Source organism: Aythya fuligula, chromosome 22 (genome assembly GCF_009819795.1).
Source record: "Aythya fuligula isolate bAytFul2 chromosome 22, bAytFul2.pri, whole genome shotgun sequence".
Classification (NCBI taxonomy): domain Eukaryota; kingdom Metazoa; phylum Chordata; class Aves; order Anseriformes; family Anatidae; genus Aythya; species Aythya fuligula.
In genome coordinates this window covers 4,584,582-4,653,301 of record NC_045580.1, presented here as the reverse complement: position 1 = coordinate 4,653,301, position 68,720 = coordinate 4,584,582, and the positions used below count along the sequence as shown (strand labels likewise).

The following is a 68,720-nucleotide window of genomic DNA, read 5'->3' as shown; positions in this document are numbered from 1 at the left end:
GATTTTTTAAAAATGCAGATGTTTTCAATGCGTTTTCAGGAATCACAACTGTTAAGATATCCATCAGGCTGGGGAACAGCATACAAGAACTACTTGGTGGTCTCTTTGGGGGTTTTGGCGTTGCATTTCGTACAGGTGGCATCCCCAGGGCAGGATGGGAGGGGAGCTACACATTTGTAAGGGACGTGGCTCTGAGTATGTGCAGCTCAGTCTCACAACCATGGCAGCTTTAGGGTTTACCCTGGGCATGGGATAATTTAGTAAGCCCTGCCATCACGTGGCATAACCCAATCTTCCCACCCAAAAGCTGTTGTCATCCTTAGTCATCTTCCACATGCGTTGCACTGCTGCATTCTGCTGTGGGCAAGGGATGCTGCCCCTCTTACACCAGAGCTCAGCTCCACCCTGGTCACTGCTGTGAGGCTCCAGGTGCCCTCGCAGCCTCTTCTTGCTCCTCTTGTGGCTTTGAGCGATGCCACAGGCTCGCCCAGCAGCCTCCCCACCCCTGGAGACTTCTGTATTTCGGCAGCAGAGGTACTCCTGAGGAGCTCACCTCTCCCTTTATGCAGCGCTTTGCTCTGGATAACTGGGAGTGGTGAGCAGCTTGGTATTGCTGATGGCAAAACCTGCAGCGAAGCATTTTTCAGCTCCATTGCTCTTCAAGGGTCCAGCGTAGGGGACTGAGCAGGGGCTTTTCAGGCAGGGTTTGAACTCAGGCTGGATGGTGTGTGCATGCTTCAGGCATGGTGTGCACTGAGCACTGCATGGCAGATAAATGCCCAGAAGCATAGGTCTGCATTTGCTATTTCTACCTCTTGTGCATGTCATTATTAAAGAGTTGTGGACACTTTTTTTTTTTTTTTTTTTTTTTTTTTTAAATGCTCCTTCAGTTTTCTGTAAGTTCGCTGATCTTTCCAGTGGGATCACCTTAGCAGCCCCCATCTGAGCCAGGGCAGCTTGCTCGGCTCTGCGAGGGCAACAACAGCTCCGTGGCTCTCTGCTCCCACCAGTAAAGAGCTCGGGAGCCTTCCTGCACAGAGGGCTCCCGACAGCACCACAGCCATGCTCTCCACTGACTTTAAAAGGGACCGAGGTGAAGGAACCCTTCTTTCTTTCTTATTTTTTTTTTAAATACCCTGTGGTGCCGAACTGAAATTGCAGCCAGCTTCTATTTTCAGAGGCCTTGCTAAGAGAATGTTTTTATCTGGAGATACAATGACTGTCGCCCTGTAGCCTGCAGTTCCCATGCTGGTGCTGCCAGGACCCATGAATGCTGGCTTTATGAGTTGCTCTCGCAGGTGTTCGGGGGGCATGTAATCACTGATGAATAGTGGGGGGACACAGAAACTCGAGGCAGGCTCTGGCACGGGCAGCTAGGCCAGGCTTTTTTCACTCTGTGAGAAAAGAGAAAAGGGAAGAAAAAAAAAAAAAAAAGGAAAACACAAAATTACAGCGCCTTCCCTCTGCTCCTTTTGCATACTCGACTGCAGAGAGCTCTCCCAGCCTCTGCTGGGCTTGCTAACTGCAGGCTCCCTTTATACCTCCCCAGATGTAAATTTGGCCAGGGGACTCCTCATGATTCCCCCACCTCCTTGGCGGTCGCTGCCCGTGGAGTCCCCACAGGCAGGGCTCCACCAGCGTGGGGTTTGCACCGTTTGGCTCAGGTTTGGCTTTGCATTTTGTGCACCGTGCTTTCTGACACATAAATGAAAAATAAGTACATGAAGAGTATGGATAGGTTGAGTGCAGTCCTCGGTGCATTTTGGGCAGGGTTACGATAATGATGGTTAATTCATCATCCAGCCTGCCTGATGCTTCTCCTTCTGCAGCCCTGCAAAGACAGCTCACGTGGTGATGCACGGGCACAAAGGGAGGTGAGCAGCATTGAATGGGCAGTTTGATTTTTGGCACGCCTGGCTATGAAATATTTGAATTTGCAGCCAAATAATGCACTCCTGACAAAGTCCTGGGCCACCTGTGCAAAAAGCAGGAGCCCAGGCTGCTGATGGCTTGTGGGTACAGAAGCTGGTGTGAGCCCAGCTACCGGGGGGCATAGTGGCATCACCCCCAGGAAAATCCCTGTGATTTCTCTTCATTAATATAGTTGCTATTAAAGCATTCTCTGGAAGAGAATAACCTCAAGTTATGATTGCTTTTATCAGTCAGTGTCAGGTTAACAGTTAGCCATAAAGCAATATATCCTTAAGCTTAAAAGGAAGGCAGTATTTTTGAAAAATATTAATATTCAGGGTGTGCAGCCTGAGCCAGTGTTTTTATTTGTGCTCATATTTTTTCATTGCCTTTCCTTTACACCTCAAGGACACATTTATGATCTCCTCACGGTATTTCACTTCTGAGGTGATGGTGATGCCTTGAGAAAAAACAGATCTCACATTAATTTGGCCCCCAAAGCCATTAAAATGCTTGTGGAATAGGGAAATGTGAGTGCAGTTCTCTGATACCCAGCTGTGGCTATCGGGGATTTGCCATTTTGTGTCTTATACCTTCAATACCAGTACATGGAAAGGCCCAATATTGGGGCAGAGAAGATTTTCTTTAGAAATCAAGTGAGTCTTTGGAAATAAAGGCACTCCCTGCCTCCTGGAAGCCGCAGCCCTGAAGGATTTGTCCATTATGTGCAAATCCAGGGTAGTGCCTGAACATGCCAGCAGAAATAAAACCGGCGTGGCTTTGTATACCTGTGCAAGTAGGGTTTTACCCTCCTGAGGAGGAAACAGAAAAGTGGAGGTGATCTGCCAGTAAGTGAGGATAATTAGGATAATAAGGAAATGAGGGTGTCCAAAGTGCCAGAGCACACGTTAGGTTGGAAGAGGATTCTTGGAGAGCTTTGCAAGGAGTGATACGGCACCTGTAAGAGAGGAATTACCCTGATTTCTGCACTGCATGGCTCCAGCAGCCAGGCATCAGTTTGGGGCAGCAGTCTAGGCTGAGCTTAGGAGCAGGAGATGGACCCATCTTGGAGGCAAGTTATCCCAGCCTGGTTGGTCCAGGAGTCACAAATTTACTTCTTGTGTTTGTGTTTGCATCCCGTCCCATCCCTCCCACCAACTTTTGATCTTCTGCAGGCTAAACAACTCCAAGGACTTCTAGTTTTCCTTGTATATGAGGTTTCCAGGGTGATGAGCACTTTCTGCACTGACTCTACCTCTCTGTAAACTCACACCCAAAGCTATTCCCAGCTCAGGACCTGAGTGCTGGCCAGGAGGAGGGCAGAAACACCGGCTGTGTACTGGGAGGGCTCTGCCCCACCAGGCATCTCCATCCCAGCCTGGCAGCTGATGGGCTCAGCCTCCTCTGTCCTCTCCTGCCTGTGCCCAGCACCTTGTCCTTATAGCCCTATTGGATTTCATCCAGTTATTTCAGATGGTTCCTCCATTTTTGAAGGTTAATTCTGCCCTTCCATACACTGGCACTCTCTGTGTTGTCTGCAAATTTAATGAACATAATCTCCGTCGAGGTTGTTATGGAAAATGCTGAATAGAATCAGGAAAAAAACTGTTTGTTTGACACCCACCATGCAAAGATTTCCCCAAATCTTGTGGTTTTTAGCATCGGGGGGAGGAATGTAGCTTCTACCTGGAAAATCAGAAGTTCTCCTGACTCCTTCCAGCTCTGCTCTGTTGTCAGATCCATGTCTCACCTTAAAGAGGAGACCACCCCCGCACGACTGAAGTACTTTGAGGTTTTTAAATAGCACCCTTCCACTCCCAAGCAATGGGACCGCATATGTACTGAGGATGACATTTTCATTCATAAAGATCTCAGGATCCACCACAGCTCTTGCTAGCATATTTTACTACCTCCAGAGGGGGATACAGCAGCCATCTTAATGATGCACCATTTAAATTTGCACATGATTCACTCGAGTCGTGGGTTTATAATTCTGCGGAGTTATAAAGTTCTTGTTCTGTAATCAGTTGCTTCCTAACTTGAAGTCATCTCAAATTATAAATTGCTCCTCTAACCAATGCAGAACGCGGCAGCATAATATCATGATTGATGCTATAGAGAAAACTCTGGTACAGTTTGCATGCTATCAAATATAATCCTGGTGCAGGTGGGTGACTGAAGCATGGGGTAAATGCGGTTGATTAGATATTTTGTCTCATTCAGGATCCTTTTCTGCGAGCACTATATGACTAAATGCATATTGCATGAGGGGCCTGTTCCAAACTCCATTGAAACGAAGTGAAAGGCTGCCGTTTCCCTCGGCGTGCTTTGGATCAGGGCACAAACACTGCCGGGCATGCGGCGGAGACGTTGTGTTTCAGCTTACGGAGCCCGTCTTTTCTAACGACAAAAACAAATGTTTGTCCGTGATGTATGGAGCTATTAATGACAGTGATTCCTCTGAGACCCCGACGATTTGCAAATATCGAATGTATTTCCATTTTGCAGGGGAGTGGTAGAAACTGAGCTGCGGAAAGCTAAACGAGCTGGCCAGTTCCCTAACGAAGAGCCAGAGCCTTGACCTCTGCCGTAGCCTAACTGGGCAGGGATACTGATGCTGGCAGGGAGAATACGACTACGAGTGTGTTCCTCGCTTCTAGCATTGTTCCTGCTGGGGAAATGGATGCTCTTTTCTTTGTGCAGGCAGCCTTTTAGGAATTCAGGACCCCGGCAGAAGTCTGATCCTGCCATCCCCTGCCTGGGTCCCAGCAGGGCTGCACCCTAGTGGGATGCTGGGTCCCAGGGCTTCGTCCTGGAGCTGAAACAGGAGGTGTGAGGGCAGGAATTGTAAGGCAAAGGGGTGTGTTGCTCTGCTTCACATCCTTGTAGGAGCGTTGTTGTTGTTAGAAAATCTGCTTTACCTGGTGTGTATTTATGAACTACTGCAGCCTGGTTGGGACCGGGCTGTGAGCTGCTGCCCTTCCTGCTCCCGGGAGGCTACAGCGAGCCAAGCCCGTGCCCCACGCTGCCTGTGACAAGCAGCGTTTTGAGGAGTTTTTCTCTCCCTCTGCTAAGTGTTTGCATTTATACGTGCAACATTTCTCCTTCTTCCTCCTCGCTCCTTACATAGCCAGGAGAGGGGAGGCTTCAAGGCGCGAGGGCAGCCTGCCAGAGCCTCCAGCCTCCCCTGCCAGTGCTGATTGCTCTCGAGATCCAAAAATTTAGTCCGGACCGGGGCTGTAATATAACTATTTGCTGCCTCATGGGACACTGTTTGTGTAAACGCCCGGGAAAATAAATAAATTAAGTGGTGGACACCTAGAGCATAACGGGAGCCTGTAGCTGGAGGTGCAGCCACCCCGCTGCAGCCCTCACCGGTGAGCAATCAATGAAACTTTGTTCCCCCAAAGGGTGGGTGGGTTTTTTTCCCCGTTCTGCTCCTCTCTAGTGGTGCTAGAGACCTCCAAGAGGGCTGGGAGCATATTGCAGTGACTTCCAACCTCAGCACAGCTCTTTGTGCCAGTGGTGCATTATCTGTGGCTTTTCTTCTTTTTCTTCTCCTGCTTTCTTTAAAAAGCCATAAAACAGCAAGCACTGTTCAGTGATTAAGATTATTTGGGTTCACTTCAGTCCTGGCATGGTGCTAATAAAAAATAAAAATAATTAAAAAAAAAAAAAACATTAAAGGGTTTGTTCTCTCATTTGCAGAAGAAGCCGTCTCACTATGGGAATGAACAATTAACAACATTTAAATGAGCTGAACTTAGTCCTTTTCTTCCATTGTCTTTGTGCCTTTGAATCATCTGGAATTGGATTTTCTCTGCTGTATATTTTCCGGTGCGCTAAAATGTTTTACATAAATTGCAGACTGGTCCTGAGCTGTAACCCCCTCATCCCCGTGTCCCACGGCTCCTCTAAAAATTAGCAAATGCTACAGTTAATCACCTGGAGCTGCTGTATGATTGCAATCTTTGCTGATCACGATTTTTTCGCTGCCATTTTTTTTTTTTTCCTCCCCCTAAAGAAAATACAGTGCAGAGACAGGGAGGGCGTTCTCTCCCCGGTTCCGTATCTGCAGGCATTTCTGCCTTCATTAATTAAAAATGATAGCAGGGAAGGCAAGCGAAAGGTTTTGATCTTTGCGTCGAGAAGCAGCGTGCAGCCTCCGCTAAACCCTTTCAGCGACGGATTTCGGCGTTCCTTTTGCACGCCGCAGCCTCGGAGGGCTGTCTGTATCCGAAAATATTGCCTCCCTCCCCGGGAAAAGCACAATGCGTTGGAGGAGATAGGGAGTAAAGGGATAGAGAAAATATTGCACGGGGGTTTGTGTCCATCTCATGCGGGCTGTCGGAGGTATTCCCATCGGTTTGCTTTATTGAGGTGGCGAAGAGAGAAGTGGAGATGCGATGCTGAGCAGTTTGGGGGAATTTACAAGGGATTTTGGGGATGGGGGTGGATTTGGGGTTTGTCTTTTGGTCGCAGCAGGACCGGTGATGGGCAGCATTGCGCTGGGAGAGGTTGGAGGGGCAGAGGGATGAAACGCAATTCCTGCGGGTTGTTAACCTCCATCCCCGGCTCGGGAAAAAGGGGAGAAGCTCAGGCGGCATTTTGCGTGGTGTAGCTTTAAGAACCGAGACTGAAACACCTCAAATGAACTCTGCAGCAGACAGCTGAAAAAAAAAAAAAAAAAAAAAAAAAAAAAAAAAAGAGCGGCCTGGCCCCGCTGCCTTCCTATTCTTCATGATGTCATTTTTCAGGTGTCAGTTTGCCGGAGCGAGATTGGAACAGGCCTTGTTGCTAGGACATGAATGGAGAAGGCGCTGCCCATTGGCTGCCGGGGATTTCTCGGGCAGCCAATGGGGAGGGAGCAGTCGGCATAGAAATGAGGAGCAGAGGCGCCGCTGGCCGGGACAATTAATGTGGTTGCGGTGTCGGAGCAAATTGTGGCGCAGAGCAGTGCGCACGGGCAATTAGACCAAAAATCTTCCCCTGTGCAGGCTGCCCTAATGGACCAGCCTTGGGTCGGAGGCAATTAGCAGCCGTGCTGCCTTCTGCTTGATTTGGCAGGTCGGAGCGGGGCCGGTTTTCCTCTCGGACAACGTAGGTTATAGCAGGTTTTGATTACCTTCTGCCTGCAGAAATACAACAGGTAGAACTGATTTCCTCTGGTTTTGGTGATTATTGCCATCTAGGTCCATGGTGTGCAGAGAACGAGGTATCACCACGCTGTGATGTGTGCCCATAGGAAGAAGGAGAGGAGCGGGGCCAGTGGCTGGTGGAAAGGTTCACCTCGTGCTGTATCCCCCACAAAGGCAAGGAGCCGGCGGGATCCTGCTCCCCGCAAACACCTCCAAGCAGAAAGTACCACTTCAGAAAGCCCAACCAAGTCCGATTGTGGTATTTCAGCCCCCCGCTATAAAAAACATTCCTATTTCAGTTGTTAGAAGTGCTTGCCTGATGGTGGAGCAGCCAAGGGAGCAGGTTTGCCTGCCCATCACCCTGACCATTATCCCAGCCTGCCCCGTCTGTTACCCCTGCATGGAGAGGGCACCGGTGCGTGGCTTCACGGAGGTCACCGTGGTGGTTCTGCAGAGCCCATGGGGAAGTCAATGCCACCAAAGGCAGCATGCGTTGTGCTTCAGATGGGGCTGGAAGCTGTGGGGTTTTGCCATCAGCCCCCTTGCACTGCACACAGGACAGTGCCCCGTGCCACCGCGCCAAGTGTTCCTGCCCTCAAGCCGGCTACGAGACCAGCCATTTTATTTATACCAGCCTGGGAGCACTAATTCCAGTTTCAGAGCATTTGCATTTGTGGCGCATGCCCAAAAAGTAGTAAAAAAGGAGAAAAAAAAAAAAAAAAAGATTTTTTTCCCTAAAATTTCTGTGTAAGCGGAGCTTATCCTAAAAGCAGTCAGTTTAACCATTTCAGCTCCTCTCCCCGGAGCAGAAGTAAGGTATTTTCAGTGGGTTTCCCCAGGGGATGATGCACTCACTGGGCTGTCCCGTGGCCATGCACAGGCAGACACACACCAGGCTCCCCCTGCAGTGCCCCTCATCCCGTCCTCATCCGTCCCCCTGAGCAGAGCCCGTGGGGCCGCTTGGCTTGGGAAACATTCGTGTGCAGTTTCACCACTCTAAAATAAATGAATTTCCATCTAAGAGGTGGGGGCAGGGAGGGGTTAGAAGGGAAAAAAAGTAGACGCGCAAACTGGAGTCCTGCTGCAGAATTAGGGCAAAAGTCTGGCCTTGTTTATTCTGATGTAAATCAAGAGTAAACCCATGCAATTTTGTCATTCCCCGCTCTGACGCATTACTGTAAATCCTACTTTCGTAACTCTGTCATTATTTATGAGTGTTGCCGCAGTGCTATATGAGATCAGGGCACAGTTATGCCTGGCCACGTGCATCTATTAAGGACTAGGGCTTGTAAGTTTAAATAGACAAGACAGACAAAGGCAGTTGATCATCTTCATTTTACAAATAGGGGCGTAAAATTACATGATCTGCTTGAAAGCATTCAGGAAGTCGGTGTCTGGTCTGGACAGGAAACGGTTTTCCTGTCCTGAAAAACTTCTCATAATAATAATAATAAAAATCCTGTTTGACGTTTGGGTGAAGAATTTCGAGGGCAGGAAAACGTGATCATTAGCTGCCCGGTGCAAGTCCAGGTTTCAAGCCCTGAGTGTGTTTTGTGTTAAAGTGTCTCCTGCATGGGTGTGTAGGGGTCCTGTAGGGGTACTGTAGGGTCTCTGCTCACAAGTTGAGCCATGGTCAGGCCATCCTTTCCATCCTTTCCATTTCCAAATTACAATCTTGGCCACTTGTCTGGTGGCTGTGTGCTGGGATGGTTACTGCTGCTGTTCAAGGATTCCCTCCTATTTTGTTTTTGCCCTGTTATTTGCCTCTATTTAGCTGGAGGACTTAAATCCTAGAGGTCAAGTGTAAATACCATACACCAGCCTGCCCTTCAGTGGTGAGGCCACTACAACACAGCCATCTCCTTTTTGCATAGCTCCGCACCCTGAGTGACTTCTAAAAGCAGATCAGGTAAACCTAATGCCTCGGTGTTGACCTGGGAGGAGAAAAAGGACTTTTTAGTCCATTGAAGATGATGTTTTTGTCTCAGCTCAGCCCTGTCCCCTCTTCCTACCAGTGTGCAGTGTCGGCAGAGGTGAGGTTTCAGCCCAGGTACTGCGGGAAGCGCCTTGGTTGTGCGCCTGCAGGGATTGCTCACACCTGGGAGAGCCAAGCAGGGACCCCTTGCAGGACGGAAAAGGCAATTAATTAGGCTAAATAAACATCTATCAGGGTGCAAAATATGCACAGCCAAAACCAAAGCAGCGTGCTGGTTCATTGAGCCTGAAAAGACTTCGCACGTTTTAAGCCTCTAATCGCGTTCATGGATGCTTGTCCCCCTCCCCCCCTTTCCCCCTCCCAAAAAAAATGATTTCACACCTCAAGGATGGCTACTGCCACACGAAGCCACGGCTCTGGGCCACACACTGCTTTGTGGCATAAGAAAATGGTGGCGCCGGTGGCGTGTCAGGACCTTGGCTCGTGGCCTCCAGCCTCACCTCCGCTCCCGGCCTCCCGCGCCGAGCCCTTCGTGCCCGGCCTCCCCTCCCCGGCAGGGTGCTGCGTTACCAGGGAGCTAAGCTAAAGAACATATGGAAACGTCACGCGGGTATATATAGGAGAGGAGCGAAAATGGATGCTCTCGGGGACGATAAACATTAGCGTGTCTGCGGGGGGAAAAACAAGAATTTCAGCTATTTGTGCTGCTCCGGGGGATTTTTGTCGGTGTTTTCTTCACTAGTGTTCATAAAAGAAAAAAAAAAAAAAAAGGAAAAAGAAATAGATCATTTATTTGAATTACTGAGTCTGTGAAAGCCAGGAGCCATTCTTGATGTTAAACTTTAGCTTTTTTCCATAAAGGCACAGAAACAAGGCAAGGTGTTAGGAATGCGTGTCAGCAGATATTTGCGAGGAGACATTTTGAAAAGCTGAAGTGATCAGTTTGGGCACTATCAAGATTTTGGGTCTGGTCCTGGAATACCTTGGTGATCCAATTATTTCTTCTGGTTTTAGATAACAAGAGATCCAAACTAAGATGTTTCTATTATGCAAACTCTTACAGGTAGCTTTGACCTTTTTTTTTTTTCTTTCTTTTAGAGTATTTTTTTCCTGATTTTTTATTTTTTTGATGAAGATTTCACTCTGCCCGAGGGTGTGTGTATTATTCAGCAAGGAGCCAGGTCCGTGCTCCACGGATTGCTGTGTTCTCTCTTTCCAAGCAAGTGATCCTGAGGAATTTGATGCGGGTTGTGAGGAGAGCACGAGGCTCTGCATAAGGTGTCCTGCACCGAAACCCGGGCACGGCAGTTCCTGCGCCAGGGTATCTTGATGGGTGAAACTGATTAGGAAAGCTTCTCGGTTCAGTCCTGGGCAGGCTGCAAAACGATCCCTGCTCTGTATAATGAAGTATTTTATCTGCCCTGCCCTATAATAAATCGAGAGAGGGCTTGGAGGGGGATTGTCATCTGGTCTCGATTAGCATTGCTCCGCTGATGTCGATGGCGCCTTGACAGTGCTCACCAGGTGAGGACATGGCCCGTCCAGGGCGGTCCCCTGGGGTTACAAAAGCAGCATTGAGGGACCACCATTTCAGGGGAGGAAAGAAGCCAAGAAAGGGCCAGGACAGCTTGCAGGGAATCTTAAATGACATTAATTGAAATCTTATCACTTCCTTCATCTTAAGGTGAACCCAGGGCACAATAAAGAGCAATTATCTGCCATCTTCCTTCATCTGTCCCAAGTGCAGGGAGGGAAGAGTATATCCATCACTCTTCCTGCTCTACCTTTTTTTTTTTTTCTGCAGATAATACGATATATTTACAGACCTGTCACCCTTTCAAACCCCTTCTCTCACAGGAGGGCTGAACAAAAGCATGTGAAAGCAGTAGAGACAGGGAGAGAGAGGGGATTGGGAAACTGGAACCAGAGCAAAAATGTGGGCTTCTGCCCTCCAAGAAATCCCTGCTGGGGTCTAGAGCTGCCCACCACCAGGGCAGTGTCTGTGGGAGGTTTGAGGGGGCTGGAGGTGTGTGTAGGGGTGATGCAGAGCCCAGCTGGGACCAGCACTGTGGATGCTGTGATGCTCAGGCTGGGTGCCACGCTGCTGGAGGATCTGGGAAGCTGCTGCTTCAGCCCCCAACTGCTGGGAGCTTTGTCCTGTCCCTGCTTGTGTTGGGTTAATTCTGCAAACATGCTGAGGATTTGGGGCCAGGGCTGATGTTGTGGCACTGTTCCTCGCTGCTAAAATCCATGTGGAAGGTTTTACAAGTGACACGGGTGTGCAGGGCTGTGCCCAGGTTCCAGTGTGCCAGGGGCTCTGTGTCTGAAAGCAATTGCCAGGGTGTTTGAAGAGCTCAGGGACAAACCAGCACTCACTGCAAACTGTAACACGTGCTTTGGTTTAGACAGCAGGGAGGAAATTTTATCAAGTTGTAACAGGAAAACGTGACCGAAGGTCTTGGCTAGAGGAAAGAGGAGCAAAAGGGCATGGTTTGACCATAAGAGTGTAGGAAACCAAGTTTCCATGTTGCTGCTTGCTTCTTTGTGCTTAATCTCTCTCTGCCTCAGTTTCCCTGCCTGCAAGCAGCCTCACCTGCTGGGCCACGAGGGTTTGTGGGTCCGAAGCCAAAAGGCTGCCCTGTGGTCATGTAGATTTATTCCCAATAAAACCCATGTAGTCGGCAGAAGGGCAGGCATGGCTCTGTGTGGAGCCACATCCCCTTCCCCAATGTCTGAGAGGAGAAGCAGCATTTTTTTACTCCAAGGCCATGCTGCTCTCTGACAGCAAATCGATGCTACTGTAAACACGGGAACAAAGGAGCTCGCACAGGAGAGGGGGACGGAACAAGGAAAAGGGAGAGATGGAAAGCTGATAAGGGGCCAAAGCTGAAACAATGTTGGGAAAAGCTGAGTTACTTCAGCACCTATTCATACCTCGGCCAGAGCTGGTCACTAGCCCGTTCCCAAGGCCATCAAGGAAGCGGTGGGTTAGGGGCTGGGTGGTCTGGGTGGTTCCTGCCCCACAAAAACCACTGCCTCCTGATGGATGTCACGGGCAGGGTGAATTCCCTCTCATTTGGATCAGCAGTGCACATGGTTTCTGTTCAGATCCTATAGGAGAGAAGACTGGAAAAAAGGGGGATCGGGAGTCAAGAGCTGGGCTCTGCAGTGGAAGAGCAGCTTTGGAGCCTGGCGAGTTGAAGTTTGGGATGGAGTCTGGCTCTCAATACCCAGGGCATTTAATAGGCCTTAGGTTTTAACACATTGCTGACCAGACAGTGAAACCCATGAGAGATTATTTAGGATCGTGCTGCTCCGTGTGGCAGGAGCACAGATTTCCACCGGCAGTGATGGAGCATGACCAGAGGTCTTTGCAGGGACCAACATGCTATTGGAAGGCTCAGCCTTCAAGGGAGACTGGGTTTTCCTGGTGGTTTGGGGTTTTTAGTGTGTATATTCTCTGTCTGTCCTTGGAAAAGCCACACGGAAGAGTTTTCAGGAGATCTAGAATAAGGAGAAGGGAGTTTGGTCTCTGAGTACCCCCATCTGTAAAGAATCAGCAGAACAGCACCTAATATAGTCCCCAACACAGCCATTGTGGGGCTTAATTAAACTGTGCTGAGTGCTCAGAGATCCTCAGGTTAAAGGCTGTGTGTACAGTGAGTTACAAAAGCAAACAAGGTGAAATTTTGCACATGTTTTGCTATAGCTGTCTTCATTTATGAGAAACAAATCATTTAATGTACTTCTTGTATGTAGCCTGTTTATATAGGATGTGCTTATTATTCCAGTGGGAGGGAAATCTGGTAGTTTTGATTATCATTTCTGAATACGTAATCCACATAAGGAATAAAATTTGAATAAGACGGTAAAATAGCACAAATAGGTTTTTTAACTATATATGCGTATAATTTCATTCCTTAGCCATGGGAAGCGTCATCAATTTTAATAGGCCCGAAAGATGGAGGGAGGTAAATTTAATATAGTATAAAAATAAAGGTAATCCCAGCAAAAGACAAGCACCGAGCGGTTACTAGAGTCACTGCAGGCAGAGACAGTACACGTTTTGTGTCCAACAATAGCAGCGTACGTGACTTGAAACACTCTTTCCTTATAAAACCCAATACCCACCGGTTTGGCTTATTAGCACTAATCTTCAAAGGCAGGCATGGGGCTGAGGTTCCTGGTTCGGCTCGGAGGCAAACAAGGTGCCAGTGTTGCCCATGGCCAGGACAGGGGGTTCGTGTGTGAGCTTTAACCTCTTACTTTTCCCCTTTTCGGCGGCACGAGGAATGCCCAGAGCCGTGCAGAAATATGTCTCTGATGGATAGTTTACATGTGCAAACGCTGCAGTTGAACTCGCACTGACTCCGCGCAGAGTAGATCGGGTTAAATGGACTATTACAATGGCAGGAGCTCATCTGGAACTAATAATTTTTGAGGCCACCAAAAGTAAAAAGTAAAAAAAAAAAAAAATAGGGGGCGGGGGGGCAGGAATCCTGGTGAGTTTGGTGGCCGGTGACTAAAGCTTCTGCTGCCATCTACTGCACGTGGGTGGCAGCAGGACCAGCTACGAATTCGCTCTCTTTTGGGTTGAATTGGCCACGGAACAGGTTAAATGCTGAGGGATGGGTTGGGGTTTGGAAGGAGATGCCCAAAGCTCTGCACGCCCGCTTGGCCCTGGGCTCTGGCTCTCGCTCTTGCCCAAAGCACCGTGCAGCATCTGGTCGGGCTGCCCCGAAGGCACCCCAACGCGGTGCTTCCATCCCCGCAGAGCTTCATCCTCACCCCGCTTGCCAGGCTTTGTTGCCACTTGCTTAGGATTCACCACCACGGGAGCCGTTTTTGGCTCCGGTTTCAGGGGGGGAGCGCTAACAAAGCTCCCATCAGCCGCATGCGAGCGGCTGCGTCGCAAATCACACGACAAAACCGGCGCTGGGTGACCGACATCTGTTTTGTCTCAGCAAGCGCAGCACGAAGGCACGGTGCCGGCCCGTGGCCCCACCCGCTGGACCCAGCTCAAGCATTACCGTGCTCGCCGGCCTGGCGAGACAATAAACGGAGTCTATTTATTTATGATGGCTGGACCCGAGCAGGTCATTGGCACGGTCTCCAAGGGCGATGCGTTCGAATCCCTTTCTCAATTTTCTCTCTTCCATCTCTCCGGGCTGCCTGCTATTCTTTGTGCCCGTTCTCCCAGGAGATCTGGTCTCGAAACAAATAACTCGCCATCGCTGCGGCTCTTGGTTGTGAGGTTAAATAAGTTTAGGAGGAAAAGTACATTTCAGATGGTGCTGATCCAAATGGAGGAGCCAAAGGCACTATTGTCTTGACTAGCTCAGAGCCTGCCGTGGTAATTTCCTGGGTACATAGGCATGCTGGCTATGAGCTGCAGAGAGCCACTGCGAAGTGGAACTGGATTAAAAATAAAGCTGCTCTTGTGACAAAACAAACAACTGGGAATTGGCCTCTGGGCTTCTGTTCCTGGCTTTCCGCGGGATCTCAAGAAAGCCACAACGGGGGAAAGGGAAGCCGTGGGATTTCACAAAGCTGGGCGAGGACATGCCACGCTGCCGCAGTGCCGGCAGAGCCCCGGTGGGTTGCTTGGGGCAGGGCACGCTCTGAACTGCTGGGCCCCAGCCCTGGCCACAGATGGGACCCAGAGGGACACCCTCAGCCTGGCAGGGATGGATTCTGCCTCTTGTGTAGAGCTGTGGCACGAGGAGCCCCCGACCTCTTCTCCATCTCCCTGCTGTTACCCTTCGGGATCTCAGGGCTGGGGAAATACGAAATGTTCAAGCAGCCATTCTTGCAGTGGGAGGTGAATGAAAAAGTGCCAAAAAGGTTTGAGAATGGCACGTTCAGGTTCCAAATTCCTCCTCGGAAGGCATCTGCTCCCCTCCCTGGGGCACAGAAAGATCCAGGGGAAATTGGCTTTCTCCTTTGGCTGGGCCTCCCTGGAGCCATGAAGCAGGGTGACGGGAATGTCGTATTTTGTCTGTCTCTGTCCCCAATCCTGCATCTCTATACCACATTCCCCTCCTGCACAGACTGTGTCAGCGGTTTCAGGATGTATTTCATTAGCTGCTGCTCAGCTCACAGCCCCGCTCGCCATTTGCTGACCATCTTCCTGGCCTCCTGGCCTTCCTCCCCTTGTGGCTGCCTTGTTCTCATCATCCTCAGTTGGTCTGGGAAGCGGTGTGATGATTTCCAGCCTGGCCACAGGCAGGTGCTTGTGCCGAGAACACGGTCGGCTCCGTTGCAGGGCCTGGGCAGAGCAAAGCTGCCGAGCATCAGGCAAGCTCAGTGATGAGGATCTGGGGGAATGTGGGCTTCTGGCCGCCTGTAATTTACAGGGAAGAAAGAAATCGCATGTCCTGGAAGAGCCCTGGGCTGCCATTTCTCTTGCATCCCACTTCCGGCAGGTTGAGAGGCTCATGGCAGGAGCCAGGGCTGTGATGGTTAGCATGGCTCTTTCCTTCCCACACAGACCTTCTCTTTCCTCCTTAAGCCAGGGGCAGGGCTATCTGGGAGCTCTTGGCTCCCCCGTCCTAAATTCCAGCTTGCATTTTGCTGCGAAATATCCTCGGTTATTTCATCTTTCCTGCAGAGAAAGGCTAAACACAAGCACTCGGGTGTCTGGCACAAGAAACTCAGATTGCTTACTCAAAAGAGGATCAGCGAGCCAGACCTTCAGCTGCGCTCTCTCAAGATCAGAGCACATCTATTTTGTGAAATGCTTAACCCACGCTGGGAAGTGCTTTTGCAATCCTGGCCGTGCCACGTGCACACCTGGCTGGCTTTGCTCCGTGCGCTCCTCTGGTGGCTGGGACTCCTCTCCTTTGTGGTTTTTGGGTGTCTCAGGGTCATGTAATGAGCAAAGCTGGGACATCTCTTTGGAACTGGCAACACACTTAGCAATTATGAAGGTGCCATTGTTCATCAGGAGTTTTGCCTAATTAAACTAAACCCTAAAGTGCTGGAGAGCACAGCTACACCTACTCGCAAGGGTACTATACTCTGTGAGAATCTCTTGGTTGCATTTAAGGGTGAGATAATATGGAAAGGTCATAAAGAAAAAGGAGGGAGATGCAGAGTCAGAGAAAGGACAGGAAAAACCTGCAGTGTAGATGTCCCGGGCAGGTGGGCGCAGTCTGCAGCTGTAGCTGCTGCTCTCCAGGCCATGCTCTGGAGATGTGAGTCAGGTGAGAGCCAGCGGGACCGTGCCAAAAAGTCCCTGGGCAGCCTGGGGAGGTTTGGGAGTGGAATTGGGGTGGGAGAGGCTGTGTCTCGGGCTCTCAGAGCAATATTTTCTGCAGTCGGTCACAAGGTAGCTTGGTCCGCACCATTCCAGCGAAGGCAGTAAATGAATAGGGGTAAAATTTTTCCTTTAGAAAAAAAGTAATTTGCAAATGTTGTTAGGAAGCCTAATCAGATCGCTTTTGTGCCGAGCCTTTATTCCATCAGGATTTTCTCAGTGAGGCTGGGCGCTGAGGCTGAAGAGTCACGTAGACTGCTCCGAAGGAAAGTAGGTGCATGGGAATGAGGTGTCGCTTCTCGTACCTCCGGGGAGAGCAATCTATTCCAGCAACAATAGGGAAAAATCAGCTTCATTCATGAAGAAGGGGGCAACCGGGAGGAAGGAATGGCTGTTTGTTAGCGTTGCCTTAAGCTAAACATTAATGAAGTGCAACACTTAAGATGCTTGCATGCCTCAATTATGTCCACCAAGCTCACATGTTGCCTTTCCAATTATGTAGGCTAAAAAATGAGGTACGTGTGAAGAGACTGCTGCCTGCTCATTACCTCTCTGGGAGCTGTAATTCTGCTCGCTTTCAGCTGCTGGGGTGTCAGGTGAACTTGCAGATACAGCGTTTCAGCCAGCGATGGGAATGCAGCGCAGGGATGGGATTGCTGAAGGGATGGGTGCTAGCACAGGGAAAATCGTATGGTTTGGGCACCAGATGGGGTTATTGCTGGTGATGGTGCTCAGTGAGCATGGATGTGAAACTCAGAAAGGCTCCGCAGGTTTTCTGGCCCCCGAGGGTGGTGCTCACTGCCTGGCTCCTTGGAGAAGAGGCGTGGGAACCGTGGGGACTAGGTAATAATTATGGAGACCAGGAGTCATTCTGTTTACCCAGTCCATTTTTATTATCATTATTAAGTGGAAAAAAATTGACAGACAAAAATTCCTTCAAAATTGTGCAATAATAACACAGTAACACAGCAGAAATCAGTGAATGGAGGGGAAAAAAAAAAAGACAGAGTAGCAATTCAAATGGTATTCAAATAGTATTAAACTTCAATTAAGGAACCCGATCAGAAGTTGACACTACGTCTAAAAACTTCATTAGAGACTGGCTGCTCGTAGTCTGCCCCAGGACTAATTACTGACATCACAATTAGTACCAGAAATGAAGATGCTCTCTGGAACCCACAGTAACCACCTCTGTGGCACCATTTCTGTTCTGAAGTCCATTTGAAGGAGACTCGAAATTTGGAAAACGTTCTTTTGGTCTTTCCTGAATGCAGTTCTACATTCTTACCAGCACATTACTGAAGCCCCTGCCTGGGGCTCTCAGGTCACTTCTCCCAGGATTTCTAGAAACTGGCAGGATGTGGTCACATTTAGTGACCACCACGGTGACCTGCAGGCACAGAGCCACGTGAGGCCATGGGATGGCAGCGGCACCCAGAACATCACCGCACGTACTCCATCCTTCTTGTGTGCTCTCCTCCTTTTTCTGTCTGGGTGTGCACCCACGTATATCTATAAGTAACTTGATCTTGACCCAAGGAGAACTGTCTTCCCAGCACTAGACCCACACATCCCTGCTGCTAACGCTGTGGCAAGGCAGGAGAAGATGGAACAAGTTAGGGCAGGCTTACCTGGGGCATGAACCTGCAGCATGCCAGTTATTCTGCCATTAAATATCTGCATGCACAATTTTCCCCCATGGTCAATAGAAAACACTTTACCCCTCTCTGAAATTCCTCTTGGTGTGTCCCTGGGGTGCCAGCCCTGGCAGAGTGGCTGAGGAGCCACAAGCTTGTGCTCGTGGCAGATGCTGCGCCCACCCGATCTTAGAGTTCAGCCTTAGTCTTCTGTTCAAATGGACTTCAGAGTACCAGCTGGCATCTAAGGTGGGCTCAAACACGAGGTACCAGAAACACCTCCTTAGCCCACGTACCTCCCCCACTCCTTTTCTCCTTATGGGTCCAAACATCTCACAGGGTTACTGCCAGGTAAACCCAAGTCACCTCCCAAAAATTCGGGTAAGGACTCATGTCACATTGCATCAGGCTACTGAAACAAAACCAGAACAAAATATGCATCCACATCCATGTACCATATATACACCACAACCCTCCCACCCCATATACATCTCTGTGAACAAGATTCCGTGCTTCAAAAGTTCATAAAAATATACAATTTACCCAGAACTGCATCTATCCTGCTTATTCCCCGCCTGGAGCTTAGACTTCTTTATTTATATATAAAATACAAATACACTAGCCCTGTAAAGTTGCTTTGCTGGGAGCACAGTGGTGATTTTTGCCCTGAAGGGAAAGCCTCTGAGGGAAGGGAGCATCTGTGCATTGCACGAAGCGCCCTGGTGCGTGCAGCTTGGCACAAGGACTGCGGGCTGCAGTGCCCCAGAGCCCCGTGCAATGCAGGGACGACTGCAGAGCGAGTGCCAAGGTGTCCCTCACCCCCGTTGCATTGCAGAGGCGCAGCTAGCTGGGAATATTTTCGGAATATAGTATTCCAGCAAAATGCCTCGCTGGCAACAGGCTCAGCACCGTGCGAGCGTCGCTTTGCTGCGGCACAAAGGAGCCTTTCAGAGTGACCAGAAGTGACCCGTCCCCAGCTGAAAACATCCAGCCAAGGGATTTCTGCAGAATATAAAGTGGTTTCGAGGTTCCCCCTTGGCATCTGCCTTCCACATACAGGCACGAGATGGGCTCACTTCTGCTCCCCTTATTTGAGCAGGGTTTTCCCTTAGGGGAGTAAAGTAGCAGAATTTAACCGCTATTAATTCTCACCAGAGAGGTACCATCTTCCGGGATACTATACTGCAGTTTTCAGTTACCTGTGCCAGAAATATTTGTTTAATAAGGAAGGAATGCAATGCTTTTAACCTCTGCTTTCAGGCTGTCCCCTGCAGAAATATGTTAAATCTTCTGCTTTACACTTTTAGAACAGTTTTGCCTCTGGGTCAGGTTCTGCTCTCTTTGTAGCCGTGACTCCAGACAAATTGAGATCTACGTGCTAGGTTGAATTATAAGCATTTTAATCTGTGAACAGCACCTGACCCACTAACAAGGTAAAAACATTGCAACTTGGCAAGCTCGCTGCTACTTATAAAATCTGGTTATGGTTTGGTCCCAACTTTGGGGGAATAAACTGTCACTGGGATTGAGAACACCGATAATTAAAAATAGAGTCAGTATTTCTATAGCGTATCAAACCATACAGAACCTCATCTCTTTAAACATTTTCTGCAAGTGAAATTAAATGGATCAGTTGTGTATCAAAACATAGTTGGCCTCTCTCATCTCATCTGTAGGAAGACTGCAATTATAATGTAATTTACACAGCAAAAATACTTCTGGCTTAAACAAAGAAAATAGCATGACAAGACAGTGTGCTGTATTTTTACTGGGCTTTGCATATATAGAGTGCGGCCAGGTGTGAGCCGCAGACATCCACTCGTATTGATGCTCGTGGGCTTGCGAGCAGTGGGATTCGTGGTGAGATTCACATTTTGCTATCACCAAAAACATACCCTCGACAATGGGAAGCAGACATTTCTACTGCTTAGCTCTGTTAGCCAGTATTATGTCTACAGTAAAGGTGAAATGAGGAGTGATAGGAATATATTACATCTATGTTACTTCTAAAGCTGAAGGTGCGACTACAGCTAGTTTTAGGAAACTCTACTGAAGGAGCACCGAATCCCTGCTGCAAACCAGATGAATCGAGTTGCTCAGTAATTACAGCTCTGCACGACTGTGGAGAATCTGTAAGCGAAGCTCTTCTCCAGTTGCACACAGTGGAGGCTCCCCCTTCTGTCCCACACCATCCTAGCATCTCCACGCAGCTCTGCAGAGGCAAGGTTTCCTGGAAGCTACATTTTAAGGTGTGCGCTTCAAAGTCAGGGGATGGCGATTTGTTGCAGTGACATTACTGACATCAATTATGGATCAGGGCACGGCCAACGGGTTGGCACCTGCTGGTGATTGTTGGAGGGATTTGGGCAATGGTTGGGGGGTCTGCAGCACGGCGCGGGCAGCTCTGCCTGCATGTGAGGTCAAAATTGCATAAACTGGGCGCTTGCCCAGGGATGACTGAGGAAAGATTGTGTCTTTCAGTGAGGGAAAAAATATGTAAAAAATAAAGATTCTTATTCTCATGGTGAGAACAATGATGGGGATGCCAAAATACTACTGCCTTGCAAGATAAAGTGGCACATGTTCTACACAATAATGTGTACAATGTCTGACGACTTCGGAAATCTGTTCTTAAGCAGATTTCCCAATAAATTAACACAACAAAAATACTTTCATATAAAACAAAGTCCAAAGGATTTTTTTTTAAAGTAAAAGCAAAACCTTCAGGGACTATATTACTTATCTCTCTCTACATATATAATCTCCTGAATTTTTTTAAAATAAATTTATTCTTGTCTTAGAAAAATAAAATGAGTAGCCAATTTAGTCAACGGAAAATATCTCACAGACTTAAAAGCATGCCCAGCAAGCATAGCCTTGTAAGACTAAATCAATGTTAAATCAAAGCAATTTGTTACTAAACCAACCTAGTTTGCAATTCACAGTTGATTACTACAAAGTGTTTCTTAAATTTTTTGGCCCATATAAAAATAACGTATTGCAACTCAAAGTGCATTTTTAAAATAAACAATCAACTATTTTTATCAAATAAAATATTTACACCATTTGGTTTTTACAGTCAGAAATGCGCTTCATGCGATGACCATGGGGACATCATCTGAAAATCCAGTTATCATGGGAGCTTCGTCATCCTCATCTCCTGGAAAACAAACCCAGAGCTCTGTTACGCCGCCCTTGGTTTCATCAGGCACAACTAAACTGGCCCCAAAACTGTCCCCCAAATTAATGCATCAGCATGTGGCCCTTAACTGGTTGTTGTATTTGTTATATCCAAGTTTTAATTGATTATCATTAGTGGGAGCTGTTTATGTGAGGTAACTAATTACACATATCCTAGGCCAGGCTTATCCTCCTAAAACCAGATCAAACCCACGGAGATTTTCATGCCAAGGATGGCCTAAAGCATGAGAAAGAGGTTTAGGTCTTGTGCTGATTTGGAGGCCCTGCAATCCCAAGGCATGACACCAAGAGCTACTGTTAGGTTGATGGTTGGACTTGATGATCATAAGGGTATTTTCCAGACCAAATCATTTCCAACCAAGATGCCAAGATTCCACGTACCTAAATCGTCCCCTGAGGAGAAGATGGCTGAGCCCAGGCGGGAGCTATAGTGGCTGTTGGCAAAGGCGGTGAAGCTGCTCTGCAGCCTGCGGTGCCTCGTGTAGAGCACGATGAACCCAATGCCCAGGGTGACCAGCAGCACAAACAGGATCGGGACCACGATGGCAGCTACGTCTGTGGATTTGTCGGTTTTTGATGCAGAAGAGTCTTCACCTAAAGAGCAGGGAGGGTAGAAAGCACTATTTGCAACCAATGCCACATTTCTCACCATGCTGCTTGTGCAGTGCCCTAACGGGGTGTTAATGGACCAAACCCAACCAAACACGGCCAGATTGCCACAATATTCACATCTGAAAATCGCAGGATGGTTTCTTCCATCCTGCCCTGCTAGGACACTAAGCCACCAAGTGATTGGCTGTGTAATATTGTATTAACTCCTCCTTGGGTCAGCTTCTGAGGCTTTAATTAGTGTTAATTGAGGAAGAGGGGATGATGTTAGTGTCTTACTGGTTCCTAGCTCATCATAGAGAAGCGTAGCTGGCTCCCCGCACATCTGCCCGCTGTACAGGCATCTAGCCCGAACTGTGAAGGAATAGTTGTGACCTATCTTCAGGTTGGAAACTTTGAAGAAATTTTCCGTGGTGTTCCCGAGATAAGCCGTGCTGTTCATCAGGCTGTCGAACATGTGAATCTCGTAACCCTAAGAAAACAAAAACACAAACCCCAAATCGCTTGGCTGCAGAGGTCAGCTTTGCTGCTTCTGACAGGCCTTTGAAAGTTGTTTTTCCTGCTGAAGCTTTGTGATGAAGTGCATCAGGCTACCAGCCAGGGGAGAACAACAGTGGAGCCTCCTCCAGGCACGCCTGGCAGCAGGCACTGACCTTGGCTAGGTCAGAGAGGAGATTTCGGCCTCTGGTTCCCTCTGTTCTTAGCAGCCACCCGAGGCCATCCAAAAAATGGAGCCCAGTGATCATGATGGTTTTTTTCTGATGTACATTTCTACTTTCTCATGCCCCAACAGAGAGCACATTGCAGATTTTCTATCAAAGCCTAAATAACAATTCTCAGATGCTACCAATGCGTTTCCCAGCATGGTAGGGCAGTGGCCTGCTCCCAGTCCTGTGCAAGTATGATAGCTGACCTTTTTCAAGAGGATAATTATGTTCTTAAAAGGTGACCGGCTGGATCTAACAGCACTAGTGCTGTGGTTGTGATGCAAATTAAAGCGAGCTCTATGTGGAGGGCTCATCAGGGACTCCCAGGGGAGCAGAGCCTCCTGTTGTACTTAAAGATTCTGTGTAAGGAGCCCTGCAAGCGACTCCGCTCTTGCTTTTACTGAAACGCTGCCTGTAAGATGGGGGAAGAGTGCCACTTACCCGGCTTTCATTGAAATTACTTTCCTTTAACGCTAAACTCTTCCAAAAGAGCAGAATGTGGTCGTTTTCTGTTATAATTTTTAAGGCATCTGGTGCAGACAGTGGTACTGCAAATGAGAAAAAAACAGCAGGTAGGTTAGGCTTTAACAGTGATAACACTTTTCTTCCATTTGAGAAACAGCACGGGGGCCACTTCTGAAATGTAGTGGGTTTTAGGGATCAGCCCAATGCACGGCTTACAAGAGGAGGGTGCTGTGGTGTGACCTGGTAGGAGTCTGATGGTGGGTTTTATGGTAGGGCAGCATTTCATATGAATACTTGCTCCTTTACCTGTGTTAATCTTCATGCTGGATTCTTTGCTCATGTTTCCCAGTTGAACAATCACGTGGTATTTGCCTCCCGGTTCGAGTTTCTTAATGGTGTACTCCACCGTGCTGTTCCGCGTTTTCACTTTGTAGATTTTATCTGTTTTTCTTACCAAATCTTTAACTGCAACAGCATACAACTGAAGAGGGAGGGAAGGCACGCATGGTGAATGACAGGAGACCTTACTTTCCTGCAGACTTGCTAGCAAACTCATATATTAGGACATCAGACCGGGGGGCAAAACTGACATTAAAGCATGCCTGCACCCTATAGAAACCTGGGGAGTTGGTTTTCAGGTCTCTTGCTGGATTAGCTGGATCCCTGCCCGAGATCACTACTTACAGATAGAGAAAATGCAGTTACTGGGGCATACGAGGGCAGGAGGAAGACCTCAGGTTGTATTTCTTAATGAACAATGGGGATGCAATGCAAACCTGTGCCATGTCAAAGTCTGCAGTGTTGTCGGGGGATTTATACCCCTAAAGCTTTGCTGTTAAAGCCTCGGGACCAGATTAGGAGCGGAAAACTTGCTGAGAAAAAGAATTTCCTTCAGTGGACCTGTCTGTGAGCCAGGGTTTTTGTGAGATATTACCATGTCCTGGTCAGGCGAGTCGTAGGGCGATTCCCACTTGATGACAGCAAACGTCTTCCCAGTGAGCACCGAGTGGAGGTGCCGGGGGGGCAGCCGGTTGTCAGGGATCATCTTCACCACGACGTAGTCAGACGGTGGCCCTTGGTAGGGAGACATCACACGGACCTCGAAGGGACGGCCCAGCAGTTAATAGGGTGCCTTCGGGCTTTGGTACCGGACTGCGGCCCGTAGCGCGGGTAGGAGAGGGGCCAGAAATGCAGCCTACCAGGAACAGGTACTGCTCGTCCCGCTGCACGATCACGGTGATGTTGTGGGAGGTCGTGGTGGTGTTGTGAGGGCTCCTGTACAGCTCGAGGAAGGATGTGGCATAGAAGATGCCGTAGACCTACAGAGGAGGAGACGACAGGGATGGTACAAAGCTTGTCATGGCAGGGAGCTCCCACCCAAACTTTCGTGTGCTGTTGCTTTTTAGGGACATGATGCAAAGACTCCGTTTCAGGGGCAGCAAGCACTGTTCCTACTTTTATGACATATATTTTTCCGAGGAATTCAGTCCCAAGAAACAATCCTGTTTAAAGATTTCTTGTGTTTTGAGGTTCCAAGCTAGACCCCATCCTGGGTGGCGAGAAAAGGGCTCGGTGCCTTACCACGTTCCTCGGCCCAGTCCAGTTGCACTCCACTGCAGTCTGGTTGATGGCCCTGGCTTTGAGACTTGGTGCTGCTGGTCTTGTCCCACCAGTCATGACGTGTACAAAGGACAGAGGACTGTCGCCCAGCTCCGTCTTAGCCCAAGCAGAAATTTCGTAGGGCGTCTGAGCCGTCAAATTGGCCACTGAGCAAGAGGAGAGATTTGCACTGTTAGGTGAGGCCCAGCACTGCAATGGCAGGGTGAGAGCTTTAAGAAATGGTCAGCATCGTTAAATAATCTTAGCCAGGATCCTCTCTCCCTTGGTTTGTGTTTTCATTCATTCTGAGTAACTTCTTTTACACAGAAACACCTGGGTATCTAGCCCAGGTTGTTGCTTGCCTGTATTGGGATGTTTTCCTGCATCTTGACTGTGCACACCAGTTATTTCTCCAAAGCCGAAAATAATCTGATTACCAGGGACATGTACTGTATACCAGCCCAAGAAATCATTGACCTTTTGCTGAGTAGATAAGGAATCACAAACAAAATCCCCGTGATGAGAAAAGGCTAGTGCAGCTCTAGGGGATAAATCCCAAATCTCCTTGAAATCTCCAAGTCCTAAGAATAGAGGCTAAGGATTTGCCGATTTGTCCTTGCAGGATTTACTCTTTCCTAAACAGAAAGTACTGAACTGAGCAGCCATTACAATAAAATAAAATGAAATAAAATAAAATAGCTGTGGCTTTCAGTAAAAACACTCTGTTTGGAGGTGATTTAAGCAGAATTTTACACCTAAATTTACCTTTCTGGATCGACTTTTCTCCTTCTATGGTCAGAGTTCTTTTTTCCTGCCTGTGCGTATCAAATGTCCAGTAGATGTTCACAACGTAACCGCTGACCTGTCAATATGAGCTTACATGAGCTATTCTTGTATTCAGTGAAAAAGAGCCACCATTTTAAGTTTCCAAATTGTATTTTCCATCCTAATTAAGAGAGCTGGGACAGCTGATGAGTACCAAGTAATAAATTGGCATGGGATAATTAGTTTCCGAAAGCAATTGTGCTACTAAAATGGGTGCTGGCTTATCTTATTCAGTATTTATCCCATATCCAACCCAGGTCTTTTCTTTTACTGTAGTTGCAGAAGTAAAGGTTAAAATTTTACCTTGATATTAGTATTCATTTTTAGGCTGAAACTTATGGAGTCCTCAGTGTAGCCCTCAACACGTATGACAGGTGGAGGAATGACTGGAAGGAAAGGGAGAAACGGCTGTTACTGCAACCCCAAAAAAACAAACACATAGGGAGAGGACAGGCAAAATGCAGACTTTCGTTATGACAGTCACCAACCAGACCCAGAACATCTCCATCTCTCCATACTACAAAGAATCCTGCATTTTTAGTAGCACGGTGTTTTCTTTCCTTTCTTTGTCAACGTAGCAAGGGTGCACTTTTATCTCACAAATTAGATAGCAGACAATTTTGACATCAGAATATAGGCTTGGAAAAAAACTTGCCAGGAATACAAACAATTTCAAAAGGCTTATCAAAAAACATTTCAGAGGGAAATGATTTATCGTGTTGGTTGGATTTATCTACTGTCAGCCTGCAACGATGTGATCGTTTCTGGGAACCTCCGTGGTTTTTTAGCGGTCTAACCGACACAAAATGCAGCAACCATCATAGTGATAATCTAAGAGGGAGAAGAATGAGCAAGCAGCCTTTCAGCTAACGGTATTGAAGGAATTGCTGGTAATGTATCGTGCTTATCCAAAGGTAGAATCTAGCCTACACAAGTCAGTGGCAATCCATCTGCAGTCCAGGAGAGAGGGACTTGCATCCTGCATGCCACAGAGTTCAGAGGAAGAGTCAACAACCTGTTCAGACTTGCCACTGAACTCTGAGGTGGCTCCAGTTAAGCGAGCAGGTACAGCAAAGTTGTTAAAAATGTCAGATGCTCAATAGGGAAAAGTAAAGAAAGAGGAGGTGGTTATGTGCGCTGATACTAACGCTTTGGGCTTACATTCAGTATTTTTGCTGTGTTGACCAAGTTGGTTGAAACCAAAACAGCATTTACCTTTGCCTTTGATGGTGGTTATGGATTTGGAATCGCTCCAGTTTCCCACTCCTCGACTAGTCACTGCAGCAACCTTTGCAAATAAGACGGTTAGTTAATATGAACGAATGTATGCCACCAACGCTGCATAATGCAAACAGAGAGCGAGGTTAGAGCAAGGGTATGGACATGGTGGAGCTCATGGGAAAAGGACATTGAAGCAAGCAATAATTTAATTACTTGGCAATAAAATGCTTATTACAGAGATAAAGCAGACTACTTTAAGTCAATTAAAAGAATCTAAGAGGAGGGAGGTGCATCCTCTCTGCAGATAACCGCTCTCTGATGAGATCTTTATAAAAAAGTCTATAAAGATAAGGAGCCTTGGAATCGATCAGCCCTGGTGTAGGTAAGATTCGTGCCTGCAGAGCCCATGCGAAAGCTGAATCCAGTTCCAAAGATTTATTTGGAAACAAGTTAGTATGGGAAGGAAAGACATGGAAGGAAAGACTCACTTCAGCTGACACAGAGAAAAACATTAATGCATGGGGGGTTATCCCAGCTCCCAGTGAGCCCCCACAAGTACCCGTGCTCAGCCTGCTCATGAAGGATGGACAGGGGCAGAGTATACTTTTCCCAAGGTTGGCTGTGCAGATTTTCATTTCCTCTCCTTATTAGTTCTGCCTATAATTACCCAGCTTCTCCCGTGTGCACGCCTTCCCCACATGCATATCTGCTTCTTTTCCTGGCAAGAGTCAGGACCAAATTTATCTCCGCCCCAGATCTGGTGCAGTTGCAGTGAGCTTGGAATGGGCAGCACAGATTTCATAACACAGCCTGGCCTCCTGGGAGGAGGAGCAAATCAAGGGCCATAATTCGGGGCTTAAAACTATACACATTGTTGGCACAAATGCCAGGCCCCTGCTGAGGGCTGACATTAAAGGGCAGAATTTTAACTGCATACTTTTTTAGCAATTAGTTGCCTGTGTGGGACTTGGACTGCCTAGCAAAGAGTAACAAGCTCCTGCAGAGTGCTCCTGCAGACAGAGCTCTGAAAATACTCACTCGAACCGTGTATAACGCGTTGACCTGCAAGTTCTTGATCTCAGTGTAGTTCTTGGTGGTTCTGAGCGAGGACCACTCCTTGGATCCACTCCGGCTGTATTCCACCTAGGAGGACCAAAACAAGGGGTAAGGGCTCCATGGTCAGCAGTCCCACAGGGCCACAGGTCTTTCTATTACTCAACCAAAGGAAGGAAGCCAGAAACAAAACCATGGACTGAAAACCATGGACTGAAACAAAACCTGAGGACTGTGTTGCTACCTACAGCCCCGCACCATTTCTTCATTTCTTCTCCCATCTTGCCCAGCATTCTCAGTGAATTTCCACCTCAAATTGCAAAATAAAAAAACATGGTGCAGGACTCACAATAAATTCCCGTATGAGGCCATGGGCGTTCACAGGAGGGCTCCAGCAGCCTGTCACCACCCCCTCGGCTTCTTTTTTTAGGGACAGCTGAAGGTTAAAGGGGGCATCTGGTACTGGGGAGAGAAACAAAGGTGTTAGTGATGGTCACAGGCGGTGTGTCCAGTTCTTCTGGGCAACAGCAGGAGGTTATCGGGGTCTCCTAGAAAGGGAGAGGGCAGACGTTATCTCTTGCAGTTGTCTCCCAAGGCCTGATCAACCCTTTCGTAATCTGACCTCCAGCTTGAACCGAGAGGAGCCAGGCAGGTCTGCTTACGTCCTTCGGGTGCCCGCAGGGTGATGAAGTCGTTGGTGTTGTAGACTCTGCTGAGGCACTGCACCTGGACCTTCACCTGGTAGGTGCAGTCAGGCTTGAGGACCTTCAAAACGCTGTTGGTTTTGTTGCTGTGGGTTTCCAAAACCTTCCAGATGCTTTCACCAACAGTCCTGCACAAGAGTCAGACCCCTGCAGTCAGGAATATGTTCGGGAACACAGGGGGACACAGCTTGCCCCAAAGGATGAAATCAGTTTTCTGTGTTTTAAGGGCTTGCTGCTTAGTTTTCTGCTCAGTAAAGCCACGGCACCAGCTTGAAAAGCTGCTGTTTCAAAGCTTGAACCAAACATAGCTCAGTGCCTCCTAAGCACCGTCCTCTGAGGTTTGCTATAACCGCTGTGCTCTAATTTCTTGACTTTGTTCTCATTGTTAGCAGCCCCACAAAGACGAGACCCAAGCAGAAACAGAAAACCCAATATACCCACATTTCTGTCCGAGTAAACAATTTGAAGGAAACAAAGACAGCTTTTCACAAATGTCCCCTAGTTGCTGCTATTTTGGGTCTGCTTTGCAACGAAGCATTAGAAGATTTTCCAAACAGAAATAGACTGCAAAGCTCCATCCTCTGGGGCTCGATTTGGTACGGTGCTTTGCTGCAAAGACGTGTGTGCTGCTACCTCTGCTCATGTTTCTCCTGTCCTTTCCTTGTCACGACCACCCATGGGTCATGCAGTAAGTGGTGTACCTGTAATACACGTTGTAGACACAGGAGGTTGAGGACATCCTCTTTGGCCGAGCCCATGTCAGAGTGACAGCGCCGGAGAAATCGGCCGTCCACTGCAGGTTCTGGACTTTGTACACGATCGTGTCGTCTGGGGGAGCAAGAGGGGGAGTCAGTCTGCTGGTGGAAACAAGCCCTTTGGATCTGTGCTGTCACTGTGAGCCACCCAGGGCCCCTCTGTGGGGTTGCCCATGTCCCATCTCGTGTTCAGCGGACGGACCAAAGCTGAGGCTGGGAATCTGGAGAGCAATGTGTTGGGGCAAGGGGAGAGCCTGGCCAGATGAACTTTCCAAAGGAAAACAGATGGTTTTCCCTGAGTGTAGACTCCCCATGAATCTCCGCAGTGCCTCCCCCCTGCACCAAGCAGCCTCTCCCAATCAATATTTAATTAAAGAACTAAAACCTGACTGATGCTTGAGGCCCCGAGCAGGTCGGTAGGACCGTGGTGCACCTCGTGGCTGGGCAGAGACAGCGATCGATCGCAATTCTCTGCCCGGGGCCAGCTGCAGCACACATCCCCCCATCCCCACGGGGCCAAAAGAGGTGGTGATGACGATGGAAAATGGCTGGGAAATGGGGTTTGCAGGAGAAAGGGGGGCGGGCGGCAGCTTACCCGTACAGTTCCTCTCGTCGCTGCCATCTGAGCAGTCCAGGTACCCGTCGCAGCGCTCCGCCACCATCAGGCAGGCCTCGCCGTCCTCGCACTTGTAGCCCTGAGGGCACGGCAGGGTGCTGTGCGTTGCTGCAAGGCAGAAAGGGTGCAGGGCTCAGCGCCGCGAGAGTCCCGCACTGGCATGGGGCTGTGTGCGATGCCAGGTGCTGGTGCAAGAGCTTTCTGGCAAAGTGTTTTGGCACGACAAAAGAGCCACCATCAGGAGAACTTGGGGCTTAAGCCACCGGGGAGGTGGTGGAGTCACCTCCTTAGATCTTGGGATCTCGGAGATGGGTGGATGTGGCACTTAGGGACATGGTTTGGAACTGTTATGTGATAGATGGACTTGATGATCTGACGGGTATTTCCAACCCAAATGAAATGAAATCCATTCCGTGAAACCCACAGCTGGACTTCTGATGGAACAGGCAGCAGTGCTTTGGGTGCTTTTTTTTTTTTTCCTTCCGTTTTTACTGCGTGGATTCCACCAGCGATAAATCCTCCCGTCCTCGCAAAGAGCATCCCAAGGGAAGGAGCCAGGCGAGACCCTCTTGCCCCCGCACTTACGGCAGTTCCTCTCGTCCGTGCCATCCTGGCAGTCCCGCCGCCCGTCGCAGCGCTTCCAGTTGGGGATGCACTTGTGCAGCTGCTGGCACTCGAACTCGAACCTGCTGCAGCTGCCCCGCGGCGCCGGGGAGGTGGCCGTCACGTTGGGACCTGCGGGCAGGAGAAGTGAGGAGAGCACCCAGGGCCACCAGCAGGAGGGACCGAAAGCCGTCCCCGGGTCCCGACTCCACTAGATGGCAATGTCTTCCCATCCAGCAGGTGGATGGCTCCCGTTGGGGTGCCCAAACTTGCGATGCAAATCGCTGGGGTGCAAGGCAGGGATGTCACCGGGCATTCGGGAGGAAGAAGGTGAGGAAGAGAAGAGCTTACGGGAGGTGGGGCAGGCGTCCTCGTCGGAGCCGTCGGTGCAATCCTTGTACCCGTCGCAGACCCAGCTGTTCACGATGCAGGCGCCGCTGTTGCAGCGGTAGTGGTTGGGCAGGCACGTCGGCGGGGTGGCTGCGGTGACGGGAACTACTGGGGAGCCTGAAAGGACACCGAACGAACGGAGAGGCTCTCAGGGGCTGCTCCCAGCACCCAGCCAGCCCCCGTGGTAGGGGGGAGCAGGGAGCAAGCCAGGCATCGCAAGCCCTGTGTTTTATCTGCATCGTCTCCTCGCAGCTCATGATCAGGGGGTTCGACAAGGCAGAACGCCTGTTCAAGGGGGATTTTGGGGCCGTGGGGCCCCTGTATGCAGAGCATCACGGAGCACCACAGGTCCTCACCCTCGCACTCCTTCTCGTCCGACCAGTCCCCGCAGTCGTTCTCCTCGTCGCACTTCCACCGGTTGGGGATGCAGTGGCCGTTCCCGCACTGGAACTGGTAGTACCGGGAGCAGTTCGGGGCCTCTGTTGGGTTTTCTGATGAGAACAGGAGAGCCCCGTGAGCCCCTGTGTCATCTCAGCAGCCTTCAGCACATTTGGGGCATGGGAATACCAGCCCTGAGAGCATCACCCCAGCATCCCCCCTGCACAACTGCGGGTCCCCTCTTCTCCAGCATCCCCATTCCTCCCAGCCCTCTCTGGCCTGGTGTCACCACCCCAGTGTCTGCGTGCTGGTTGCTCCATGGCCAGACAGCACCTATGATCTCAAAACCAGGGCTGACAGTGAAATTCACCCAGAGCATGGCAGGAAGGGAGAAGCAAACCCTGCCGCTCCGAAACAAAGCCGCAGCTGCTTCGTCTGGCTCCGCACAGCTCCTAAAGCTACCGAGGGAACATTGATAAATATTGAGCTTGGCTGTAAGCTGCCTGTCTGCTTCAGGCTGGGAAGGTGTGGAGTAAATATGGTCACACAAGACTTAGTCAAGCACAACGTGTGCCTGCCGCATCGGATTTTCAGTGTGCTCCAGTTAATCTACCTGCAATAAGGGGAAGATGACACTGATCTATATTCAAGATGCTCTGCAATGTGCAAGTGGGATGGTGCACGCATGCATGTGTGGGTATACGGAGCAGAAGAAGCCTGTTTTCTGGGCCCCGAAATTCAAAGGGGTTGACGAGGGACCTCGAGGTACTGCTCACCACAGTTTGCTTCGTCCGAGTAATCGCCGCAGTCATCCATGCCGTCGCACTTCCACACCAGGCTGATGCACACGCCGTTCTGGCACTGGAAGCTGAACTGGTCGCACGTGCGGTGGAACTCGGGGTCCTGGGCTGCACGGAGGGAAACCAGAGGGTTAGCATGGAGGAGGAAGGAAGGTGCACCCTCAGAGGGCATCTGGACTTGGGAAAGCAAAGTATTAGAGTCCAAAGCCACTGTTTGGGTGACCTGGCAGGATTTGGTACTCTCCCCATGCCTCCGTTCCCTTCTGTCTCCAGCCCTCCTCATGCAAAGTGCCCTGAGATGCGCGATATCACGCTTACAGCATCCAGCATAGTTGGCGTCCTCATCTGATCCGTCTCGGCACTGGACGATGCCGTCGCACACCATGGAGTGGAACAAGCACTGCTGCCGGTTCTTGCACACGAAATCCATGTAGCGGGTACAGAGGGGTTCTGGGGAAAAAAGGAGGGGATGGGGTCTCGGCAGGGATTGCCAGCAGGGCGGACACTGATTTGGACAAACCCAAGCGCAGCGTCCAGATTTCACGGAGCTACAGAAAGTTTTCAGGACCAACAGACTGAGCACCGTCCCTGCACAGACTGCCCTCACCCCATAATGTCCCGATCCCCTTTCCATCGTGCCCTGAGCCCGGCAGCCCCCCTGGGTACTCACCACAGTGCTGCTCATCCGAGGCATCGGAGCAGTCGGTGATGCCATCGCAGTGCTTGCTGGTCGGGATGCAAGTCCCATTGGGGCACTGGAAGCCGTTGCACTTTTTTTCTGAAAAAAAGCAGAATGAGGTGGATTTCCTTGGTTTCCTTTCCCATACAAAAAACTGCAGCGCAGCCCCGAATCCCTTTTTCCCCGTGTTTGCCCTCTTTTGGAGGGACAGGAGTCATCTCTCTGGGTTTGCTGGAGTGTCCCCGTGCCGTACCACAGTCGGCTGGGTCCTCGTCGGAGCCGTCCTGGCAGTCGGCGTCGCCGTCGCACGCCCAGCGCTGCGGGATGCAGTGGCCATTGAGGCACTGGAAGCTGGAGGCCTCGCAGGTGTGAGACACTGCTGGAAGCAGAGCAGGGAGCGGTGCTGAGCACGGGGCACTCAGCACCACGCAGCCCTGCGCCATCCCCTTTGCATCAGCACATCACATCATGCTGGATCCCAGCACGGATTCGCATCTCTGCAGCACAAGTTCACACCCTGGCTTCAGGCAACACATTGCTGGGAATCTGGGTCTCCCCAGGCCATGCCATGTCTTTTTCTCTCTCTGCTGTATTTGCTCATAAGACCACTGTGCCCCTGGGATGGTTTTCAGAGGCTCCTAAGGGGTCCTAATGCTCTCCAAATCAGGAGCCTCTTTCCCTTTGATCCTAACCCTAGATGAGTGTGGGTGCAGGTGACAGTGGCTGCATCTTGCTGCAGATGGCAAGAAATGTCACAGCAAACGAGCAAAACTTTGGCAGGGTGGCAGGGTCCCTGTTCAGGGACCCTAGGATAGGGGCAGTGAGCAGGGATGGGTGACACCGAGGGGCACTGGGGACGGTCTGGAATTAAGTCCGGCGAGCCTTTTCTGTGCTCCCACTGCAACCTAGAAATACAAGTCTCTTAAAAACGAGGAGGCAAATTAACTCTATCCCAGCTGAAACCAGGACAGGGTTTCAAGGGGATCGGGGCCTTGGTCTTTTTTAGGGTCCTGTTGCAAACATATCTGCCTGTGGGGGATGCTGGTTGAAGCCTAGCATACATTGTCGCTTTAAAGACAAATGCCGCTCTTCAACCAGGAGAGCACTTGTCATTATCGAGAAGAAAAGCAATGTGCAACTTAATTAAATTGCATGCTGGTGAATTTCAGGTTAGTTGTGACGTGTCCTTGCAGATATTTCCGAATGCTACAGTTTTGTGGCAGTAATATTCTATTAGGTATTCAGTGTGAAATGTAATTATTTTAGATAAGAGCAATAAATGCAGCCAGTGGAGTCAGATGAAATGTTTCTCAAATAATTGTGATCCTCTTAGATAATTTCAACTTTAGGCTTTACAAACCCGATACGCGTTTTGAAGTAGGTTCCGTTCCTGTAGCAATTCTCTCTGGAGAAACTCATAGGAGAGATAAGTGCTACCAATATAAATTAAACCTCCTCGTGCAGCCACGCACACGGAATATCAACCACCCTCGTCCCCAGAGCATCACCGCAAACCCTGCGTGCTCCAGGCAGGTTCAGCACTGCAGGGGGAGATGCAGGAGCTCAGCACGGTGGCTCCCATCCCCTGGGGGCTCTCCTGGGCCCCGTGGGGCTCCCCTCACCCCATCAGCCCATCTGTTCTGATGCTGGTTGTTACCTGGTCTCTCCTGTGTATTGCTTTATGATGTGACCTCATGCCTTTCGCTGCTGGAGCGAAGCGCTGCCTACTCTCAAAACTCTTTTCTCCTCATGCAAACATTTGTTTGGGTGTTGTTGTTTTGGTATTATTATTATTATTTTTAATGAAAAAGATCAATGCATTGTTATCAGCTGGCTTTTCTGATGAGGAGTAGGCTCTATCTGGCTGTTGACTTTAGCACTGTCAGTTTTATACTGGTGTTGAGGGTGGTTGAGTGCCGTGACTGTCAGAGCATGAGGCTCCCAGGTGCAGGGCATGATGCACAGGGTGAGGACTAGCATTTCTTGCAACCAGGTGGCATCAATTTGAGTTATAAGCAAAAAAGAGAGCAGATCTGCCACTTGTGGCTCCATAGCTCTGCCACCCTCTTTAGATTTCTGAAGCCATGGAGAACAGCAAGGCTGCTCACAAGAGGAGCTGCTTCCCCACCAAATCTGCCTCTCTTTTGCAGCCTCTCTGCAGTTTATTGCTTTCTTGTTTTCTGCAACGTGCTTAACGGCAAGAAACCGGTCAGAGTTCAAGCTCTGAAAGGAGATCAGTGCACACTGCCCTGTTTGTTGCCTCGCTGCAACAAAGGAGCCCATTTTGCACACAAGTATCCTTTGGCTGCCCGGCGGCCACGGCCCCGCTTCGCTATTCAGTGCGCCTTCAAAGGCACAGCCGCCGTGGCACAACGCCTTGCGGCACCTCGGGCTGCTGAGGATGTGCTGGGAGCAGCCCGTGGTGGTGCAAAGCACGGTGTAAAAACATCCTCACCAAGAGCCATGCTAGTGAAACCCCTCGAATGCTGTTTGGAGAGGTTGGGAGCCCTTAAGGAGTGATGGCAGCAGGTTATCGAAGACATCGAAGTGCTTACCCGTGCAGTTGGCTTCATCAGACCAGTCCCTGCAGTCGTTATCGCCATCACACATCCAGGAAAGGCGAATGCACATCCCTGAGCTGCAGCTGAACTCGTCGCTTCTGCACTGGTGAGCCTCTGCAAACAAGCACAGGCGCTTTTCAGGTGCTTTGGGGGCTAGGGGGGAGGAGGAGGACAACTTCACACAGGCTATGGACCGAGGAGAGGAGGCTGCTGGTTCAGAAGCAACAGTCCATGCAGCCCTGCAAAGCAGAGCCATCCTAAAAGCAGCTTTCCCTGCCTTGTCCCTAGCCCTGGACGACCCAGGGGTCCCATCCTGCTCTGTTTACCAGCGTCATTTCTCCTTCAGTTCATCACTGACCTCTCTGAATCACTGAGCTGGAGATGGATGGCTGCAAACACGGGAACACCGAGCAACCCACGCCTCCCATGCGTCTGCTGGGCGGCTGCCCAAGGTCAGCCTTTAATCTCTCCCAAATATTTGGCTTCGAGTTACAGGGGAACCCAAGGAGCAGAACGGGAGAGCTGGATGACAGCAGCACAGAAGCCTCCCTGCCAGACCGCAGCCAGGGGGAAATCACTGCACGGCCTCGCTGGCTTCTTCCATCCCTTATCTCCTGCCCAGAACGTGGTGGGAGGAGGTGGTTTTTGGCCAGGGTGAACACAAGGGGATCTGAGGCAGCACTGCCTTGCCCGACATCAGGCTTTCATCCCTCGCACAGGGAAAGGGGAGGAAATTTCAGGCCGGGAGGCAGCTCACCGCAGTGACTTTCGTCGCTGTTATCTCCGCAGTCGTCCTCCAGGTCGCACTTGTAGGACAGCGGGATGCAGGTCCCCGAGCCCCGGCAGCGGAACTGGGTCTCGGCGTCACACACCGTGGTGGCTGATGTGGCAGGGAAAGGAGGAGGAGATCAGGGTCGTGGGGAGGGGACAGATCCTGCCACCATGGGCGTGTGTGAAGGAGAGGGAAAGCATCCTACAGAGCCTCGCTCAATGCAGCCTGAAGCACCGCTTCGATGTCAATGTCAATTTTGGGGAACGGGGCTGAAAGTCATCCCGCCCCACTGCTTGCAAGCCAGGGCAGAAAAGCCAAGGGGCAAATGTTGCAGGGCACCAGTTGCCCAGCCAGCTTGGGATATCACCCCCAGGAGCACCTCTTGCTCCCCCTGACTACACAGGGAGTATAAGCAATCAGCTCAGGTGCAGCGACGCCGCAGCAGACATCTAAATTTGGAGGGGCGAACGCCAGCGCAGGACACTCACGGCAGTTCTTCTCGTCGCTCATGTCCCCACAGTCATTGTCATTGTCACACTGCCAAATGCTGTTGATGCAGTTCCCATTGAAGCATCTGTACTGGTTGGGCAGACACGTGTTTTCTGGTGCAGAGGGGAAAACAAAAACAAGCCGGCAGGAGGCATGACGCTGCGTTTTGGGACAGCGGGCTGCTCTCCTCCTCGCCCAAAGGGCAGCAGGAGAGGCTTTGAAATAGAAGCTGCCACCTCGCAAGGCAGGAACAGAGCTCAGTTTTACCTTCCTTCAGGCAAGTGGTGTTCTTCATGACGTAGCCACGAGGACAGTCGCACCTCACCTCCCCTGTGGGCAGCACGGAGCTGGAAACCCCCTCGGGGCACTTGCAGCTCCGGCCGTTGTTGGACTTGGGCAGGCAGAGCAGGCTGCAGGGGTGGGTGATGCAGGCGTTCTGCCCTGGCACCGGGGGAAGGAGGGGGACACCATGAGGGCAGGAGGCTTCAGACCCCACGGGAAGCTCTATCCCACCCAGAACCCAGCTTTAGGTTCGCACCCCAATTTTTTCTGTCTCTTTCAGGCTGGGAAAAGCCCTCTGGAGATCCTACGCCCACCTGAAGAAGAAGCCAGTCCATTACCTGTTGTTTTCCCTTTGTAAAATATTTTCATGTCCATGATCCCGTTTAACCGGCCGACTAAAGTCTCCATCCTGGAGCCGCTGGTTTTGGATGCTCGGAAGATGCTCAGCTGCGACCAGTCGTTCCAGTAGATCTCATTCTGAAACGCAGGCCCTGCTGTCGGTGTCCCCTTGCACTACAGCACCTGAGCACCCTGTGGTCACGGGGTAGCAGCGTGCAAACCCTCCCCAGCCCGTGGGGAGGAAGATGAGGAAGACCTGAACTGGGATTTGAGCATGAGTGGAAGCAGACATTGCTAGCTTCATGGAGGCTGTGGGAACACACCCGGAGCATAAAGGGATTGAGCATCGTGCTAGCTCCTTCCCACCAAACCCAAAGTGCTAAAGGCTCTGCATCCACCTGCCCAATGCAAGCAGCAGCCGCAGTGTGCGTGCAATGGAAACGTGTACAAAATGAGAGGCTGCAGCGATACCTTAAACACAGCGATAGCGTAGGGGTGCGGGAGGCTGTCCAGGATCACGGATCTCTGCAGCCCGTTGAAATCCACCCTCTCGATTCTGTCCATGTAGGCTTCGGTCCAGTAGATCCAGCGGTCGTCCACCGAGATGCCGTTGGGCCACCGCACGCCCTCTGAGACGATGCAGCCGGCCGAGGACCCGTCCATGTCACTTCTGTAAATGCCGGGTCTGGAGTCTCCCCAGTCAGTCCAGAACATCAGCCTGCAACAGGCAGAGAGTGTACCCAAAATAACAACCCAGCGTGTCGCGAGGGAACAGGTTATCAGGCGGTGTTTGAGTGTTTTACATTCCCCGTCTCTTGCAAGACGTGCCTTTGGGAAAGGAGCGCTTTGCAAGTCAAATGAGCACGAGCAGCAGATCTGCGAGCAGAAGGCAGGCTAATTTAGCTGCAGTTTCTGGGGCATGAGTGCAGCTGGAGGTTACTTAGCTGTGAACTGCTGTGTCTAAGAGCTGGGAGCACTGCAAGGTGCCAACACAGCTGTCAGGGTGGTGCTTGTGCTCTAATCAGCCACGGGAGTGCAGCCAGGCTCTGTCGGTGCCTCCCCATCACCCCCAAGCCTTGCCTGAAGCACCTCCCTTGGGTTCTGCTCGTGTGAATGTGGTGGTGAAGGAGAGGGCTTGGTCTGCCTGGTGCCCCCAAGGAGAACCGAGGGACGTGGCTGCTGCGGATGGTTTCTTTCTTACCCTTCTCGGGGAACCAGGGCGAGGGCTCTGGGTCGCTCGAGTATGGAGGAATTGAGGATGGTGAGACGCAGGTCTCCGTCCGGATTGGCAACCTGGAGTTGTGATGAAAGAGAAGGGTTGTGCTTACTGCGGGCTGCTGCCCCCCTAAAGCTTTGTGAATCCTGGGGCGTTTAATTAGTGCATCCTAATAAAATAGCTGCCACGGGCACAAGGAGCAGGTACTGTAAGGTGGGTGATAACAGATGGTGGGGTGGTGAATTTAGGGGCAGTTTGGTGTCACAGAAGGAGCTCTGTTTGCAACCCACCTGGCTGGGTGTGGGTGTTGCTTTTTTTCCCCCTTTGGCCTCACAAACTGACCTCAGGGCTGAATATTATCGTGTTCTCAGGCAACAAGTGTAGGATGCAAGGAAAAGGTTACACCGGGGAGGTTCAGGTTGGCTATTAGGATAAACTTCTTCATGGAGAGGGCGCACAAGGGGCTGCCCAGGGCAGTGGTGGAAACCCGGTCCCTGGAGCTAGTTGGGAGATGTGTGGACATGGCTCTAAGGGACACGGTTTAGTGGTGGGACTTGGTAGGTCAGGTTGACTGCTGGACTTGATAATCTTGAAGGTCTTTTCCAACCTAGATGGTCCTGTAGACCCAAAGCAGCATCATGCCATGCTGCTGGTGAGGGCTGGGGCTCAGTCACAACAAGCCAGCAGTATTTTGGGGCCCAGCTGCCCCAAAGGTGCCCTGCTGCAGTCCCCTCTTTGCAGAGGGGTGATGTGGCCATACCTCGATTTTGGGAATCCCAGCGTTGACCCAGTACAGCAATCGACTGAGAGGTTCAAAGGCCAAGGCTTCCACTGTTTCCAGCCCGGTGCTTATGATTATTTCCTGCCCAGAGCTGCCATTGAGACAAAGACGCTGGGAAAAGAAAAAAAGAAAAAAAAGAAAAAAGAAGAAAAGACAAAGAAATAGAAAAATGAACATTAATAAAAAGCAAGGACATTCCCAGCCTCGAGATTAGCAGAGGCAGGCCTGCAAGACAAGCCACACAGAGAGCTGAGCGATGAGAAACGCCTGAAATGAGGCTCTCAGCTCAGTCCTGCCCTGGCAGCAGGAGCCCCCCGCTCACCTGGATGATGTCGAGGGTGACGTCGGCCCAGTACAAGCAGTTGTGCTCGTAGTCAAAATCGAGGGCGACCGCCCCGCGCAGCCCAGCCAGCGGCAGCTCCTCGCTGACGCCCGAGGAGAGGTCGTAGCGGTGGATGGAGTAGCGGGTGGCATACAGGATGAACTCGTTCTCCTCTGTGGGGACAGGGCGCTTGTCACCCGGACACCTCAGGCCCTTTGGGGATGCTCAAGGAGTGCAAGGGCATTTTATCTTCCCCCCTCCTGCCTGCATGCTATGGCTCCACGGCATAACGTAGGCAAAGGCCCTTGTCTCAGTGAGATTAGGCTGATTAGGATCCACTAATAGCCTTACTCGCTCCCCTTATTCACTCGCACCCCAGGAAAACCCTCCAGCCGTTGTTTATCCAGAGGGCTGAAGGAGGAGGCAAGGATGGCAAAAAGCACTGTGACCGCTTCCTTTCTACATTTAGCATGCTGGCAATTACAATTACAAATACATTTAGCATGCTGCTCTTCCAAATTCTCATAAAAAAGGTGAGAGCGCTGTCTCGGGGGCCACCTTCCCTGCAGAAGCTATCCCAGCGTGGGGTTGTGTTCCTGATGTGCGAAGGGTGGTGCACAATGGGAACCCGGCCCAGGACAAAGTCTCCCGGGTGTTAGCACACTACAAGTGAAGCCTGATTATGCTATTAACGAGGGAGGCTGATGGCAGGGAGTAGTTCTGGCTCTGCACCCCTAATGAGATTATATGGAGATAGGAAATGGATACCGTACACCCAAGGGTTACCATGGCACAAGCCAACACGTATCCAAAGACGATGAACAAACACTCTGGGAACAAGGCACTGCAAAGCTGGGGCAGGAAGGGACCATAAATTTATTTTCTGATCACCAGGGCCTGTCACAGCATGCCCAGAGCAGCTTCCAAATAGCTGCAGAGGGCTTGGAGGGGCGGAAATCACATCGGTGCTGGGCGAGGAGGAAAGCTACACGTGGTGAGGGCCCCGGGTGCGCCCTGCCTGCAGCGTGGTGCCAGCCTTGTGCAAAGCCATCACTCTCGAGCTGCTGCGTGATGGCAGATTAAATTAAAGCTGCGAGGAGCAGAATGCAAATAGCTGGCAGCACGCAGGCACGGCAGCGTGTCAGGGCATCATAGGTTTGAGAGGAGAGAGCGCAGGGATGGAGGTGATGTCTTACTGGGTGTATGAGGATAAAAGGGCAGCCTCTGCACTGGTCCCCAGTAGTCGTGGCTAATTTACACCTCAGGAACGAGCTGAAGGTGTCTGAATGAGGCTGTCCTGCAGGTACTTACCAGCCAGTGGGCACGGTACAAGCTCCCCTTCAAGCCGGGACTCGATGTCTCCACCTGTACACGTGTCTCCGGAGATCTTGCGGTAGCTGCAACACACAGAGCCAGGCAGTTCATGGTCCTTAGCTCCAAATTAGATGTTGTGACGTATGGCTGAGCATGCGATCCATTTAGTGCTGCTTACGGGGTGTTTGTGTGTGTGTTTTACCAGTTTTAGCACCAGCAGCATAAATGCCAGTGCTGAGAGGATCAGGTTCCCCTCCCGAGCACAACACGTACCCTCGAGTCCTCTTGTAAGTTGAGCCAACGGGGCAAGGTACCGGCGGGTCATAAGGCTTCCCAGCAAATTCAGGGTCGGGGACACAGACTTCTAATGATAAATCCTCACTCAGCTTAAAGCCAAAATCACTGCAAGGAGACAAACGAGGTGAGGAGGGAAGGGAGGGAAGGAAACCAGTGTCACTGCGCTGTGCTATTACTCCCCTCTATTTTTGCAAAGAAGTTTTAAGCTCTCACTCATGTATTATCAATATTTGGCTGTATACCAATACCGTACAGCCCAGACAGCTTCTTTCAGCAGGGCATTTCACAAACACCTCACAAATAAGCCTCCCCAGGGCTGGGCAGCCTGGGCTGGGACAGGCAGCAAGGCAGAGAGGAGCCAGAGCACCCCGGACTCTGCACCCCTGCTCCGTGCCAGCTGCCTGATGTCTGCATCTCGGCTTTCCTGGCTGTAAAATGGGAGTTGAGGTGTGTTTGGAAAATGCCGTGGAGGAGGTTACATTGCTCTGATTTTGCCGTGGTTCCGAGGCAGGGAGCAGATCCCACCAGCCCTACTTTTTTTGCCCGTGACAAGGCAGCTGCCCCTCCGGTCCCATTTCGGCACCGGGCAGGCAGGTACCAGGCATTTGAGCAGCTTCGAGCTCTGCTAAAAGCCCAGCCCACAAAACCCCGTTCACTTCCTAACCCCAAAGCTTTGCATCCAATTGCCAGAGCCCGTTTCCGAATCCCGACAGCTGTGCGGTCGCATTGCCGAGCACACTGCAGATAAAATGATAAAGCAGGGCCAGCTGCTCCTGCTCAGGGTCAGCGGGCTGTTTAGCAGAGCATCTCTACGTGATGGCAAATTGTCTGCCGTCATTTGAAAGAAGGTGATGGATTAACAATACTTTCCTCTTCTAAAGAACCTTTCAGAGGCTCCCCAAAGGCTCTAGGGACATTAATTAAGTCTCATGCCCCATTATTAATGAAAGGATGTTTTCAGTCTATTTAGTTTCCTCTTCGCTATAAAATCAAGCAGCAATACAAAGAGCCAAGTAAATTGGATGTTTGTCCACTATGAGCGATTGGTCACAGATATTTATCTCAGACTTACGACCCAGACTAAAAGAAATTAATTGGTATTTACCATTCAAAGTCTTCCCTCGTACAAGAGCAGTTGGAGACCATGACAGGCCTGTCAAAATCCTCCCCATTGAAGCACGTCGCATGAGGAGTCCTCCTTTTGAAAACGGTTTTATGCCCCAGTAAGCATTCATTGCCTCGCTCGTCGGAGGGCGACCACAGCTTGTAGTCGTTCTCTGTGCACGGGACCCCTACGAGAAGGGACAAGGTTGGCTTAAAAAATTGCATAGGCATCCCAGAACGAAGGATTGGGAGCAGGAGAGTGCCGGGTCCCCGGGGAGGAGGTGCCAACCCCAGCCTCTTGCCCGGCCCCCAGCTCCATGGTGGTGGAGGTGAAGTTGTGATGCCTCGTGGAGCCGTTCTGGTTGCCAGACAGCTCCGCTTCTAACAAAACGTCAAGGGAATCCGCTGCAGATTTTAGTCGAGCAAATTCCTCTGCCAAGCTTAAACTGCTCTTTGATTAAAAACGCTGCCTTGCAATCAAAGCTGAAGCGGGTCATAAAACATTCATGGGCACAAGCCTTCAGAAGGTTTGCTCTTCTCTGTTCCTGCTGAACAAATCCCTCGGAGACGAGGGAGGGGGTTTGGGTGCGAGCATCTCCAGCAGCCCTGTCTGCATGGACATGGGTGTTTTGGGGTGGGTGCACGGTGTGGGCACCAGCCGGGGTTTGGCGAGAGCTTTATTAAATTGAGCAACCTGGGCCAGGATGGCTCTCGTGCACCCGCTGCAGCCCTGGTGGTGTCCCTTACCCAGCACGTCAGTGGTGTTGATCTGCAGGATCAGCCAGCTGTGGCCGTTCTCTTTGTAGGAGCCGAAGATGGTGAATATGGTGCTCTTCTCCCCGGGCTCCGTCAGCAGCCCGTACACAAACACCGGCTTCTCCGAGAAGGTGAACGTCTTCCAGGTTTCCCCTTCATTGGTGCTGTACCTGCAGAAAAAAAGGAGCAGGATGTCCACAATGGGCAAGTCTTTGCCTGCCCCGGGGCAACCTCTAGCCCCAGCCCGAGGCCAGCCTCCACTGTGCCTCCCTTACTTGAGCTGGTCAGTCTCCGTGCCTTGCGCGATGGCCACGAGAATGCCCCCGTGGTCACCCCAGGTGTAATAATGGGGCCCCGACAGCGCCTGGAAGAGAAACGGGGGTGAAGGGAGAACATCGGGGCATGGGGATAAAGGGCATCAGGGCATTTTGCATATCCCAGTGTCGAGACCCTGAATCGTTCACGCATGTTAGGATGTCCCTGGCTTAATGCTGAGATCACCCATAGCAGAGCTGTGTTGGATCAAGGGGAAAGCTTTGCTGGGAAGCACACGTCAGGGCTGCTGTCTGACCCACACGAACCCCTCGGGTCTCCAAGTGTCTGGAGGCACCAGAAATTCAGCTGCTTACGGGCCAACTCCTGCCATTGGCCTCATTTCCCTAAATACACAGTTGTGTGCTGCACCCTGGACTCTCCTCCTCCTGCACCAAACCTCTCGCCCTCCTGCTCCCCACCTCCGTGCCATGCCCGAGAGCCCAGCGGGGCCTCGCTGCCCTCCTACAGCAGCCGAGAAATGCTTCTTCTTGGGCTGAGAGCTTTCCTGAGAGCTGAACAAGAAATGGGGCTGCGGCAAGCAAAAACAAGCCCCGGAGATGGTCTGCGCATCCGCCCCCAGGAAGAAACTTGTTGTGCTTCCTGCTCCCCCCCCCAGCTCTGCACAGTGAGCCCCAGCACAAAACCACTCTGCTTTCCTCCCCAGGGAGCTCGGCTTCAAAACAGAAAGCACGGACGTGCCCGACTCTGCTCGCAGTATGCACTAATGCGCTCGGGGATGATCCCGTGAAGGGCACCACGCGCACCGGCTCCTTTTTACTTCTTTTTCAGGCCAAACCAGGGATCTGCAGAGCCAAAAGCCTTCCAGCAGCCTCCAAACCCAGGAAGCAAAGGTTGTGTTGTGCTTCCAGCTGGCAAACAACAGCACGGGGTCGTTCTGCCCTTCTGCGTGGGACACAAAGGGGCTGGGTGGTGCAGCAGCTCGGCGCTGTGCGCCGCGGCTCTGCTTGTCCTCAGCGTGCTTTCATTGCCCTGCGAGCCAGGAGGGAGCACAGCGCTCCAAAGTCTCAGCTTTCCGCATACTCTCCCTGCCCAGAACTGCAACGATCTCACCAGGGGAAACTTTGGATCCCCACGTGGGTCCCCAGGCGGATTTTGGAGCTGCCAGCCCCAGGGGTGCTGTGGCAGCAGCCAGAGCCGCGGTGTGCCCAGACGCTAACCCAGACCGCGCGGCACTTACGGGGAGGAAAAGGAGGCTGGTTAATTCACAGGACTAAATAGCTTGCAGATGTTGAAATACCATATTACACTCGCAGCAGAGAGCGCGGGCAGACCACAAATACTGCTGCAGACCAGAACACCCACTCAGTAAACAGCATCGAGCTCCCTGTAAACTGAGGGCAATGTCCCGTGTTTCTGGAGGATGCTGGAGCCTCTCCAGCCCCTTTGCAAAAGCCCTGGCTGTCAGGCTCGTCTAAAAGGGGCCAGATGACCCGGGCCAAGGACACGTCCTGCGAGCTGAATAAATACAAAGAGAGGGGAGAGCTCTGCTGCACATGAAGCGCTGCCTTGGCCACAAGGCTCCCCTCCACCGTGCCTGTTCCTACATCTACATCCTACAAAATGTACGTCCTACAAAAAGAAAAAGAAAAAAAAAAGCCTTTTTGCTTTGATCTCACGGGGCATTCAGCATCTTCCAGCTCCAGCTCTTTGATGCATGCACGGAGGTCACCTTTAGTGTCTGGGGGCTGCATGGCTCTTATCAACATCCTGCCTGCTGCACCGCCACTGCGGCTGAGCTGGTGAGCAGGTGCCCTTACCTCCCTCCACCTCGCCCCAGCGCTGCTGGAGATGTAGACGTTGGTTTTCCTCCCCATGTTCCTGCCGACGGAGCCTAGGAGAATGAGAAAAATCATTCCTCTCCAGGTACACAAAGGCACTGCTTAAAATGAAGCCAGCCACCTCAAAAACTATTTCAGTCCGTGAGCCAAGAGGCAGTGATGGAGGAGCTGATTTTTCCCAATAGAAGCCAATGCTTTAAAACCGAATATTTTAAGGACCATTACAAGTTTTAAAAGCAGCTGGGGAAAAGCATATGGCTATAAACACGATCAAACAAAACGTGCTTGTAGTTCTGCAAATGTTCCATAACTTGTTTTCTACGGGAAAAAAGTGAAGCAAACAGCAATTTCTACATGTCCAAGCCCCCTTTCGCTTGGACAGCGGCAGGAAGGAGGAACAGAGCGAAGTGGACAAGGTTTCTAATGTCACCGTGCTGCAGCGACACGGACGTGCTGTAATTACTGGGAGAACAGGGCAGCAAAATGCACAACGTAATTGCCATTGTGTAAAATCCCTCCTGCTGGTGCATCTGGGAGCGAGACGCCACTAAGTTTTTGGTGTCCTGACAGCAGGGAGCCCCCGAGCCCTCCCTGTGCAGCCCTGGGGAGGAGAAGCGGTACCGGTGGCGATGATCAGTCCCGGCGCCGACTCTTTGGAGAGGATGGGCATCCTGCGCAGCTGGAAATTCAGCAGCTGGCTCAGGCGCTGGGCCAGGTGGAGAGAGCAGCCCTGGGCGAGCTGGAAAAGCAAAGCGCATCAGTGGGCATCCATCCCTCGTCCCACCGAGTCCTGCGATCCCCCTCCGCCCGGCGCTACCTCGCAGTTCGTCTTCTCCCCGTAGTGCGTCTGCGCCGGGGGCTGCAGCGGCTCCCAGGTGCCCCCCTTGTCGAAGGTGATGACGGAGCGCATGTTCTCCTCGCTGAAGGAGCCGTTGATCAGCGTGGCGATGTAGACACCCCGCACGCCCTCGACGCGGTGGAAGTCCGCAAAGGGCTCGTTGGCAAAATACCTGCGAGGGGAGGCAACGGGGAGCTCGAGAGCCTTTGGGGACCAAAAGCAGCCGACAAGTACTGAGATTTTGGCCGGAGAGCACGCTACCTGACCAAGGTGTCACTGCCAGCTCCTCCCGGGCTGTAGTACAGCACGTTTTCTAAGGACAGGGAGAACTTCAGGCCCTCTGCCTCCGAGATGTAGAGGTTGGTGCGGTTGTTGTCGTGGCTGACGCACACAAACACCTGGTCCTCCGATGCATCGGCGATGTAATACTCCTGTGGGATGTGAACGGGAGGCTTACGAGCAGGATTTACATGTAGGGTAATTTAGCTTTTCCACTTAGCAGTCACTCTTCCCTCTGCCCTGCAGCAGGGAGGTCATCTTGGACGGCACCGCTTACCTTAATTGGGTGCTTGGTAACGAACTGGGCCACCCGCATCGGCTTGCGGTTGAAGGAAACCCAGAGCTGGACCGACGGCGGCTGCGAGCTACCCAGCAAACGCTGTGGTGGAGCAGAAGGAAACATTAGGAGCAGATTTCAGCCCTGAAAATGCCTTGAAATTGGCTGAATCGGGCAAATCCATGGATGGTGTGGCTGGGGAGTGAGCTGGCACCCACTGCCCACCTCCCTGAACCCGAACCTACAAGGCAGGGATGGTGACAGCATCCCTGCAGCAGCGATGAACATGAGCATCCCTCCTGCTGCCCCTTCTGCCAGGTCAGGTGGAGGGAAGGAGGCTGGATTGAAGCAGAACAGCCTGTCCTCGCCTTCCTATTTTTAATTATTTGCACCAAGTGAAAGGCGCCAGTGCTGAGCCAAAAAAGCAAAAGCTGGGGGCAACACATTTCACGTGGGTTGCCAACGGTAAGAACCCAAACCCAGATTTAGGCTCCAAAAATAAGCGGCCTGATTTTTCCCAGGCTCTGCATCGCTAAGCAACCGCGGCTCCCATGGCGAGGAGCAGGAGTCAGGAGGTCCCCGCGCCTCCGCGCCCGAGACGCGGCCGCTCTCCTCCCCTGCACCGCAGCAAGGTTTGGTGCAGGGACCAGATGCCGAGCATGGGACCCCCATCGCCAAACCAGGGGGTCCCAGCCAGGCTGATTGCACCAGAGTAGGTCCTACTGGTCCTCATGTACAGGTAATTTTAATGTGATTTGGTGCAGCACCAGCCAGTACAGGAGAAAGCGTGGCAGTGGCCCCTGCACCCCAGGAGTTCTCCAGGAGCAGAAACAACCCTGAAGAAACCCCAAATTGAGGTCATGCTGCAAAATGTCACGGCTCAAACCAGCTCCAGCTGTCAGGGTGCTGCCCATGAACCCGAAGGCTGTGCAGGATGGGCTGGCACCTCCATGTCCCCACACTTCCCCTGACACCAGCAGCGCACCCAGATAAAATCTGCAGGCTGCAGGGCGGGTGCAGCGCCAAGGCGCTGGGCCCTAGGAGGTGCAGGAGAGATTTCTGAGAAACTGAAAGCCCTCCTCTGAGCTGTCGTCTGCACGGTGATGTGTTTGCTGCTCGCTGCTGAGGAACCACGGCGTGGTTGCGCAAGGAGCCACCCCCAAAGGGCAAACAAAGCGCTTGCTGGAACAGCCTCGGTGGCAGCAGCAGGGGGGATGCAGTGCTTGCATCTTGTAAAAAGGACGGTGCTCCTTAAATTCGAGGGAGAACAAGCGTTGTAGCTCCTTTGTAAAGGATTTGCCAGCAGTGAAAGCACCGATAGGGAGCTTGATGCTTTCAGGCCTCCCTTTGGGTTTGTCTGAAACTGGCTGGCAGCTTCAAAACCAGAGGGGGACTGGGCTGCCAGGGGAAAAAAGGACCACAGCCATCCACCGCCACCCCCTTCCCTTAGGAAAGCAAAGTGACAGCCCGGCTCTCTCGCCATGCTGGAGCACGTTAGGCTGCTTGGACATAGCTCATGCTTGAGCATAATCCTCACTGACACGTGGCCTCCAGCCACCGAGACACAGCCCCCCTCCTCCTGCCTCTGCAGGCATCCCGTGCGTACTCCCGGGGCCCGGCACTTGGCAGCCTGACCTACTTCTGCCCAGCTTGATGAAAAAGAGGGTAGGAGACAGCAGAGCTGCTCAGCACTGCCTTATCCACGGCAGCACGAGGGCATGCAGTGAAGGCAGTGGCCGATAGCCCATGGGGAGCCTTGGTGGCAAGCTGGCCCAGAGGCTACTGATGGTCCAGAGGCTACAGATACAGCAGGAAGGAGCAGCATCCCTAGCAAATGCTCTCCCCATGCTTTAGACATAAATATTTGCTGGTTGTTTTGTTCAGGATCCCGGCCCCTGCCCTCTGTGGCCACGGCGGTACGTCACGAGCACGGTGCTCACAGGGTACGTACCACAGACTTGGTGGCAAACAGGTATTTGTCCCTGAGCTGGAAGTCTTCGGCGTCTTCCAGGATCACCTCTTCGTTTTCCCGGGTTTGGAAGAAATCCGTGCTGCGAATGACAGTCGAAGCCCCGGAAGGCTCGTGCCGCTCGATGTACACCGTGTTTGGCTTGTCGTAGGGCTCGACGCCCCTGGAATTAAAAACAAAAAAGTGAGGTTTTATCATTCCTGCGCTCCCAAAGGCACCGAGGAGCCGCAGCCCTTCCCAGAGAAGCGTTCAACATGCAAAGTGTGGGGGGAGCTGGAGCATCCCTGGCTGCACCCAAGGTGCAGAGCCCGGGGAGCTCAGGGAGGAGGAGGCTCTGCAGTGCCCACGGGAGCTCTGTGAAAGGGAGAGGGACCGGGCACGGCTCAGGGAATGCAACGGCAATGTTTGCCCAGGTGTGTTTGCCTCCTGAAGTTACCGCGGCGCTCTGTGTTTCCTATTTTCCTCGTTAAGCTCTAGGCCAGGAACGATGGGTTCGGAGCCCTCGCCAGCCCTGTTTGTCAAGTGCTGTCCCTTCTGATGTGACCCCGAGGAGATGAGATGGGAATCTAGATTAAATGGCAAGTTTGCATACTGCGAGGCGTGTGGTGAAACTACGGAGATGGGGATCAGGATCGGGAGGGCTTGGTGCTACCCTGCTGGAGGGAGCTGCGGTGGCCAGGGAAGAAGAAAGTCGGTGTCCGGGCTGCCACTGGGTGCTGGGACAGGGTTGGATGCTCTTTGGCACCCCCAAAAAAGTGGGGAGAGGGCAGGAGCTGGATGGGACACAAAGCCACGACACGTACCAAGAAAAGGACTTGACGTGTTCCTGAATCATGATCCAGGTCTGGCCAAAATCATCCGATTTCCAGAGCTGCAATGACAAAGGTGAGAGATGCCAGGGGGACACAGACCCTGCAGCAACCCACACGAGGGAATCCCTCCCACCAGGAGGATTTCCCCCTGCCTGCCAAGCTGCTTGGTTTTCCAGTAACTCCGAATTAAAAATAACTTCTTTTCTTTTTTTTTAATAACGGGTAAATATCCGGGTAGAGCCGCCACCCTCTCGGGGCCGGTTGCAGCACCGAGCCCCGCAGCGCGCTGTCACTGCCCATCTGCGGCTGCAAGGAAGGCAAAGTTCACGAGCAGAAAGAGCAGAGATAGCATCTCGCATTGCGCCAGCAAGAGCAGCAGCAGCGATAAACACGCCCGCCCGCAGGCACATCAGCCCCTCTGCAGCTCCCAGCCTCCACAGGGCCCTCGTCCCTGAAAGCTGCCTGATTTTTTTTTATTATTTTCTAAGCACCGTGGTGGCTCCCGAGCTGAGATTTTTGCATTTTATTTTTTGCTTCCAGCCCCAGCAGCCTGTCCGGGACAGGTTCTGCTCGCAGCCAGCTCCATCCCATCGGGAAGGCATCGGGGTGCTCACAGGGACCGTGCACGCATCCCGCTCATCACTCCCCGCTCATGTTTTAGGGGATGCTTGCTCAGCCTCCAAATTTCACACATGCCATGCGTGTGTGCGTATCTGAAGGTGATGTAATTATTTACAGACTGTACCCTGTGTCTTCAGGGAAAAAAATAAAAAATAAAAAGGGGTTGTTTTCGAGAAGCAATTTGTTATGCAAGACCCAAAGCCAAACCACATGCCCACGTTTAATGCTGCAGGGGCCGTTCCTGGCTGGGCTGTGGGTTAGGACTGCAGCAATCGGGGAGATGGGGCCAAGGGGTCAGGGTGAAGCCAGGGGAGAAGCTCTCACCTGCTTGTTGGGATGGGACCTGTCGAAGCCCAAGACGAGGTTAGGGTTCCTGCTGTGCAGGAGGAGGTCTGCTGCCCTGAAGGGGATCGAGAAGCCCTGGATGCTCTTGCAGAAGTCAGTGGTGAGCCAGAGGTAGGGGACGAAGGCATCCACAAAGATATACTGGGGACAGAGGGGGCAGGAAGGAAGGATAAAAACAGGCAGTCAGCCTCCTGGAGATCAGAGCAGGGCACAAGCTACCAGGGAGAGGGAGACAGATCCTGGGGGAGCATTTGGGTGGGTGAACTGTGGAGAGGGGAATATCCATGGGGATGGCGAGTGGCAGCTCAGCTGCTGCAGGGCAAGGACATCCCACCTCGCTTTATGAGAGCTTCAGCTGGGAGAAAGGTGCCCTCGTCCCTCCCTCCCCGAAGGGCTCGTCCCTCCTCACCCGCTGGTTGTCGGCCGGGCTGTGGTAGAACTGGGAGATGGCCACGGCGCTGCTGTTGCCGTCCCCGAAGCTGAACCGCTCCGAAATCTTTTTAAAGCTCTTCCCGTAGTCGTAGGAGACGTAGACCTGGAGGAACACGCTGGGTTACAGCGGGCAGAGGCCACACGGTGCCAAGGCAGAGGTGAAGCAAGAAGGAACCCGCAGCCGCCCCGTGCCAGAGCCGGGCAGCATCACCATGGGGTACAGCACTCTGCGTGCTGCTGGGGGGTCTGCTGTGCCAGAATTGACCCCAAAATAGTGTGGGGTCATCGTCACACTATGCTTATCTCCCAGGGCAAACCTGGGGGCCTCTCCAGCATCTCTGCACGGAGCAGGAGGCTGTGAACGCTCGCCCGGTGCCATGGGAAGGGCAGGCTGCGGTACTTACGTCGCTGTTTTTGGGACCCAGCAAAGACAGGCTGTCTCTAGCCAAGGCCACGATCACGTTGCTCTTCTCTCCTGCCCAGTGAACGACCATCTGGTTGTGGGAGTCGTTGAGGCTGACCTGCAGCGCGGAGGAGAAGGGCACCGCCGTCAGCCTGGGCTGCGGGGGAGGCTGCCGGCACCGGCTCATCCCGGGAAACGCACGGGGTTTGGGGAAACTCCTCCAAACTGAGGCTTGAGGAAGCTCATTCGAACCGTGAGATGAAAACCCTGAAGGCAATAAGCTTGGGGGCTTAGTGCCCAGCTCCTCAGAGCTCAGTGGGGCTGGGAATGCGTTTATTGTGAGTACCAGCCAGGTGCTCAGCACTCGCTGCAAGCTACCACAGGGTTAAAGCACCGAGAAGACTTCCCCGGGGAGGAGGCGGTAAAGGAGCATCTGTTATGAACATGCTGGTGAAACCTATGTGTCTGAAGGGGTTCGTTTTCCTCATATTTTTCCTCGGTGAAAGAGGATTTGGGGGATGACAAGAACAAAAATGACCCCCAGGTTGTGAAGGGTCCCTCCGGGGATGCCATCGCAGCCCCACTCCAGCAGGAGCTGAAGGTGCAGGAGCTGAAGGTGCAGGAGCTCTGCACAACCCCGGTGTCTGTAGGCAAGCTGCAAAAATACGGGGCTAAGCCCTTCTTAGGGCTGATGCCTTGCAGCTCCTGCCCCCCCCCCCAGCGACCAGAAAATAAATGCTTGGGAAAAAATGAGGGTTTTATTCTGCCGGGGGGGGAGGCGAGTGGAACAGAAGTCTCCAAATCCCTCTTATATAATGGGTTCGTGCAAAGGGGGAGAAATAATAATAAAAACAAATTAAAACCATGCAGGGGGGGCAGTGAGAAGCACCCCAGGGTCTGTGCCCAGCTCAGCTCGGCACAGCCCCGGTCTCCCCTTTTTCCCTGTTAAAAGCAAAACATCACATCTATTTTTTATTTTCTTTTAGGTATATTTTGGTTATTCTAGTTATTTTGTTCAAATTCCCGGTCGTGCCCGGGATGAGGTCGGTGGCTTCAGGTTTATTGCTGTCGGGGTTTGGGGAGAGGGGGGCTGTGGGTGCAGGGTCCCTGCAGGGGTCCAGTGCCTGCTCCTGAAGGCAAGGCAGCGCCGAGGGGTGCCTGGCCTCCCCCAAGCACATTTTCTCCAGGAAGGGTTTGTCAAGGCAAATTTTTTTTGCCAGAAATCTGATGCCAGAACCGTTCCCCCTCCAAAAAAAAAAAAAAAAAAATCCAGATCAGGAGGCTCCCACCTGTGCCTGGCTTTAAACTCACAAGGAACATCTAAAGCTTTTTCTCCCATGAACCAAAAAGGGGACCTGTCACTGGGGAAGGGAAACTGGGGATGTGTGGGCACACCCCAGGGCTGGGACAGGGCTCTGGGCTGCCCGAGGAGCTTAGTGTCAGGACCTGGGGCAGCCTAATTAGGGCTGAGCCCTTATATAAAGCCTGAGCTGATGTTAGCTGAGGTTTGGCTGCCTGGGAGGAAGGAGGAAGTGGTGCTGAGGGTTTGTGCTCAGCAGAAAGCTCTGGGCAGCTGCAAGCTGCTGACCTGGGCTTTACCAAAGAGCCTGAAGGCACCAGGAGGCTGCCCTGTGCTGTAAGTCCCCCATTAATTGAAATTCTGGTGATCCCAAATGCTGTGGGGATGTGACACTCAGGGCAGTGATAACCAGGACCCGCATCCTTGCTCTCTGGGTAGCAGCAGCACCTCGTGCCCCAAGCTAACAGCTCCTGGTGCCCGGTTGACCAGGATGTGTCCTGTGAAGTAGCATAAAATCTCTTATCCCTGCCCTGAGCAACCTGTCCCAGCTTGCAGGGGTGACACTCACTCAGCAGACCCCAATGTCACAGTCCCTGGCTTCCCTGGTGCAGGAACCTTCCCCAGGAGCTGCTCGGACCTAAAAGGAGGCAATGGCCAGTGCCTAATGGAAGCAGCATTTAGCGTAATTTCCTCTTAATGGGGCTGTGTTTTGGGCTCTGCCAAGTGATTAAGTGTATATGAAATATGCATGAAATTCTAATTTGTCCTCCCAGTACGTGAGGTGCCAGATGAAGTCCGGGAGGGGAGAACTGGAGCCAAAGCACAACGGAGGCCGCTTGGGTGTGCGGTTAATGCAGTTCCTGCTGCTAGAGTTGCTCCCGTTTGGTTTTCCTCCTGTTAACAGCATCCCCCAACACGTGGAAGCTGGGAAGGGACAAGAGGGCATCCCTTGGAGCTGATGTCTGGCCAAGAAGGTGGGAGCTTCCTTGGGGTGTGAAGGGCAGAGCCTGACCCCGAGCTCGGGTGCTGGCTGTGCTGGGGGGGTGGCACTGCCATGGGATGAGTGACCACAGCATGGACACCTTGTATGAGCAGGAGCTTCTCAGGCCTGGCTGTTGTCAGACCTCAGCACGTGCTTTTCATGAAGAAGTGACGTGGTGCGAGCCCTCGGTGCTGGAAAAATGCGGCTGCACAAGGCAAAAAAAAAAAAAAAAAAAAAAAAAGCCTCCTAGGGTTATGGGTTATTTTTTCCCCCGTCCTTGTTACGTAACGAAAATGAGATGCTTAAAAACAAATGCGGTTCCTAGAAAATTTCTGAATAATTAATAGGCTATTACCAGGGCTTGATAAGCGAGCCCGTTGGAGAGCCACGGGCCTCTGCGGTTTTGAGCTGCTGCCGAAACTTTCAAGGTTTCTTGGCAGGAGGGGGGGACACGAGCTTCACATGGCCCTGCAGGCATGGTGTGGGTGCTCTGCTGGTTCGGCTGAAGCCTTTGTGCAACCCCCAGCAAGCTGTGGCCATGAGCCATGAGCCACTGCTTGCTTAGGGTGCTCAGAGAGCAATGCCAAAGGTTGCAGAAAAAAAGGCCCTGGCTAAATATTTTGCTCCTGTTAGCCGGAAAATGGGGACACAGCAAGTGGGATCAGAAGCAAAGCTGCTGCTCAGGTAGCTCAGGGCTTTGAAAGTGTAGGATCTGCACCTCTTGCCCCATGGCTTGCTGGAAGCTGCAGTGGGCTGCTGCTAGCCTGTCCCTCCCCGTGCCCCCAGTAAGGTTTGTGCTGTGGTCTGGCATCATAGGGAGCCACGAGGCAGCACCCACCCCGTGTGCCTGCTGCATCCACGGCACGCTGAGCTCCTCGTGTGCTCCCCCTGAAGCTCCGTTACCGTTCCTTCTGCTCGGCTCCCGAGCATCTGCTTTAAAATACCCTGCCACGGTATTTTAAAATACCTTCTGTGCCTGCCGCGGCGCTGCTTGTGGCTTGGACTGAAAATGCCAGGGCCTGAAATCATTGATATGAAACACGGGTGACTCATTTCAGAGAGTGCCAGGCCCATGTTAATTCTGCTAATACCGAAATCATCTGCTTGCAGAGCTGTTTTCTCTCTGCTACCACCAACAGAGCTCTCCTTTTGCTGCTGTGCCTAAAAGAAAGGCAAAGGGGGAATGGAGGGGGGAAAATTGGGGTTGGGAAGGGGGCCTGGGGACCAGTGCCAGGATGTGTTGTCCTGGATGCCACCAGAAGGTCCCCGTCTGATCCGGGAAGGTCTCCGCAGGGCCAGCAATCTAGGTCAAAATTAAGTACGGTTCAAATCCGATGTAGTGCAATTGATTTCTCCGCTCACATAGCTGGGTGGCTTTACCCTGCGAAGCACTTTTCTCTGTCCTCGGGAAGAAGAACGGCTCTTTGGCACTTTGCAGGTCATCAGGGGCTAGGTGGGCTCGCATTCAGGGACGTGCTAATGGCATCAGAAGAAAAAAATCTCTCGCCCTCTGTGCTCGGGGGCCACTTTGGCTGCGTGTTATCAGGACGTGGAGGCACTGAGGGGCTCCAGATACCTCGATGCAGCTCTGCCCACTGGCACCAGAGGTCCCTCCAGCCAGGGAGGAGGTTGCCCTCCAGGGAAAACTGTTATTCTTGGCGATCTGTAAGAGCACTGTGTGTCGGAGGGATGCGTGCTACCAGCTGAGGGTGTCCTTTGGGGTCCCCATGGCTGTGGAGAGGGGCAGGGGGTGCCAGGGGCTTGCAGGAGCATGGGGAGAGGCACGGGGCTTGGCGGTGACAGCAAGCAGCACGAGTGGCTGTGGTGGAGCAGTTGTGGTTAGGTGAGATGTTTCATGTCCCATCGTGGCTTCCAGCAAAGGTTTCTGCTTGCTTCTGGTGAGGGAGGGCTGATAAACCCCATCGAGACAGGAAAGGGCGCTCTGCAGCTCAGCGCTCGAGGTGTGTTTGTGCTGGAGCTGCAGGGGAAATGCTGTCCCTAGCCCTGATCCTCTCCTTTGCCTCCCAGGACTAGCAGATGGGGTTAATTAATATCCTGCCCCACCACTTCTCATCATCATCATCATCATCTGCTGCTGAGACCCCGGCATGCTTGGAGCCAGCACACAGGTAGGCAGCTGGTGCTGCAGCTTCTTCTGCCTCTTGTTCTTGCACTGCACAAAGTTGAGGCTTTGGAGTAAGAAAAGCTGGAGAGAAGCCTGGAAGGTCCCAGGGGTTTGGGCCTGAGGGTGCTGAGCTGCTGGAAAGCTTTTGCTTGTAGCCGTGTGTGCAGCCTGGGTGAGGAGGAGACTGCTGGTGGTGAGCTGAGGGAAATCCACATAACGAATTGTGCTTCTGTCTTTGTTGGCGTTTAGGGCAAGAGGTGTCCGAGCCTGTTCCTGAAGGTGCTGAGCAAGCTGCGTCTGGCTCCTGAGCAGCAACGAGGGCTTTGGACTGCCTTCCTCACCTTGTTTCTAGCTGCTGCGGTGCGTCCCTCTTGCTCTGGTCCCCTTGCCATGTCACCTGCAGCGGTGACAGGCAGCACCAGCCTCACCTCACGCCACGCTGCCCTTCACCTCCACACGAGGCTGCTTCGGGGCTGGGGCAGCGCAGGGAGCTTTGGGGCAGGAGCCAAGGTGCAGCATATGGCTGAGCGACCTGCCAAGCGCACGGGAGCAGGATGCGCCCCAGATAAGTGTCCCCTGCCGTGCTGTCGGTGGCTCGCTCCAAGCACTGTCCCCTTGCTGGTGTCCCTCCTTTACAGGCTGCTTGTCTGAACACACGATTTTCCTCTGGCATTAGAGGAGCACCAGAGACATGGGAGGGATGAAGCTCATGGGGTGCTTGTGATGAAGCAGGAGCATCGTTGTACAAGGCTTTTTTTTTTTTTTCTTCTGTGCTGGGATGTGCAGTTACCTTCCTCCTTTCTTTTCTAAAGTAGACCGTGATTTAAGGCACTGCAAGGCCTGGGAGAGGGGCTGCATCCCAAACCACTCAAAAGTGTTTTTTTGAGCTAATAAAAACTCAGTGATGTCCGGTATCAAAGCTTTAACATTTTCACGTCCTACCCCAAAGCAGCAAAAGGGCAAATTTTGGTATTCAACCTGCGCATGATACTGCTGGTGAGAGCAACTCAATTCTCCAGGCAAATCCCTTCTGAAAGCTTAAAGCAACAAGAAATCACCCAACGGAGGCAAACTTTGATGTGCAGCTCCCACTGCTTCCCCTCTGTCCCGTTCTGGGTGTCACTGCCTCCCAAATTTGCTGTATGTGTCCAGGCTGCCAAGGCTGCTCATGCCCGAGCCATGCAGGAGGACTGGATGGCAGGTGGGGGGAGGCTGGGGGGAAAATGCCTCTTACTGAAAATGAGAGGCAAATATAATGTTTTTCTTTCTGAAATAGGGTCGCAACATTTTTATTTATTTTTTTTTTTTAAGCAGCCAAATGTTGAGGCAAGAGGGAGGCAAAGCAGGGTTTCAAGGAAGGGTAGGAATTGCTCAAGGTGGGGGTAGAAGTTGCTTTCCTGGCCTGAAAATCAGGGAGCAGGGCTTTAGGAGCAGCACAGGCGCTGTTCGTGCCCCTCTGGAGCCTGGCCTGCCCCCTGGCTGGCTCTTGCCTATTCTAGAAGTAGGAAGAAGGGGAAATTATAGGGTCTGGGGAAGGTTAAGTGCTAGCTAAGGGGGCAAACAGATGTGGCTGAGGACAGGGAGCCTCACCTGCAGCATGCCTCATCTGTGCACCCCAGGGCAGTCTTTTGGGGCTGTGGTTGGTGGGACACGGGCAGCGTAAGCAAGGAGGGTCAAACGAGGCAACATCATTTAGTCTGACGTATGGAGATTAAAAACAACAAGAAAGAGGATGGGCTGTTTCAGCCCGAAGCCTCCCGCGGCAGGCAGCCTGCTGGGTGTAATTCCTTCACATCCCTCAAGTGATGGAAAAAGGGGGAGGGGGGCTGTGGTCCCAGTTGCAAAACTTGCCAAGGAGCTGAGCCCCGAGCAGGGGCGCTTCCAGCAGCAGCAATGCCTGTGCCTGTGCTGAGGAGCAGCTCCTCTCCCCCTCTTTTAAAAAAGCCACGGGGAACGGATCAGAAACACGAAATCCTTACAGAGAAGGGCACGGCGCATCACACAGCAAGGTTTTCTATCAAAGGTCACCCCTTCCACCTGGGTTCTGCGTGTTAGGATGTTTAACACGGGCACGTTTAGGTGATGCCACCCACCCCAGGGCCTCACCGTCCCATCCGTGTGCTAGCCAAGGGGCTACCTGGCGGTGTCACCGCTGCGTGCCCTTGGCCACCAGCATCTCCTGCTGCTCATTTGGGTGGGATGGAGCCCGTGAGCATGCACTGAGCAGGGCAAGGTGGCTGAGAACAACAGGAGAGGTGGAAATCGGTGGCAACAGCGCCCAGCATCTCGCTGCCGGCCTCTCTCAGCGGGGCAGACCCCGTGCACGGAGATGATTCTGCCTGGGGATGCTTTGCCTGCGAGCATGTCCCAGCCCCTTCCCATGGGGGGTTTGGGCTGGGGAGGGGGGGTGGTCGTGGTCCCCATGGGGGGGTGCCCACCGCTCCAGGGGGATCCCCGGGGCCGGAGCACGGGGAAAAAATCACGCGGGGGGAAGGTGGAGGTGAGGGGGGGGGGGGAGCGTTGTGTCCCCAGGCCTGGGGACATGCAGGGGGGGGGGGGACACAGAGGGACGGGGACACCGGCAGCGGGGGGGGAGCGCAGGGGGTGATGTAACGCGGCGCTCCGCCGCTTGGTTCATTGAATCGCTTTTTTTTTTTTTTTTTAAATATATATTTTTTTAAAGCGTGGGTGGGGGTCTCCGGGTGGGGTTGGGGGTGTCGGGGAGGGGCTGGGGGTCAGCAGGGCTCACCTGTCCGTACACCTGGATGGGCTCCGGCGGGCGCTGCTGCGCTGCGCGGCGGCTCCGCGGGGCTTCGGCGGCGGCGGCGGGCGGCGGGGCGCGGAGCAGCGCCGCGGGTCCCCCCCGGTTCCCCCGGTTCCCTCGGCTTCCCGGCGTCGTGAAGAGAAGCAGCAGCGGCAGGAGGAGCCCCCAGGCCCGGCGAGCCCCGGCTTTGCTCGCCGTCGCCATCTTCGTGCCGCCGGGGCCGTGCGGAGCCGTGCGGAGCCGGGAGGAGCGGAGCGCCGCGCCGCCGCCCGGAGAGAATGTGCAACGGGCTCCGCATCCCCGCCCCCGGAGCGCTGCCCCCCTCGGGGATGCTCGGGGATCCAGGGGTCGGCCCGGGGGGCTTTCAGGCCGGGGATGCTCGAAAAGGAGCGGTGAAAATGGATTTAAATAGCTAGGTGGTAAGGGGTGCGCGGAGGGGGGAGAGAGGTGGGGAATAATAAGGGGGTAGAAAGAGGTGAGGGTAAATCAGTAAGAGGGTGGGAAGTGGTGAGGAGAGCTGGGCAGAAAGCGGCAAGAGAAAAGGAACGGTCAGAAAGCAGAGAGAAAAAATAAGGGGGCAGAAAGAGGTGAGAAAAAGTAAGGGGGGAGAAAGCAGGGAGAAAAAAAATAAGGGGGCAGAAAGTAGTGAGACAAAATAAGGGGGCAGAAAGCTGCGAGAATAAATAAAGTCAGAAAGAGGTGGTAAAAATTAAGTGGTCAGAAAATGGTGAGAAAAAAAGTGGTCAGAAAGCAGCAAGAGATTATAAGCAGTCAGAAATGCACACTGAAAAATAATAATAAGAACTCGATAAGAATAAGCAATCAAGAGCACAGCAATCAAAATGCACAGTCAAAACCCCAATCAAAAACATACAATCACAACCACAACCCAGAACCAGCGATAAATAAATAAACACATCTATGTGTAAAGAAAGGGTTGCAGTGTTTTCTCTCTTGGGGTGCATAAGTTTTCCCTACCACCCCAAAAAAAAACGAGGTGCACATTTCCTCTGCCCACCCCTAGCAGGATGTGGTCCCGGGGCACCCCAGTGTCTGTGGGCAATGCTGCTTGCATCTGGGCTGTGTTTTACTGGGAGCTGGGCCCAGGCTGTCACTGGTGCCACCTGTAGGGAGAGTTAACAGAAGATTGATGAAGGCTGTGCAGCGTCTGTGTGTTGTGGAGGTTACCTCGTTTGCCAACCGAAGAGCTTTGTGTCTCGCCTATCTCCAGCCCCATCCTTGTGCTGGGGGCTTTTTGGGGCAAGCAGTTTTGTAGGGAACCCGTTGGCCCTGGCATGAGGAGAAGGGGCCAGCAGGGCGCACGGTGGCATTCATGTAGGTGCAGGTCCTGGATGCAGAGGGGGTGCAATGAGGAGCCACAGCCCTGGGTCCCCTCCTCATCCCCAGCCCCTCAGCACCCCAGCAGGAGGTTTCCAGCACGGTGTGCTGCCGGAGCAGCTCCTTCTGTGCAGGGCCAAGCCAGCTGGCCGTGCGCTCCCCCATAAAATACTCGGCACAGGTGATGTGCCTGCGTGGCCCTCGTAGCTCATCCCTGTGGCAGAGATGATGTACAGCTACACGGGGATGGTACAGAGCTGCTGCCCGTGGCAGCAACCCAGATTTATTGGTGCAGGAGAAGGATTTGGCTCTTGGGAGCGGGGATTTCACTCGAGGTGCCCGCAAGCTGCAAGGAGAAATTTTGGAGCATCCTTTCCAGAGAGCATCCCACTCGTCCTTGCCAAGGGCTCGTGTGGCCATATTGATGGGCAATGTTGTGCTGGATGGGTTTTTAGGTGCAGGGCACCTAAACCCCATTCCTAACGCCATGAGAAAACCCTCAAAGCCCATGGCTGTGGACTGACCATGCGGGGAGGAATGCTCATCAGTCCCTCGACCAGCCCCCAGGCAATCTGGGACCCCCACATCTCGCTGGCTTTAATAGCAGCAGTGCTGCCCGGAGCTTTCCCTGAGGAACCTTTCACCTAGAAACCTAGTTAACGTGTTTCAATTACGGAGTCGATACAATTATAAGCCCTCCTAATAAAGCTTTTAGCTATCTTGACTCCGTGTAATGTGCCTCCGGAGGATCACAGGTCACCGGGGTAAGGGCAGAGACTGCGGGAGATTCTGGTTTTGAACAAACCCATAAAATGGGTTTCTGGCTGGAGAGGAATCCCAAAAGGCTGTGGGAGCCCATCCCGAAAGAGCTGCCCTGAATTCCCGGACAAAGCAGCAGCTGAACATGATAAAATAATAAATAATAATAGGAACAGGTAGGAAATGAGGAACTGGCTTGGTCACGGTTCCCAAAGCAAGGAAATGGGTGTGCATCGGGCTCCCCCTCGTCCTCCCGGCCCCCGTGTCGTGCAGTAGCGAGGACCCCTCGAGGGGGCTGAGCGCTGGTAACTGGGAACAGATGAATGGCCCTTTCTTTGCAGCAGGGAATATAGGGTTCTCCTCTGCCAAGGTAAGGTTTTGAAATAATAACAATCATAATGATCCGTCCCCTGCTGTCGAGGGGAGGGGGAGCGGCAGAGTTTATTTTAAGGGACATCTGGAGTTCATCAGCAGCAGGGGCTGGGAACGCCGAGTGGAGGTAAGGAGCCCCTGCCTCCTGCTTCCTCCCCGTTATTTAAGGGATGCCTTGCATGTTGCTGGACTCGAGAGCAGACCCCAAGCGAGCTGTCCTGCCTCGCAGAGCGATCCCATCCCTACACACAGGCCAGAACCCCAAGGAGCCGCGCTGTAAAGCTTGGGCTGAGCCTGGCGCTGTGGGCACATGGGGACTGTGAAAAGTGCCCGTCCTTTGGGAAATCCTGCAAGGTACAGACCTGAGCAGTCAGTTCTGCATCTATTTCCTAGGCCACCTAGCTTTTAGATGAAGAATTAGCTGCTGTTGTACCGGGGAGCCAGACTTCTCAATGGGGCACGGACGGAGCCCTGCGGGTCACTAATCCTTTCCGCTCCCCTCTCTGCGCTCTCACGCCAAGAATCCCTGGCTGGAAACCCAGAGGAAAAATCATTTCCTACAGCCTTCAGGCCTGCCTGTGGGGAGAGTTCCAGCTCAGGGCTGTGTTCCCCTGCGGGCTCACGGGTTGTAGTGGCTTTGCATGCTGCCACGCATCCCCGGGGCTCCCATCCCAAAGGGGCTGGGAGCTGGGTAGGGGGACGAGGGGACGTGGTGCCTGTTGTGGGGCTGTTTTGCAGGGAATAGCTAGGGCAGTAACCCTCGTGGTGATCGTAACAGCATCGTGGCAGTGCTTTGAGCTCTCCCTGTGGTTTTGCAGGTGGCACCAATCCCAGGCTCAGCTGGAGGAAAATGTGGGTGCTCCATGCCTTAGTCCCCTCTTTTATTTTATTTTATTTTATTTTATTTTATTTTATTTTATTTTATTTTATTTTATTTTATTTTATTTTATTTTATATTTTATTTTATTTTATTTTATTTTATTTTATTTTATTTTATTTTATTTTATTTTTTTTCCCCCAGCCAACCTGTGGGCTGTCTGCTCAAAACAAAGCAGGTGGCATCCCAGGGTGGGGGGGACACACGTTCTCCAGGAGCCTTTCCCCAGCAGGACCAAGCACACGAAACACACACAGTACCACCCTCTCCCGTGTCTGCACCTCTTGTTAAGTAGCAATGAATGTGTTGGGGAACGCACAAAATCCATATAGACCCAGTGCTTTGCATGAGGCTGGCTGATTGTAATTATTGCTTTTATCATCACCCCTTGATGTCTCCCCACCCCACCACCCTTGCAGCCACACCAGCAGAGGCGCTGCTCTTGCAAACACAATTAAGTTGCTCGGCTGTAATTGTTCTTTTCCCACAGGCTCCTGTTATTTTTTCCCCTGACAAACCCCCAGAGGCATTGCTGACTAACTGGCTAGGAGATCTCAGCCCCAAGAAGCAGCCCGGGAGGCGTTATTCAGCCCTCGCAGCCCATGGAGTGGCAGCAGGTGGGAAAAGCTGAGGTCCTTTAGCGAGCTGGGACTCGGTGTCTGGGGCCAAGGCTGCTGGGTGTGAGCCCCGAGGGATGCAAGGGGGGTTGGTATGGGTCATCCCACCGATTTATCAGCAGCAGCCTGCTTTGCAAGAACACCCACCCATGCCTGGTGGGGCCAGAGGGTGGCAAATCCCCAGGGGTGCCACGTGCTAGGGCAGGGAGACGGGTGCCAGGCTTTTCCCGAGGGAGGAGGGCCCCCCCAGCTTTCGTGCCCAGCACCGTGCTGTTGTCCTTGTGCCCGATCCAGGCTTTGCCTTGACCCTTGGTGCTCGTCTGGACTCCAAATTGTGCAGGGGCAGAGTTCATGTGCACGTGGGGGGATTGAGAAAGCGCGGGGAGGGGAGAGCAGGGAGATGGGAGCGTGCTGTGGGTGCAGGGAAACATGTTGTTTGGGGAGCAGAGGGTCTGTGGTGCCCATCAGCGGGGTATTTGGTCCCAGAATGGGTGCAGGTGTCTGTCCATGTCCCTGCACACCACAGCACCCCAAGAAGCAAAGTGCCATATGGTCACCCCGCGTGGCACCGACCCAGGCAGGTGCTCCCCGAAGGCACTGAGCCCTCTGATGGGGGAAAGAATGATTAAAAAGGGTGACAGGCACCATGCTCGGGGCTGGCTCTAGGTCCTGGGAGCAGCCAAATACAGCTATGGGATGGGGTTGGGGTTATGACTGCAGCAGGGATGCGATGGGGAGATCCGTGCACCCGCACAGGGCACGAGGCATCGGCTGCTGGTGCAGCTCCTGCTGCTCTTCGGGGTGTATCTGCAGGGGAGGAGGGAGGCTGAAGGTTTCGGCACCTGCCACGGACTCAGGACAACGCTGTCACAAGCCCTCGGGGTGCCCTCCAGCACCCAAGGGACAGCAGCACCCCGCCTGGGGCTGGGAAGGCAGGAGGTCGGCAGCAGGGGAGATTTGGGGCAGGGGAGGTAAAAGAGCAGTGCTGACCCCACATGGCCAAACTCTGGGGGAATTCAGCACGTTCTGGGGTTCCTGGTGGCTTCCACAGCACTGGGACAAGCAAAGAGGGGGGACACGGGGTGCTGGGGAGGTGCTGGGACCACGTCCCCCTGTGCCTTACGCAGGGGGCGATCGGTGTGGGGCACGGAGCGAGGTGCTACCGGGGAGAAACGGGGTGCTGGGCGCTCTCTGGATTATTGGGAACAGAGGCTGGAGATGTCACCAAAGTTGGCAAGTGGGATTTATTGACGGCCACCCTGACCCCAAGGCCAGGCGGCCGGGTTTCCAAGTAAGCCCGTCGGCTGTTAGGGGGGGACCTGCCACGAACCAGGGCTCCCTCCCACCGCCTGCTCCCCAGCCCCAGCCCTTCCTCCCGCGGTCCCTCGGGGAGCTCGAGGGGCCCACGGGGCTCAAAGTCTGTCCCTGTCCTACAGGCTGGCCCCATGTCACAAAGCCACGGGGAGACATCCCCTTGCACCCGGAGCCTGCGGTGCCATCGAGTGGATCCACAGCAGCTGCAAAAAGGTAGGGGTGGCTTTTTTTATGAAATAATAGAGGCACGTGGGTGAAACATCGGTGTCTGTGATGGGAGAACCAAGTGCCTGGTGTTATCAGCCACAAGAGGCTGATCTCAGCGCGATTTGACGCTGCAGCTCACGAAATGGGATGGCCAGAGACCCCCACGACGTTACCACCGTGCTCGTGGTGCTGTGGTGCTGTTCCAACACCCGCTGCAGGGACTCGGGTAGCTGGGAGGTGGCAAAGGGGATGGTTTTAAGGGAGCTTTGCAGCACGGAGAGAGGCTGGGGAGCGCCGTTGTGGGAGCAGGGCGGGCGCCAGGCTTCCCAAAACCTGATGCCTGGGGGCATGGGGAGCAGGGAGGGCTCATTTTGGCGCAGGGCAAGGACGTGGAAGATGTTATCTGAAGGAGCCTGGATAGCAGCAGCACGATAGCATCAAGGTGTCTGTGTGCCAGGAGGAGGGGATAGGGAGGCCAACCCGTCTGCAGCGTTCGGGGGGAGCCATCTGCAGGCCTGGTGCCCGTCAGTGCTGAAAAATCAACCCACATCAGTCGCTCTGGCGCAAGGTGAGGGCTCTGTACGGGGAAATTTAGTCCGATGGGGGTCGGGAGCAGCAGGACGAGGCCTGGTCCCTTTCCGCGGCGGCCGGCCTGGGCCAAAATCTAGTCGGTTTTGTCAACGGCGCCGTTGGGCTGCTCGGGGCCCTTCTCTCGCAGCCTGCGCAGGTAGTCGTGGGGGCCCTTGCCCTCGAACGAGGTGGGACTTTTGTAGGAGCCGCCGATCTTGTCCCAGAGGGTGAAGTACTGCCCGTAGTTGTAGTCGAAGTAGAGGTGGTGGTCGGTGTGGTGGGCCGAGCCGTTGATGACGTGCCGCAGCAGGCGGGGGACGCGGTAGTCGCCGTCGTGGATGGAGATGGTCCAGACGTTGACGAAGATGTAGAGGCCCAGGTAGGTGATCTTGTGCAGGGGGAAGAGGAAGGGGTAGACGTGGTAGGGCAGGCTCTGCATGAAGCCGTCCACGGGGTGGAAAGCGTGGCTGGCGAAGGGCGTCGCGATCTTCCAGAGGTGGTGGGGCTTGTGGAAACGCTGCGGGGAGAAAAAATGTGGTGGGCCCCTCGTGGGATGCTCCTGATCTGAGACAGTCACGGGCCAGAATCCTTGGGGGTGTTTGTGGCCCGCGGCCATACAGCAAAGGAAAGGAGCGAGCCTGGGCTCTAGGGCCAGGAGAGGGACTTGTGTCTTGCGTGGTTTTTAATGGACTGTGGGTTTGCCTGATGATGGGGACAAAGATGAGGAAAAAGTGCTGGCTTTTGGGCCACCCGTCCCCATTTCCCTGGTGGCACAACTCAGCCCCGGCCCGGATGACAGCCCGTTATAAGGAGGTCCCTACCTTATAGAACAGCTTGTGGTGGAGGCCTCGGTGTATCCAGTAGATGCCCATGTCAGTGAAGAAGAGGAAGGACAGCATGCTGAGGAAGACTCCTGACCAGCCTGGGGGGAAGGACACGTCAGTGGCAGCCCCCCACGTGTGCACAGGGTCAGGGTCTGCCTCATGGAGCAGATGCAGGGCAAAGCTTACCAGTCTCTCCTTACCAGGGGAAACTGGGTTTACTGGGAGCTGAGAGAGGTGACAGGAGCGCTATCAAATGAGGGCAGGGCACGTGTGGAAGTGGCCGTCCTGTCCCCTAGGCACCAGGGGTTTGGCCATCACCCTGCATGGGCTGGCAGGGTGCGGGGGCTCGGGCACACCGTGGTGACCCACGGGGACGTGCTGCGGGCTGCAGACGGTGTCTACAGGTCCCGGGGTGAGGAATGGGGAAGCAGAGGCATTTATGGAGGGAGCGATGGAGAGCACGGGAGCAGCTCACCGTAGGGGGAGTCCTCGATGTTGTCGTAGAGCTTGCTGTAGCCCCGCACCTCGGCGAAGAAGAGGGCGACGGTGGGGACGCTGATCCAGGGCAGGGAGCGCAGCGCGTAGGCGATCTCCCGACGCACCTGGTTCTGCGGGGCGGCAGCGCCAGGGACGGGTCAGGGCATGGGAGGAACCCGGGGAGCTTCGTGCTACCCTAACTGCCCCATCGAGGCCACGGCCGGGCGGGGAGGGATGGTATTTAGGGTGGCATCTGGCATGGCTTGGTATTTGGCAGCGCAGTGCTAAGGGTGAGCAGGGTGCTGGTGCCCAGATTGGGGTGAGGAAGGGGGTTTGGACATGGGGGAGCCGGAGAACAGAGGCAGGGACAGCATCACGGGTCTGGGGGCTGTTGGACAGGCCAGACTGCGTGCAGAGCCATCACCACGTCCTTTGGGTGCTGGGCATCAAGGAGCATGTGTCATAACACCATGCGGCCACCTGAGTTTGGCCACTCGGACACTGGAACGAGCTGCCCAGCGAGGCGCTTGGGGTCCCGTGCCCATCGGTGTCCGAGAGGCATTTGGATAAAGCCCTTAATAAAATGCTGGAACTTTTGGTTAGCCTTGATGCAGTCGGGCAGTTGGGATGGGACCATCATTGTAGGTCCCTTCCAGCCGTCCTATTCCTATTCCTATTCCTATTCCTATTCCTATTCCTATTCCTATCCCTATTCCTATCCCTATCCCATTCTGTTCTGTACTAGGTGGGCACGAGGGGCATCGTCTGCAGGACAGCAGGGTCCCGCAGGGGACCCTGGAGGGGGCCGGCTGGGTTTTGGGAAGCCGGGAACCCACCTCTAGGAACATGGGGTGCTTCTGGAGCTCGTGGTCGAAAATGAAGTAGTAGCTGAGGGTGCCGAAGAGCAGGTAGAGGGTGAGCGCCCCGAGGTTGGTGATGACGAAGAGGCTGAGGAGCTGCCGGCAGGGCTCCTCCTCGGGCCAGCCGGCGGGGTACACGTAGGGGGTCAGGAGGTGGCGGTCGGCGGCCTCCAGCACCAGGTCCATGGTCGCTGCTGGGGGACGGGGACGGGGACATGCAGGGGGGCAGCGGCAGGGTGGGACCTGCACCCTCGGGGGTCCCCCCAGATCCCCATGAATCCCCCCAGGGCCCCCCCCAGGTTAACCACGGGGCTGGATCCCTCCAGCTCCCCAGAGATGCCCCCTGGATCCCCATGGGTCCCCTCGGATCCTACCCGGGGTCCCCAGGGGTCTCCCCCATGGATCCCCCCAGATCCCCATGGGTCCCCCACAGCTCCCCCCTACACATTACCCCAATTCCCCCCCCCACATCCCCCACGGCCTGAATCCCCACGGTTCCACCCCGCTTCCCCCTGGCTCCCCATAAATCCCTCCAATTCCCCCACTGACCCCCCCGATTCCCCCATAGACCCCCATGTAGCCCCCCGGACCCCCCCAAATCCCCCTGAATCCCCCCAGATCCCCCCAAAATCCCCCTGGACACCCTCGATTCCCCCTTCCCCGGCTCCTCCCGGTTTCCCCCCGGTCCCGCCGGCCCCGATCGCGTTGGCCCTTTAGTGCCGAGCCCCCCCGTGCCCCCCATATCCCCCCCATTTCCCCCCCGTGCCCCCCGGTACCTGCCGGCAGCCCCGAGCACGGCGCGGGGCGGGGCGGGGCAGCACCGCCCGGTAGCGCCACGTGACGTCACTCGCGCCACCGCCGCCGGTGACGTCACGAGGGGGCGTGGCGCGGGAAAACGGCCCCGCCTGGCGGGCGCGGGAGAAACGGCTCGAGGGTGGCCGAGGGTCCGCGTGTCCGTGGGTCCCCACGTCCCCATATGTGTCCCCCGTGGGGTTTTTACCCCGTTTCGATTCGGGCTCGAATCAGCTGATTTTCTATAAACCCTTTATTTTATTTTATTTTATTTTATTTTATTTTATTTTATTTTATGTTATTTATTTTATTTTATTTTATTTTTTTATTTTTTATGTAAATCAGCGCTGTTTTGGTGCACCCCGCCCGGTTCTCAGCGGTTTTATGCCCCACGGGAGCCCGGGCATGCCCAGGGGAAGGGTCTGCCCCCGAGCTGGGGGCGTTTGCACCCCAGCAGGGTTTGTTTCAGGACTATGCCAGCCCCCCCAGGTGGGTTTTTAGCCCTATAACTGCCCCCCCGCCTTCCCTCTGTCCCGCTTTGCACACCAGCACTGCTAGGGCTGTGCTCTTACACCCAGCTCACGGACAGAGACCGGCCCTAATACCAGCCCCATGGTCCCATCGTGGGACATGTGGGCCTCTGGGAATCGCTGCACCCACCGCAGGCAGTCTTTTTTCCAGCTTTCTGCCTCTGTCCTCTCTGCCTCTTCATCCTCGCTTTCTGTCTCTTCCTGAGGTCTGCTTCCCTTTGTGTCCGCCCATCTGTCTCGTTATTTCTGCTTCTCCCTCTCCTGCTGTGCTGCTTTCTCCCTCCCCGTCTTTTTTGGGTGCCCTTCCATTGCTCTCTCCTGCCTGTTTGCCTCTCTCTCCTCCTCCCTCGTTGCTTTACTCCCTGGCTTTCTTCCTCTCCCTGTGTGTTTGCCTGCCCGGGTGGTGTGCTAGCTGCAGGGGGTGATGCTGGGGTGTCCCACAGCATGGGATGGGATGGGAGATGGGAGAGCCAGTCCTCTGATTCCTTTGCTATCTTCCTCTCCTGACCCTTCACCACCTTTGTAGCCCTCCTGGGGAGGTTCTCTGATAGTTTGATGCCCTGAGCATGCATTCAAGTCCTGCGGCCAGATCTTTTGTAAAAACCACCGGAACAGAACTGACCCCAAAAGGAGACCTCGGGGAACCTTGCTGGTGATCAGCCACCAGCCTGCTGTCACCCCTTCCTCTGGGACCCCCTTGGACTCCCTGCAGCCACCTCCTGCCGATGGCCATGCTGCCCACCTCTCCCCAAAAGGCCCAGTCCTCCCCCCATGGGGTCCCCGGACCCCCCGTGGCCTCGTCCCCGCTCAGCTCCGCCACACCACGCCGCTTACGAAGGAGTACACCGCTTTTTATTCTCACGCAGCCGTGTCACAAAACACAAACACAAGACAAGTCCCCCACAGAAACAGCCCCCACCCTGCGCCAGCCGGCCCCCCGAGCCCACCGCCCGCCTGGTGCCGTCCTGGGTGGGCAGCCCCCGACCCTGCTGCCTCCCCTCAAAAGACACCGTGACGGCTCTGAGCACGACGAGAGGACTTGGCTCCAGCCCTCTTTTCTCAGGCTCACCCCTGTGGCCTCTCCCCACACATCAGGACAGGCCACCACATACATCGGGGTTCCCCAAAACCCCAGGAACACGCTTGGCTCTCCACCGTGCACCCCGATGGCTCCCCTCTCCGGAGAGCCACCGGGTGCCGTGCT

The 68,720-nt window shown here is 53.1% G+C and overlaps 2 protein-coding genes across 3 annotated transcripts; both read right to left on the bottom strand.

Moving 5' to 3' along the window:
- Nucleotides 1-17,183: 17,183 nt before the first annotated feature.
- SORL1 (sortilin related receptor 1) lies at nt 17,184-50,920 on the bottom strand. Of its 2 annotated transcripts, none has more exons than XM_032201937.1 (47): nt 50,810-50,920; nt 50,383-50,508; nt 49,953-50,114; nt 48,999-49,066; nt 48,178-48,358; nt 46,227-46,328; nt 45,932-46,101; nt 45,650-45,842; nt 45,454-45,571; nt 44,812-44,885; nt 42,994-43,082; nt 42,710-42,888; nt 41,964-42,150; nt 40,835-40,963; nt 40,559-40,644; nt 39,248-39,420; nt 38,905-39,036; nt 38,130-38,221; nt 37,400-37,646; nt 36,928-37,066; nt 36,575-36,748; nt 36,307-36,420; nt 35,804-35,926; nt 35,041-35,160; nt 32,739-32,861; nt 32,477-32,584; nt 32,125-32,256; nt 31,783-31,914; nt 30,985-31,119; nt 30,590-30,745; nt 30,221-30,370; nt 29,615-29,743; nt 28,966-29,092; nt 28,223-28,392; nt 27,910-28,022; nt 27,546-27,650; nt 26,502-26,574; nt 25,590-25,672; nt 25,227-25,323; nt 24,444-24,628; nt 24,062-24,181; nt 23,797-23,961; nt 23,169-23,343; nt 22,839-22,945; nt 21,970-22,162; nt 21,463-21,675; nt 17,184-21,040 (listed from the first exon to the last, which is right to left on the bottom strand). In XM_032201937.1, exons 1-47 carry the CDS (start codon nt 50,897-50,899, stop codon nt 20,973-20,975), a joined length of 6,327 nt encoding a protein of 2,108 aa, XP_032057828.1. In that variant the 5' UTR covers nt 50,900-50,920; the 3' UTR covers nt 17,184-20,972. The 2 variants fall into 2 exon arrangements, with proteins under 2 accessions (XP_032057828.1, XP_032057829.1); XM_032201938.1 differs by having other exon boundaries at nt 32,739-32,864; nt 50,810-50,916.
- Nucleotides 50,921-63,168: 12,248 nt separating this feature from the next.
- On the bottom strand, nt 63,169-67,007 carry SC5D (sterol-C5-desaturase). Its single transcript, XM_032201990.1, has 5 exons — nt 66,971-67,007; nt 66,171-66,388; nt 65,333-65,465; nt 64,855-64,955; nt 63,169-64,550 (listed from the first exon to the last, which is right to left on the bottom strand). Exons 2-5 carry the CDS (start codon nt 66,378-66,380, stop codon nt 64,128-64,130), a joined length of 867 nt encoding a protein of 288 aa, XP_032057881.1. The 5' UTR covers nt 66,381-66,388; nt 66,971-67,007; the 3' UTR covers nt 63,169-64,127.
- Nucleotides 67,008-68,720: the final 1,713 nt, after the last annotated feature.

What these genes read in the sequence shown, in the direction of transcription:
- SORL1 (XM_032201938.1), bottom strand. Translation starts at nt 50,899, where the DNA reads ATGGTCGTTCACTGGGCAGGAGAGAAGAGCAACGTGATCGTGGCCTTG. An exon ending in GGACGCCTGCCCCACCTCCC is followed by an intron (nt 30,371 to 30,589) that starts GTAAGCTCTTCT and finishes TCCTGCCCGCAG; the next exon opens with GTCCCAACGTGACGGCCACC. An exon ending in GTAATTTCAATGAAAGCCGG is followed by an intron (nt 22,163 to 22,838) that starts GTAAGTGGCACT and finishes TTGTTTTCTTAG; the next exon opens with GGTTACGAGATTCACATGTT.
- SC5D (XM_032201990.1), bottom strand. Translation starts at nt 66,380, where the DNA reads ATGGACCTGGTGCTGGAGGCCGCCGACCGCCACCTCCTGACCCCCTAC. An exon ending in AGCACCCCATGTTCCTAGAG is followed by an intron (nt 65,466 to 66,170) that starts GTGGGTTCCCGG and finishes GCCGCCCCGCAG; the next exon opens with AACCAGGTGCGTCGGGAGAT. An exon ending in ACCACAAGCTGTTCTATAAG is followed by an intron (nt 64,551 to 64,854) that starts GTAGGGACCTCC and finishes TTCTCCCCGCAG; the next exon opens with CGTTTCCACAAGCCCCACCA.